Source organism: Macrotis lagotis, chromosome X (assembly GCF_037893015.1).
Source record: "Macrotis lagotis isolate mMagLag1 chromosome X, bilby.v1.9.chrom.fasta, whole genome shotgun sequence".
Lineage (NCBI taxonomy): Eukaryota > Metazoa > Chordata > Mammalia > Peramelemorphia > Peramelidae > Macrotis > Macrotis lagotis.
In genome coordinates this window covers 683,658,560-683,729,656 of record NC_133666.1, presented here as the reverse complement: position 1 = coordinate 683,729,656, position 71,097 = coordinate 683,658,560, and the positions used below count along the sequence as shown (strand labels likewise).

At 45.6% G+C, this 71,097-nt stretch overlaps 2 protein-coding genes across 2 annotated transcripts; one reads left to right on the top strand and one right to left on the bottom strand.

The window, feature by feature from the left end:
* Positions 1-21,767: 21,767 nt before the first annotated feature.
* On the top strand, positions 21,768-33,837 carry TMEM119 (transmembrane protein 119). Its single transcript, XM_074200925.1, has 2 exons — positions 21,768-21,916; positions 30,633-33,837. Exon 2 carries the CDS (start codon positions 30,659-30,661, stop codon positions 31,547-31,549), a length of 891 nt encoding a protein of 296 aa, XP_074057026.1. The 5' UTR covers positions 21,768-21,916; positions 30,633-30,658; the 3' UTR covers positions 31,550-33,837.
* A 16,094-nt stretch (positions 33,838-49,931) lies between these two features.
* ISCU (iron-sulfur cluster assembly enzyme) lies at positions 49,932-59,340 on the bottom strand. The gene is made up of 5 exons (XM_074206069.1): positions 59,142-59,340; positions 55,583-55,696; positions 54,710-54,820; positions 53,427-53,505; positions 49,932-50,506 (listed from the first exon to the last, which is right to left on the bottom strand). Exons 1-5 carry the CDS (start codon positions 59,265-59,267, stop codon positions 50,415-50,417), a joined length of 522 nt encoding a protein of 173 aa, XP_074062170.1. The 5' UTR covers positions 59,268-59,340; the 3' UTR covers positions 49,932-50,414.
* Between the last annotated feature and the right edge of the window lie 11,757 nt (positions 59,341-71,097).

Genomic DNA, 71,097 nt, shown 5'->3' with positions numbered 1-71,097 from the left:
TCACAATCTAATTGCTACATACACCCCTATATGTTTTCCCCACTCATGCTCATTATACTAATGAGCAGGTATACTTGTAAGGACAAGTACCCTAGGCCAATGGGGAACTAGATGGGGCAGGCCTAATCTAATCTTAGATCTTGATCAGTTCAGGGTAAATTCTTTTGTCTTTCACTCACATACCTGCCCATAGGCACCAACATAGACAGACCCCCCAGTCTTTGTAATGTAAACTAACAATCTCCCCTTACATTTTTTTTTTTTTTTTTTTAGTTTTTGCAAGGCAATGGGGTTAAGTGGCTTGCCCTAGGCCACACGGCTAGGTCATTATTAAGTGTCTGAGGCCGGATTTGAACTCAGGTACTCCTAACTACAGGGCCAGTACTCTAGCCACTGTGCCACCTAGCTGCCCCAGTTCCCCCCTCCCCTTACATTCTTGTGGAAGCCAAACACCTCCATATTCCTTACAGTAGCTAATAAAGACTGAAAGCTGTTGATAGTGAAGGAATTCACTATTAGCCCGGAGTTGAAATAATTCAGGATATATTTCATAAACCTGCAAATTTTATGGGTTATGCTAGTAAATGGCAGGAGCAAAGGGTGAATAACAATGTTTTAGGCGAGGCTGCCTGAGAGTAAGGGAAGAAGGAAAGAAAGCCATAGTTCTACAATGGCCTAGGCCAGGAGCACAGGGTCCTAGGTTAGAGAGAGAAAGAGAGTATGTCCCTCTTGGAAGGGGAAGGGAGGAAAGAGAGTTTCTCTTCTGGGTCCCCACACATAAATGCATTTCCATAGTGGGTTGGACAAGGGTGTTGCTTGGGGAATGTTTAAGCACCTGGTTCCAGGTTCCAATAGTCAATCCATAGGGGGCAGTCCTCTGAAGAGAGGTCAAGACAGCACTCATTGTGCATGGGCAAGGCAAAGGTGCACCAGTCATTCCTGTCCCAAAGGACATGACCTTCAAGTCCAATAGGTCATTTCCCACAGTTCAAGATAACTGTTGCACCTGTATAAGCTTGACTCCCTAGTGGAACCATGGCCAAGGTCAAAAGATTTATACCAAGAACAAAGATTATGAGGACAGGATTTTAACAGTGCAAAGAGATTACAAAATTTATTTCCAATTACAATATTTCCTATGCCCATAATTCCCTGCATGACTCTGAGGATGGTACTAGCTTCCAGAAAGACACCAGTCTTCAGAGCCCAGAAGGGACCTACATGTATGGTACCAAGCCCAGACTTAATGCTTAACAAATGTTTGTTGACTTGAGCTAATGAAAACTTTTCACAAAAGGAAGAAAAAAAACTTTTGCAATCAAGAGGTGATCGTTTGTCAGGCACATTTCCTATATTTATACTTCGCTATTTTGTACTTTGCATTTGTCTCCACTCATCCCAGAAACACTATATATGCAAAGTCTATGAGTGCCGGAAGTCCCCCTCTCCCCTCCTAGTCTGTTTTCTAACTATCGTTATACCTTCTTATCACATCCCTTTTCTAAAAGCTAATAGAATTCTACTGGCACCCAGAATGGGGGGTTCATGAAAGATAATACTAGAAATACTCAATCCTTTAGGTTGCTCCTAGGAGGGGACTATCCTCATCTCTTCATTTACATGGCCACTTCCCTAGAGTGGGCTCTTTTGGATAGTCTTTTAAGGAGTTTAAAGAGCAGTCTGATATTAGTGGAAAGTACCTCAGATTTGGGTCCTAAACAGTAGAGTTCATTTTTACTTTTTTTTTTTTTTTTTTTTTGCAAGGCAGTGGGGTTAAGTGGCTTGCCCAAGGCCACACATCTAGGTAATTATTAAGTGTCAGAGGCTGGATTTGAACTCAGGAACTCCTGACTCCAAGGCCAGTGCTCTATCTACTGTGCCACCTAGCCTCCCCTAAAACAGTAGAGTTCAAATCCTGGCTCTGTTTTATTATCTTATAAGTCTCTAACTCCCCTGAGCCTCAGTTTCCCCCTCTATAACATAACAACATTGAACTCAATGATCCTTAAGTATCTTTTTATCTTCTTTGAGCTTTCATGCCAGGATGAACAGGTAATTCCAAACCTCAGCAGATTTAAGGTCTTGTGAATGTGATTGCTTCCTCTGAGGCATTGAGTGATGAAGGTCACCTCCTCTGTCACCCTCTCCATGCCTTTTTATCTTGTGTGAATCTTGTTTTTGTTCTTTCATAGGTCCTTCCTAGTAGAGCCACCTTCTACCCTTCTACCCTTCCCTGATCTCCCTTAACACTGGTACTTTCCCTCTGTTGATTATTTCTAATTTAGTCTGCCTATCTCTTGTGTGTACACAGTTATTTGTATGTTGTCTCTCTCTCATTAGACTATAAGCTCCTTGAGAGCAGGACTGGCTTTGCCTTTTCCTTATATTCCCAACACAATATAAAGCCCCCACATACTAGGTGATAAATGTTTTTTGATCAACTCTTTTTGACCAGTGGTTCCATTATTATTGAAGATGAAAATAGATCATTGTGGAAATGCCAAGAAATTTGTGCTATTTTATGGCTATTTGTAGCCTGCTATTTAGTTCCATCTATGAATGCTTAGGAGTTGATGTGGCTCAGCTGGGTCTCATCTCATGCCAAGCTTTTTTTTTTTTTTTGGTTTATTTTAGTTTCTACTGCTTTTCACCATCTTATGTGGCTGCCCTCTGTGGTGTTTTTAAAAATAGATTTTTATTGATATCTTTTGTTTTAACATTGCCCACATTTTCTCCATTCCTCCTTCTTCCATTAATATCATACCTTATAACAAAAAAGGAGGGGGGGGGAAAGAGGAAAAAAATCAGAAAAACCGACCAACAAATGGGGGAAAATTTGATATCTATGGCAATATTCCACATCCTTGGAGTTGAGGGAGGGGTGCTTTATCTTTTCTTGGTGACACATTTGTTCTTTAAAATTTTGCAACATTTATTTTCAATTATTTCATGACGGCTTTTTTTCCATTTACACAGCTTTTTGCATATGGTTTTCCTGGATCTGCTTATTTTACTTTGTATCAGTTCATATAAGTCTCTCCATGCTTCTCTATATTCATCATCTTTGTCATTTCTTATAGCATAGTAACATTCTATCCCATTTATATACCCCAAGTGGTTTAGCCATTTCTCAATCAATGGATAGCTAGCTATTTTATCTCCAACTCTTTGCTCCAACTTCGTCTGAAGTACCTTTTCTGTTTATTCATATGACCCAGAGGGCCTGAGGTATCAATGGTCCCAGGAAATAGCACAATTATTGATGATGAAAATAGATTGTAATGGAAATGTCAATGAAATTGTTCTATTTTTCTGCCTATTCATAATCTGCCAGCCAGTTCCATCCATAGATGCCTTTGAGATGATGTGGTTCAGCTGGATCTCATTCCAAGTCTTTTTTTAGACTTATTTTTGCTTTTATTCCTTCATGGAGTTTAACAAATGAGTGCATTCTGAACTGACCTTGTTCTCAGCTACCATCTCTTTCTGCACGGCAAAGAGATGAAGGGTCTACTGACTCAGGTGTTTTTTGAGCTGTTTGCAGCCTACTTGTGGCAATTATTTTATATCTCTGACAGTGTTATGAGAGACCCAGTGGTAATCAAGATCAATGTTTTTTCTTTTTTCCATTTCCTGTTTTGGGGGATATCTAAAGCATTTTTAATAGGTCAGTGTGAAGTTGTCTTTATCCTTTCTTCTAGCTGATATTGGTGCTGATCTGGTTTCACTCATAATTAATTCTGATATGGTTTACACATCCTAAATAAAAGAGCAATTTATGACTTGATGATGTCTGACATGTCACTCCTTTCAGATTTTCGGTGGTCCCCTAGTCCAAATTCCCAAGTCTAGAATTCTCGGTGGTTCCCAATCTAATCCATTTAGCATCTGCTGCCCTTCCTGGTTTCATCTCTGTGGAACAAGATGCCTCTTGATGCTGAATCCCAACTGCTGATTCTCTTCCTGCTCTCCCTCCTTTTGTGCTATGTTCCCCTTTAGACTATAAGCTCCTTGAGGGAACTTTTTATTCATTGTATTCTCAATGCTCAGTACAGAATCTTGCACATAGTAGGTTCTTTTTTTTTGATTTTTGTAGGGTTTTTTTGAAAGGCAGTGGGATTAAATGACTTGCCCAAGGTCACACAGCTAGGTAATTATTAAGTGTCTGAGGCTGGATTTGAACTCAGGTACTCCTTACTCCAAGGCCAGTGCTCTATCTACTGCGCCACCTAGTTGAATAGTAGATTCTTAATAAAGATTTATTGGATTAGACATTCTACAAGATTGGATTGGTTCTACAAGAACACAATATAGAATCAATTCTTATGCCCACATTATAAACAAAATGGCATAGCTTGGATTACAATCGCCTCTCTATCCTATTGCTTCTGCTGTCTTGACAGGCTACTTTCTGCTACCATCTCTTCAGCTGTTTGGTATTTTCAGGATAGTGTGCTCCCCTCTCTGCTCCCATGTAAGCCTTTCTCTGATAGGGGCTGGTCAATGCTCTTTGGGGGCATAGACAAAGGCTATGACCAGACTGTGCTAGGAGCTGATTGTTAAATGAATGGGCAAAGCTACAGATGAAGGCTTGATTTATTGTTTTGCTGATTGTCTGGACTTAAGAAGGTGATGGAGGAAACGATAATGTAGATTAAAATTGAAAGTATATCTTTTTTTGAGAGAGATAGCACAAGCCAATTATTAAACTACCATATCCCTGCTATGAGTCATTTCAGTTAGCTTGGCAAGCAGCAAAAGCTAACAATATCTCCTAACCTCTGACCATATCTTCTTTTGATTGCCTTTCTCTGGTACCAATTCAAGGTCCTTAGTCTCAGAACAAGGAGTTAGAAAATTCTTTTTAATTTCTGTTGAGTGGATGATCTCTGTCTCTCTGTCTCTCTGTCTTTCTCTCTCTCTCTGTCTTTCTCTCTCTCTCTCTCTTTCTTTGTCTGTCTCTCTGTGTCTGTGTCTGTCTCTGTCTCTCTGTCTCTCTCTCTTTCTCTCTTTCTTTGTCTGTCTCTCTGTGTCTGTCTCTATCTCTGTGTCTCTGTCTCTGTCTCTGTCTCTGTCTCTGTCTCTCTCTCTCTCTCTCTCTCTCTCTCTCTCTCTCTCTCTTTCTGTCCAAATCCTTGAGATGCAAATTCTAATTGTTGGTCTTTTGAGCTCCCTCTTGGCTAGACCAAACCTCAGTAGACTTGCTGCTTTGGCACTGAAAGGAAGGAAAGAATTCCCATCCATGTGCTGGCACCATAGTCATGTGTGGGGGCCTTCTTGGACCCAGACTAGGCCTGACCCAGAGCATGGAGAACTGGGCTAAGCCAGGCCGAGCCTCTTCTTTCTCAGCTTAAAATCAGCCATTGGGATTCCTTGGCTGACGGTCGCCACGGACAATTCAAACCAGATGTTTCCAGCTGTCTGACCTCCCCCTCCTACCTCAGCCTGGGCTGTGCCAGAAGCTTGTCCCAAATGGACGTATGGTTCCATGTGGTTGGGACTCTGGGTTGAGATAAATCTGTTCTTTTTACAATCTGGGTCTAAGCAGGAGATTTAGAAATCCTAGTGGGTGAGGGTAAGGATCTGGCCTTTCCTCCTAAAGCTCAGTACATCCACTTCAAAGGGCCACAGAAGGGCTGCCTCCCAGTTGTCTGGCCACTAACCTGCCTCCTGGTCTCCCCTCTGTGTGGTTTAGGGTCGGATAAAGGGGACCATCGTAGTTATTCTAGGCTCTTGCCTTCTCCTTTGGTTTCTTCTCAGGGGCCCATCTCGGGGCTGGGATCTAAGGCAGATGATTAGGGGCCAGCAAATGGACTTTGGACTCTAACAACTGTACAGTAAAGACTTTGGATTGCTGTTGGAGCAGAGTATCATTGCTGCAGGTCACTGAACTGGGATTTGGGGTCAAGGAGCTGATGCTGTGAAGAACTGGGGGGAATTCATGGTCTGAGGAGGGAGATTCCAGGCCTAGGAATGAGAATTAGCATGTCCTGGGTTAGTTTTCGCCTTATAAAGGCAGTTAGAGGACCAGTAGCATGTCGTGGCTAAATCAGTTGATACTGCTGGAGGATGGAAAGGACCTAAGAGAACTTTGAATTTCACCATCAGATTTTACTGAAGCCTGAAGTCAAAAGAAAGGAGGGTCCTTATTGGATTATTATTTTATAATTGATTGAGAGCTAGAAGGGAGCTCAAAAGGGATCTAATCCAAGTCCCTCATTTTACAGATGGGGAAACTGAGGCTCAGAGAGTGATAGTGACTCACCAAAGTCACACAAGTGTCAAAGGGAAGAATTTGAACCCAGATCTTCCTATTCCAAATGCAATATTCTTCCTATCATAGCAAAATCACACCCATACTAAATAGCAAAAGAGAGAGACTCAAACCTTGGGCTTGCATGAGTCCAAATTCATCATTCTTTGAACGATTCTAGGCTGTTGAGCACCTACTGTATACTCCCTCTCGTTTTAGGTGAACAAAGAAGACATGATCCTTCCACAAGTTTATATTTAATTGGAAAGGTAAGATTCACACATCTTGTTGATGATGACATTTAGTTGTGTCTGACTCTTTATGACTCCATTTGGGGTTTTCTTGGCAAAGATACCAGAGTGGTTTGCCATTTCCTTCTTCAGCTCCTTTTGCAGATAGGGAAACTGAGGCAAATAGAGTGAAGTTAATTGACCAGGGTCACACATCTAGTAAGTGTCTGAGGCCAGATTTCAACTCAGGGCTTCCTGACTCCAGGCTCAGTTCTCTATCCATGGTACCCAGTAGGCAGTAATATAAGACAGCAAAGATTCAGACAGAAATATTAGATAAGGAATGCTATGGAAACTAGCTCCAAGGGCAGAGAGGTCACCCTGAAAGTTAGAAATTTGAGCTGGATAGTTAAAACTGGGAGCAGTTTACCTTGATGTGGAATGGAGAGTGTTCCAGGTGAGAGGCTCTGCTAGAGCAAAAGTGCAGAGGTGGGAAAGAACTTGGTGAGGACAAAGCAAGAAGCCTTGTTTCAGTTGAAAGTAGGATAAAGAGAGAAGGTGTTAAGACCAGGCCAAGTTGTAGAGAGACTTAAATTCCAGGGGATTTGGAGTCAGAAGATCTGTTTCGAATCATATTTCTGCCACTTATTACCTGTGACTTTGAGGCAAGTCAGTTACTATTGCCCTGCCTCTGGGTAAAGGAGACTGGCATTTGAACCAGAGTCTCACCTCTAGTCTACAGCATTTCTCCCTCTTGGCCTGAGCTCCCTTCCTCCAGCCTACTTTGGAAGCACCTGGAGCCAGGGCTGAGCTTTCCTCACTTCTATTTAGGATAAACAGCCAGACGTTTGTTTTACAAAAGTTTGCAAGCAGGAGACAGGAGTGAGGACCGGGACAGACTAAAGAAAATGCTTTGGAGGTCTCCTCCAGCATGCAATTATTGCTTCTCAACTCCCCTCTCAAGGAAAATTGGTTCTAGCCCTGGACCACAGTTAAATACTAAAATCTTTAAGAGTAGAAGCCAGGGGACAGTGAGAGTCATCAAGTCTTCATCAGACTTTGTAGTGAAGCTATGTATTCTCCTAGAGCATCTGGTCTAAGTCAGGAAGTTTTGTTTTGTTTTGTTTTGTTTTGTTTTGTTTTGTTTTTTATCAAAGCGATCAAAGTCAAGTGACTTGGGGGTCACACAGATAGGAAGCATCAAGTGTCTGAGGCTGAATTTGAACTCAGGTCTTCCTGACTCTAGGTCCAGGGCTCTCTTCCCTGTACCTCTTTGTTTCATTTCCAGTCTTTAAAAACATGATTCTGAGAACAGGATCCATAGACTTTTCCAGAATGACTACTCATGACATCAAAAGGTTAAGAATCCTTGGATGTGAGGAACAGTTTTCTCTGATTCTAGTTTTTGGAAAGGAAAGACCTTGGTGCCCATAAGAAAAGGATATGGAAGGATATATGTGTGTGACAAAGGGGAGATGGCCTTGAGTAAAGGGGAAGGACAATCAGTTGGCAAACATTTGTTAACAGTCTACAACGTGTCATGATAAGACAGCTTTGTTGTAATTGGGGGGGGGGAGCATTGGTGTAAATAGAAAGGAAGAAGGCCTTGGTATAAAAGGGGAAGAGAAGAGCTAAGTGATCCTAGGATTTAGAACTTAATGGAACATTTGAGCTCATTTACTCCAATCCTCTAATTTACAGATGGAGAAACAGAGACCCAGAGAGGTAAAGAATTGTGTCCAAGGTCAATAGAGTTAATGCATAGCAAATCCAAGTTCCAGAGATTTTATTTAGATCCAGTTTTCTTTCTACAACATCTTAGTATAATAAAAGGTAGGAGGACTTTGTATAAATAGAAGGAGAGGGGAGAAAGGTCTTGGTATAAGTGGGAAGAGAAAAGATTTATATGTAAATGGAATGAAAAGGAGAGGGCCTTAGAGTACATGGTGAGGATGAGTTAACATGTATTTGAGGGTATGAAGTCTTGGGACATATTTGAAGTCTCCCTTGGTGGCTCCAATGAAATACTTTGAACATGCTATTTCATAATACTGACCTATAATCATATGCTCATTGGGACTTTCCTCCTCAGGACTGGGCTTAGAAGTAGACAACACAGGCAGCTGCGCGGCTCTCTTTCCCCTCTCTTACTTTGATTGATTCAAGTTCCACCCCTGGAGATTCATTCTTTTGGCTTTAGGCCTTTTTCTTCTCCTAAAAAACATATACATCTGGGACAGAGAGACAGGTTTTCTGGGGGTAGTTATAACTCAGATGAGATGAGATGATCTTTGAAGAATTTATGCTAGTATCCTTCTGGAAATCCAATCTTTCCTGACGGCTGAGGGTTTTCATTTTACACTTACTTCAGGTGATGATTTCCTCAATGTGGGAACTCCATTCACCATTGAATATTGCAACCTCTTCACTTTTATTAGATGGTGATTTGTTGGGGAGGGAGTAGAGAGATTGATTGATTTGACTAGAGTCAGTCCTTCAAGAAGCATCTATCTTTTTCCTATTTGTATCTCCTAGGACTTAGCACAGGGCCCTGCACACAGTAGGCACATTATTGACTACTGACAGTGAGAATAAACACAACCAATGGGGGGCTTGAGCCAATGGCAATAGAGAAAGACATTTTAGGACCCTGAGAGGGAATAGAAAGCAGGGTGTGACCAGAATATATTTGTTATGTCTAGACACACTCACAAATGACCACTGAATCTTGGATTGAATCACTCCAGTGGACTAAGGGTTACTTCGAATGGTCAGAAAGTTGCCTTACTGATTCCGAGGACAATGGTTCCTCTCATGCTAATCCTTCTCCCATTACTTGGCCTCGGAGGAACTAAGAGAAGACTGGCAAAGAGGAATGAAGTGACCTTCCAAAGTCAAGGCCTCTGCTCCAATGGGAGGCCGGCATGGCCAAAACAGCATTTATTGGTACCATGCTGCCATATTTACATTCCTAGCTTGCTTAGAGAGATTTTTCCACTTGGCCCTAATAAAACAAGTTTTCCTCCACCTTCATCTCAGTGAATGTAAATGTTTATAAGTAGATCAGCATCTGGAGGAGTGGGTGACCACAAGAATGGGGAGGATCTGAGTCCTGCATGCTTACTCTGTGGCAAAGCTGGAGAAAGCCTTGGAATTCTCAGCAAAGATCACTTGGATTTCAAAGTCTTCTGGGAGTCGAGGAGAAGGCTATCAGAATGACATCCTCTCTGAGCAGGCAGACAGCCACTGGGCCCTGGCACATCCCAGGTGTTTAATACTTAAATAATTGAATCATTGGGTGATTTTTTCCCTTCCAGCAATAGCAAGTTGTTTCCCCTATTAACACTAAAGCCTTCTGTGCCCCCTCTCTTTCATTTAGAGAGACAATAAGGGCAGGACTAGAGTCAGGAAGAGCTGAGTTCAAGTCATGCTTCTGATATTTACCAGCTGTGTGAACTGTGGCCAAGTCATAACTACCACTTGCCTCATTTTCTTCAACTGTTAGAATAAGGGATCTAGACTTGATGTCCTTTATTACATTCAATATTTTTTTTGCAAGGAAATAGGATTAAGTGGCTTGCCCAAGGCCACACAGCTAGGTAATTATTAAGTGTCTGAGGCTGAATTTGAACTCAGGTCCTCCTGACTCCAAGACCAGTACTCTATCCACTACATCACCTAGCCATCCCTTGATGTCCTTTAAATGTTCCTTCCAGTTCTAAATCTATGATCTTATGATTCCCTGGGCTCCTTGGAGCATGCATCAATTAGGAAGCACTCGTTAAATGCCTACTATTTTCCAGGCATTGGACTGGGTAAGGGATATCCGAAGACAAAAATAAACAACTCCCTGCCCTCAAGGTGTCTACATTCTATTGTGATCTGTATATATATAAACAGAAAAAATATATGAAGTAATTTTGAAAGGGGAGGACTAGCAGCTGGGGCATCCAGAAGGTCTCCAAGAAGAATGTGATGGTTGAATTGGAGCAGTATCATTTTAGAGAACACCTTTTTCCATGAAGTGAGAAATTTTTCCCTTTATACTTTAAAGTTTGTGATTTCCTCAGTATGAACACTCCATCCACCCATGTAGATTACAGACTTTTTACACTTATTAGATGGTCACTGTCAGAGAGATAATAGAGGAACTGGTTGGAGCAGAGATATTCAGCTAACAAGTTAGTCAATAATTATTAATTGAGGGCAGCTCGGTGGTGTAATGTATAGAGCACCTGAGTCAGGAGGACCCGAGTTCAAATCTGACCTCAGGCACTTCAAAATTGCCTAGCTGTGTGATCTTGGGCAAGTCATTTAACCCTATTGCCTTGCAAAAACCAAAAAAAAAATATTAAAGGAAGGAGAAAGGAAAAAACATTTATTAAATATCTGCCATTTAAAAATATTATCTCATGTGATCCTCACAACAATCCCATGTTATAGGTGCTGATATCCTCATTTTACAGTTGAAGAACTGAGGCAAAGAGAAGTTAAGTGTCTTGCCCAGAATATAGAATTGTTGTACATATCTTTGGCTCAGTTTGAGTTCAGGTCTTCCTGATTCTGGGTCCAACCTTTCTATCCACTTTGCCACCAGGTTTCCTCTAATTAAGTCTCTATTAAACACTTATTTGTGCTAGGCATTGTGCTGGAGATACAAAAAAAGGGAAAAAAACCCCCACACCCTTTTCTTTTATTTTGTCAGGCAATGGGGTTAAGTGGCTTGCCCAAGGTCACACAGCTAGGTAATTATTAAGTGTCTGAGGTCATATTTGAACTCAGGTCTTCCTGACTTCAGGGCTGATGCTCTATCCACTGTGCCACCTAGCTACCCCTGATATTCCCTATTCTTAAGGAACTCACCATTAGAGGGCCTTGGAGAAGCTTTCTAGCTTTATCATTTCTGCCCAAAATCATATCAATAGCAATAGGATTCCAATCCAGGTCCCTCTTTCTACTATATCCTGTTGATTTCTTACTATGAGTGAAGGAAAGAAAAGTTTTAAGATAAAGAGAAGGAATTGTTGTGCAGGAATCTTTTGAAAAATCAAATAAACTAAGGAGGAAACCATCAGATGCTGTGCTTTTCTCACCAAGCTAGGCTGTTCTTTTTGTTCTGCTTGCTTCACTTTGCATCAGTTCATATAAATCTTGTCAGATTTTCCTGAAATCATCCCGTTTGTCATTTCTTATAGCACAATACAGACAGCAGTTCTTTTTGTCAATTGATATTTTATTTATACAGTTACATATTATGAAAGTTTTTCAACATTCATCCACATGCATATACATATTTTTATGGTACATAATTTCCACCCTCCCCTCAGTGGCAAACAGTCAGGTAAATAATTGTACATACACATTTGTGTTTAACATGTTTACAGATTAGTTATTCTCAGTATGAGGTATTAGGAAAAGGGAAAAGAAAGAAAGCCATGAGATAAGAGAAATTTTTAAAAAAGTGAATGTACACTTGTACAAAAATATTCATAGTAGCGCTGTTTGTGGCTGCAAAGAACTGGAAATTAAGTGAATATCCTTCAATTGGGAATGGCTTAACAAACTGTGGTAGATGTATGTCATGGAACACTATTGTTCTATTAGAAACCAGGAGGGATGGGAATTCAGGGAAGCCTGGAGGGATTTGCATGACCTGATGCTGAGCGAGATGAGCAGAACTAGAAGAACACTGTACACCCTAACAGCAACATGGGGGTGATGATCAATCTTGATGGACTTGCTCATTTCACCAGTGCAACTATCAGGAACAATTTGGGCCTCTCTGCAATGGAGAATACCATCTGTATCCAGAGAATGAACTGTGGAGTTTGAACAAAGACCAAGGACTGTTACCTTTAATTTGGGGGGGGGGGGGCTGTTATCTTATTATGTAATCTTGCTATCTCTCATACTTTATTTTTCTTCCTTAAGGATATGATTTCTCTCTCATCACACTCAATTTGGATCAATGTATACCATGGAAGTGATGTAAAGACTAGTAAATTGCTTTCTGTGGGGGAATGGAGGTGGGGGGAGGGAAGCAAGAATTGAGGAAAAGTGGGGGCGGCTAGGTGGCATAGTGAATAAAGCACTGGCCTTGGAGTCAGGAGTACCTGGGTTCAAATCCGGTCTCAGACACTTAATAATGACCTAGCTGTGTGGCCTTGGGCAAGCCACTTAACCCCATTTGCCTTGCAAAAACCTAAAAAAAAAAGAATGGGGGAAAAATTGTAAAACTCAAAATAAATAAAATCTTTCTAAAAAAAGAAATAAAAGTGGACTTGGGCAAAAAAAAAGTGAATGTAGTGTTCATTCAGATTCTTTAGGATTTTTTGGGGAGGTGTTTTTTTTGTTTGTTTGTTTTTCTTCCTCTGGATGAGGATAGCATTGTCCAAAGCTGGTCCCCTAGCTCTCTGGATTGTCTTAGCTCTCTGAACTGTTGAGAGGAGCTACTTCTGTCAAGGTTGATCAACTCACAATGTTGTTGTCAGTGTGGACAACATTAACAAATGAGCAAATGCCAGAATCTCAGAGTTTGAAGATTCCCTCAGATGCCAGTGAATGTAAGGCAGAATCAACCAAGCATCACCTCGATGGCATTCATATCAACTCTCACCAGCCTCTGTTTGAGGTCTTCTGGTGCCGGGGAACTCAGAATCTCTCAGTTTCTTGGACGATAGTTTTTTTAGGGAAATGGTGGAAAGTATTAGTTGACTGAAAATTCAGGCAATATGACTCAATAGTAAGACATGGCAGCCAGAAAATCTAAAAAAGTGTATTTAGAATTAGGAAAATAATGGTTTGACTTTACTCGGCCCCAGTCAGACCACATCTGTCAAGCTAGGTATGACCTTTGAGGGCTGACCTTGATGAACTGGGGGCATATGCAGAGGAAGGCAACCAGGATGGTGAAAGGACTAAAGATCACGGTCTAGGGGTGGGGGTTGATTTAGATCCAAGAAGACTGGGTGGGGTAAGGTGAATGGGAAGGAGGTAACAGATATACTTTTCAAGTCCTTGAAAGGCTGCCTGAGGAAGCAAGAGAAGACAGCTTCTATTTGAACCCTGATGGGCAGAATAGGAACAATGGATAAGAAGGTCCATTTAGAATGGATGTGAAGAAGAAGCTTCGTTTACACCTTGAGCTTTTCCAAAATGACCTGATTCTTTGGTAGATTCTGAGTTCCCCGGCACCAGAAGACCTCAAACAGAGGCTGGTGAGAGTTGATATGAATGCCACCGAGGTGATGCTTGGTTGATTCTGCCTTACATTCACTGGCATCTGAGGGATCTTCAAACTCTGAGATTCTGTCATTTGCTCATGATCATAACAACTGGTCTTTGGCAGAACTGTTCAACGGGGCTTCTGGCTCCATGTTGAAGACTCATTCTATGTTCTTTGAAATTTTCTCCTCTAGTCTGGCTGCATGGGATGGGGCGTCTGCTTTCTTCCCTCTCTCAGGTCCAGGCCTCTTGGTCCACATGAAAGACTGAAGGCTGGGTAATTAGACCTCTTCTTACCCCAGAGCAAGCTAAATTCGGAGGCTTGTCCCCACAGCCTGGTTGGTGTAATTAAGACCTGGCTTCAGCTTTTTGGACACATCAGAGGCATTCCAGAGGGCCCTGGGGGGGTGGGGGTGGGGAAGGGCAGTAAGCCACTGTTGGATTCCCAGAATGTCTCCTTCTCCACTGAAAAACTGAGCTCAGTCACAGACCTCAGTGTGGGTGTCCAGACCCCTCCTCTAGTCCCTACTTACAAGATCCAAAAGTTGTCCAGATGGTGTAGAATTCTTTTGCCTGGTCCTCTTCTGCAGCCCATGAGAGCCCCAAACTGGTCTGGAGATGGGGGAGCCAGTTTCATCATCTTCATCATGATAATAACTAATATTTATATAGCAAAATATCTTGAAAAACTCTCCCATGGGAGCCTCACATTGACTCAGAGATAAGATACTGGAGGAATTATTATCTACATCTACAGGCCTAATATTTGACACATAGTAGGCCCTTAAGAAATGTTTGTTGGGCAGCTAGGTGGCACAGTGGATAGAGCACTGGCTTTGGAGTCAGGAGTACCTGAGTTCAAATCCAGCCTCAGTCACTTAATAATTACCTAGCTGTGTGGCCTTGGGCAAGCCACTTTAACCCCATTGCCTTGCAAAAACAAACAAACAAAAAAATTGCAAAAAAAAAATTCTAAATTCTAAAAGAAATGTTTGTTGACTATTGACTAACATTTGGGAAGGTCTATTCTTTTGTTGTTGATGTTAAGCTGTTTTTCAGTTTTAAGATCCTTTGTGACATCATTTGAGATTTTCTTGACAGAGATGTTAAAGTGGTTTGTCATTTCCTTCTCCAGCTCGTTTGACAGATAAGGAAACTGAGGCAAACAAGGTTGAGTGATTTGCCCAGGTCATGTGGTGTCTGAGGAAGATGTCTTCCTGCCTTCAAGCCCAGCAACAATAGTCTGAATTTATATGGTGTACAGATTTAGAACTATATAAAACCTTAGAGATCATCCAATCCAATCCTTCATTTTACAGATAGGGAAATTGAGTCCAAGAGAGGTAAAGCGATTGTCCATGGTCACAATGAGAGTAAAAGGTAGAGGGAGGCCTTTCTGTCAACAAGACCAGCTCTCTCTGTCTTCTGTGTGTGTGTGTGTGTGTGTGTGTGTGTCTCTCTTTCTCTGTCTCTCTGTCTCTCCTATTTTTGCCTCTTTTTCTCATTTTACAAGTGAGGAAATTAAGCTTGAAGAGGATGTGACTTGCTTAGGATCAGTGGGTTTGGCTAATCCAATCTGCCCTTTTGGTTTTCTTTCCACCTTTTAGCGACGTACCCCAGTGGGAAGAGCAGCTTCTGGATTTGGACTCAGAGGACAGGATTTCAAAACCCACTTATTCTGCTTACTACCTGTGTGACTTTGGGCAAGTCACTGAAACTCTCTGGGCCTCAGTTTCCTTATCTGTAAAATGAAGAAATTGAAGTCCATGACCTCTGTGGTACCTATCATCTTATGCTCTTTTCTCTCTGTCAGACACCCCCTTCCCAGTCCTGAAATCCTCAGTTTCCCCCCTTTATTCTGACTTACATCTCCTCCTTCCACCATTTAAATAGCCATATATGTATATAATATAATATTTTTATATAAATTTAAATATTCAAATATATAATCATAGGGGCAGCTAGGTAGCACAGTGGTTAGGAGTACCAGCCCTGAAGTCAGGAGGACCTGAGTTCAAATCTGGTCTCAGACACTTAATAATTACCTACCTGTGTGACCTTGGGCAAGCCACTTACCCCACTGATTTGTAACCCTTCCCAAATACATACATATATGTGTGTGTATAATATATATATGAATAATCATATCATAAAAATTGCCGATGGAAAGGATGAGTGGTCACCAAGTTCAAAACTCTCATGTTATAGATAAGGAAATAAAGGCTCAAAGAGTTGACCTCATTTCCCTAAGAACATTCTACAAGTGGAACCCTGACACTTCCTTCTACCCTACCTCACCGCCTCTCATATTCAACAACAGTGATATTTTCATATCCAGATAAGCCCGTATGTATGTAGGTAGGCAGGCATAGGTATGGTTGGTAAACACACAGAAGGTAAGCGGAAGGGAGTGGGCCTACATACAACTTCACACATGCGTGTATATAAGGTGTCTACATGTACTACACCCCACATGCCTTAGCCCAAGAAAACAGAGGCACAGACTAGGACAATTATATCTGCCCCCCACCCAGTTGTGATCCTCCCTCTACCCCGCTAATCTTGGCCTCCTGACTAGGAGCTCCCCAGTTGTAATGTGGCCAGACAGCAGGTGGGCTGGCAGGGGCCAGGCCCCCAGGCCTCACATGTGTTTGCCTCTTTTAGACACTGGATCAACCTAGAGACGCCAGGAGAGGGTCAAAGGAGGAAGGGGTGAAGGCTTCTTGTTCTCAGTTTGTCTGGGGCTTGGATATTGGACCTGAGCTTGTGAAAAGGGATTGAGAAGGAACTGAAGCAGGTGATGCTGACTTGGTCTATACATAGCCATCACACAGACACATACACACATGCATACACATGTGCACGTGCACACACACGCACACACACACACACACACACACACACACACACACACACACACACACACCAGTGCATACTCAGGACCCTGAGCTCGCTGAGGTGGCAAGCCGACCAAAATAGTGTCTGCTGTGACAGCTAGGATCAACTGGTCACCAACTTTGCTTCTGCGTCCCTGGACCCATTGAAAGGAGACAGAAAATTTCCTAGAAATCCAGAGCTGAGCGGGGCCCTGTAACAAAGGATGATAGATCTGGGAAGGATATTAGAACATGAGATGTCAGAGTTGGAAGAGACCTTAGAACATGAGAATATTAGAATTTGGAAGGGCCTTAGAACAGAGAATGTTAGAGCTAGGAGGCTCTGACATCCCCTGTTCTATGACCCCTCCCAGTTCTAACATCCCCTGTTCTAAGGCCCCTCATCCACCTCTGATATCCCTTATTCTAAGACCCCTCCCAGCTCTGACATCCCCTGTACTATGACCCTTCCCAGCTCTGACATCTCCTGTTCTAAGGTCCCTTCCACCTCTGATATCCCCTATTCTAAGACCCCTCTCATCTCTGACATCCCCTATTCTGAGACCCTCCCCAACTCTGACATCCTCTGTTCTAAGGCCCCTCTCAGCTCTGACATTCTTGGTTCCAAGGTCCCTTCCAGTTCTAATAGTCTCTCTTCTAAGTTCCATTTTTTTCTTCTCAGTTTCAATATTCTCTTTCTAAGGTACCCTCTCTTCAGACATTCTATATTCTGGGTTCTATATTCAGGGGTCTTTTCTCCAAGCCCACCATGCCTACTAGTTCACTCTGTCCTGCCCCAGGGCCCTCTGACCAGTGGGAGGCCCTGTGGCAGAGGGCAGGGCAGGATGGGAGGCAGCTAGGCCCCAACTCTGTAATTTCAGGGGGCTGGAACATGGAGCTGAGCTGTTTCCCCCAGCAGTCACTCAGAAACCCAACCCCTTTCCACCATGTAATTTGGCAACCCTCAGCCCTGCCCTACTGAGCATCTGCTACTGGGAGGTAGGAGACTGGCTTCAAGCTTCCATTCTATGTGTTGAAGGATGGGCAGATGCACCCCACCCATGGGCTTTTCTCCAAGTCCCCTCTCCCCCCAATCTTTGAGGGAAATGGGCCCTGAAGGTATAATACAGAATCAATGAATCTCAGGACAGAAAGAGACTTCAGTGACCATCAGGTGTGACCCCTACCCAGATCAGAATCTCCAGGGAGGGGGAACCTCTCAATGCCCATTCCATTTTGAGGGGAAGTTCTAATCCATAGGAAGTTCAGTGTGCCTCAATTTACCTATGTGCTATACATTTCTCCATTGCTCCTAGTTCTGTCTCTGGTACCAAGGGAAGTGAGACTAATCTCTCTTCCTCAGCCCTTTAAATCAGAGATCATGTCTTCCCTTGGTCCTCCTCTTCATTCCCCTTGATATCTTTTGCTGTTCTGATTGCCACTTTCTGAATGTCCTTTACTTTTTCTTGTTTCCAATAACTGAATTCAGTATCTGGATGGGATCCAAGCAGGATGGAATCCATTCTGGACAGTGGGTCCATCATTTCCCTAACCTTGGGAGGGCATGGCCTTTGAAATTCAACTTGATTAAATGAGCTTTTTTAGCTTTTTTATATCCTATTGTTGACTCTCAGATCTTTTTTGGGTGGAAGTCTAGCCAACATTTCATCATCTTGGACTTGGGAGATTGACTTTTTAAACCCAAGAGCATGACTTTACATTTATCCCTATTGAGATGCCACTTTTAAATATGGCCTGCGTGTAGCTTATCACAGGATTGTGAAAACTGATTCTAGCTTCACTGGAGACATTAAAGCTGGAGGAAGCCTTAGGATTCATGGACTGTCAGAACTGGAAGGGACCCTAGGGATCATCAAATTCAACATTCTTCTTCTTCTTCTTTTTTTTTTTGCAAGGCAATTGGGTTAAGTGGCTTGCCCAAGGCCACATAGCTAGGTAATTATCAAGTGTCTGAGGGCAGATTTGAACTCAGGTTCTCCTGATTCCCGGCCGGTGCTCTATCCACTGTGCCACCTAGCTGCCCTGACATTCTTATTTAAAGAAGGGGAAACTGAAGTTGTTGGGGTAAAATGATCTGCCCAGTCTAGAATGCACCTCTTTTACATCCAAACTCTGGGTTCTTTTTACTTCTCCACACTATCCTCTGCACGGGCTTCTTGGGGGGGGTGCCATAATGCCCAGGCTGAAGGGCCTGAAGTCAGAAATACCTGAGTTCAAATATGCCCTCAGATACTTAATAGTGGTATGATCTTGGGCAAGTCACTTCATGCTGTCTGCCTCAGTTTTCTCATCTGTAAAATGAACTGAAGAAAGAAATGGCAAGCCTCCAGTATTTCTGCCAAGAAAACCCCAAATGGGGTCACCAAGAGTAAGACCTGACTAAAACAAAAGATCATCACACATTGTCCTCTTTAGGCTTACTTTGACTAGCAACAACATTATGAAGAAAATCTTAGATATGCTGATCCTTAAACTCCAGGTCTGGTCAGTGAAGGCAGAGTGTCCTTTGTCTCTACCTTAGGAACAATATGTTCCCCACACCCAACCTTAGACATTGTGGGTTTCCTTTAATCATGGTTCACCAGTGGAATGTATTGATCTTGAACTCTCTTGGCTCTGCCCTTATTAGTGGAGTGAACTTGTACAAATCCCCTGTAAAATGGGAAGAATGATTCATCCTCTGCTTGCCTCATAGGTTGTGAAAGGTACAGTATTATGAGTATGATGTTATTGTTGTGGTTATGAGTTTTTGGACAGATTTGAACAAATAATCCTTTTTTTTTCTGAAAAAGATCTGAGGCTCTCAGTGGACTTGGTGGACTTTAAGTTCAGTATGAGTCACTAAAACAGCCAAGAAAGCAGATTCTATCTTGATCAGACCATAACTGGAACATTGAGTTCATTCAGTTCTGACCGCCCAGATTAGAGCAGGCAAGTTGGAGAGTTCCACTGGGAGGCAATGAGGATGATGAAGGACCTCATGCTGGTGCCTTATGATGTCTTGGGATGTTTAGCCTGGAGGAGAGAAGATTTAGGGGAAGGGAGGATGAGCCAAAATTCTGTCTTCAATTTTTTTTAAGGAATTAAACTCATTCCTCAAAGAGGGATCTTGTCGGCCCCAGATGTCAGAAGGAGGGCTGAGTTCGAGAGGCAATTCAGTTTCCATGGCAAGAGAAATTCCTTAGGAATAGGTCATGGTGCCTCCAGAGATACTGAGTTTTGAGTTGGAAATCCATGTTGAATCGAGTCAAGTCAACAGGTATCAATGAAGGGCCTACTGTATGCTGTGCATTGGTGATAAATGGTAAGGCAAAAGACTGTCCCAAGGTCATAGAACTTACAGTCTAAATGGGAAGAAAACAGGGAAACTGCTAGCAAATTATATACAAGATAAAGTGGGGATAATTGACAGAGGGAAGGCACTAGAATTAAGGGGGACTAGGAAAGGTTTATTGTATAAGTGAGACCTATAGGAAACCAAGAGAAGGGAAAGAATTTGGGGATGCACATGTTCTGTGCAAATGTTCTGAGCCTGGAAATGGAGAGTTGGTGGAAGGAACCGACAGGAGGGCAGGGTCACTTGATTGCAGAGGCAGGCTTTAAAAGATCCTGGAGACCCTTGGGAGTCATTGAAGGTTGTTGACTAGGAAGGTGATGGTGGACTGGTGCTTTAGGAAAATCACTTTGGCAGCTGTAGAGGATAGATTGGAAGGGAGAAGGCCAACTAGCAGACCATTGTAGGAGCTTGAGGTCTTTGATTACAGACTGAATAACCTCTTGTCAATGGTGTTATAAAGGGGAGTCATGGTCAGAATTGCTTCTGAGGTCTATTGCAACTTTGTTGACATCCCCTGTTCTAGGTTCCCTCTCAACCCTTTTCTAGGACCCTTCCCAGCTCTGACATCCCCTGTTCTAAAGACCCCTTCCAACTCTGACATTCTCTGTTTTAAGGCCCCTCTCAACTCTGACATCCCTTGTTCTAAGACCCCTCCCAGCTCTGACATCCCCTGTTCTAAGGCCCCTCTCAACTGACATTCTGTTTTAAGGACCCTTCCAACTCTGACATTCTCTGTTCTAAGGCCCCTCTCAACTCTGACATTCTGTTTTAAGGACCCTCCCAGCTCTGACATTCCATGTTTTTTGACCTCTCCCAACTCTGAAATCCCCTGTTCTGAGATTTCCCCACATCTGACATTCTCTGGTCTAAAGACCTTTTGTTCTCCCACTCAGTTTTCTGTATTCTAAGTCAGATCTCTTTAGTAGATAATGTTCTAAGACCCATGTTCTAAGGTTCTCTGGTTATAATCTCTAGAGATCTAGAAAGATATTCAGCCAGCCAAAGATTGGGGATTCTGAAGTCTCCTCCTGCAGTCCCCTAAAATTTTGTGTATATTGTTTCCTCTAGACCATTCTATCACAGGCACCCCCAAACCTGAGATAACAGCCCTCAGCTGGGAGTGATGGGGGACCCTGATCTGTAGATGTGTCTGCCTCTCATCCCCTGGCTCTAAAGTGGGAAGGAGCGGGGAAGACTGGGGAACACTGTCTGCCTGGGTGTCTGGGGGCCCAGAGGGCGCTTGGGTGCCTTCACTTCCTCCACCCCATTGTTCCTCTCTCTTTTTAGAATTTCTATGTCCTACACTCTCTTGTGTCTTGCCCCTCCCCACCCACCATGGAAATACTGAGTCAAGCCCCAAATGGGTGATATTTCTTGGCTCCCAACATCCACTCATCCTTACCCGCTATCCTGGTGGCAAGCTCCTCTCCCTTCCTCCCTTCTTTTTCTTTCACCCTCTCTTTCCTTGGGACCCCCTGACTCAGGGGAAACTACTTTCCAGTAAAGAAATTCCTGTAGCTGGAAGCCACCAGCCCCTCCTCCCCCTCCGTGTGTGTGTGTGTGTGTGTGTGTGTGTGTGTGTGTGTGTGTGTGCGCGCGTGTGTGTGCGTGTGTGTGTGTGTGTGTGTGTGTGTGTGTGTGTGTGTGTGTGTGTGTGTATGTGGCCCCCCTGCTGGAGCTCAGCCCTCAGTCCCTCCCTCAGTCCCTCCCACCCCTTTAGCCCCTTCCCTCCCCCAGCTCTGGCTGTCCCCACTTGAAACTCTTTTAATGAAAGCAAGCTGGTGGGGCTGGCCTCTCTCACTTGGGCTGGCTGCTTGGAGGAAGGGGAGGTGGGCAGGAGGGCAGTGGGCCAGAGGGGCAGGGGCAGGGGCCTGGGAGCAGCGCCCCCCTCCTAGCCTAGGACTCCAGAAGGCTACTGGGCAGCGGGACCTTCTCCAGCCTCGGGCGGCCTGAAGCTTCCCTCTGCAGATCTCTGGTGAGTCTGGGGCTGCCCTGGACCGGGGAGGGCGAAGAAGAGCCCCAGGGCATGGGGGGGCTCCCCAGGACTGGGGCTCGCCTCCTCTAACCCCTCTTTCCCACTCTGTCTCCTCCCCTCTTCTCCCCCCTCCCCAGCTGTGGCTTGACCTGTCCTGGGACTAAGTCTGAACTTGGACCAGCCTTGACCCCGTCACACCCCTCCCCCAGCTAGCTCAGTGAGAACCTTGGCCAGATGCCTCTGGGGGGCTGCCTGGGTCCTTGCTGTGGGGAGGGGGCTCTGGCCTCTGTCTGCATGTGAGGGGCTGGGGAGCTGGGCTAGGTGTGGGAGACGTGGGTGGCTCGGAGGACTGGGTGGGCAAGGCTGTTGGTGGGGGGGGTGAGTGTGGGGGTGTTTGTGGGGTGCGTGTATGTGTGTTTTGTGGAGTATGAGTGTTTGTGGGGTATGGGTATGTGTACTTTTATGGAATGAGTGCGGGGTGTGTGGGGTGTTCGTGGGGATTGTGCATGTGTGTGTTTGTGGGGTGTTTGTGTGAGTGTCACTGTGTATATCAGTAAATGTGTGTGTTGGGAAGGTGTTTGTGGGAGGTGTGTATGGGTGTGTTTGTGGGGTATGTGATTTTGTGTGTGTGTGTTTGTAGGATGTGTGTGAGCATGTGTGTTGGTGGGGGGTATGTTTGGGTGTACCACTGTGTATGTCAGTAAATGTGTGTTTGTGGGGGGGTGTGTTTGTATTTTTGTGGGGTGTGTGTTTGTGGGATGTGTGTATGTGTGTGTGTGTGTGTGTGTGTCTTCTCCGGTCGTCTGTGGATCTCTGAGGATCAATCTGGGTCAGTGTGTCTCCACCTATGTGGATGTGGGTGTCCACTGTCTGAACCAATATGGCGAGCGTGTCATTTCTGTGGCTATCAATGAGTGGGGGTCAGGACATCTGGTCCTCGGGCACTGGTGTCCAGGTATCAGGGACATCCACGGGGGGGATGGGGACCCCAGACTCCTTTGGTCCCTCAGATAGTCGAGGCTGGCTGGGGGGGTAGGGGAGGGCACTGGGACCCCTTTAGCTTGGTTTTCTTCCTTTTGGGGGAATGCCCCCCTCCTAGCTTCTCTCTCCTGGCAGTAGGTGTGGAAGGGGGTGGGGGGATCTCAGACTCCTGGGCCAGAGGGGAAAGAGAAAAAGGTCAGAAGAGCCCAGATGGGCGAGGGGAGCCAGGAGGGCTTTGGAGCCCCCAGCCTCAGTCCCGCCATAGACACGTTCTTTACTTTTTCCTTTAATTGAAACCAGGTTTTCTGTGTGTGGGCCCCCCTTCCTTGTCTCCTCCTTGGGCCTCCACCCGCCTACCCCGTGGCCTAAGAGGACCCCACAGCAGCTTGACTATCAGACAGGGGAAGGACCCTGCTCTCCAGGGACCCAAAGGCCCTCGGGCCTCTCCTGGGAGGGGAAGGGGTATATTTGTGTAATCTGCATCCTCGGTCATTTATACATTTAACAAATATTTATTAAATATATAAATGTTAGTGTTAAATTAGCCTTTTATGTGCCAGGCAAAGACCCTGTCCTTAAGGAGCTTATTGCAGGGGGTAGAGAGGGGGTGCAAAGAAAATAGACAAAATAATTGGTGGTGAGGAAACAGGGACAATACTAAAAGGGAGAAAATCAGGAAAAGGTCTCTTATAGGAGATGTCCCTGAACTAAACTTTGAAGAAAATTAGGGACTGATGCCAAGAGGCCTTGACTTGAGAAGGGGCTACTCCTGGCCTGAGAGACAGTCTATGCAAAGGTTTGGAGGTGGGAGATGGGATATAGACATATTAGAGAATAAGGTGAAAACAAAAGAAAAAATTAAAAGAAAAAAAGCAGCCAGCTTGAAAAACTTGAGGGGAAATAATAAATTACCAATCATCTTGGAAAGCTAAGCCAGGGTCAGATCACAAAAGCCTTTAAAAACCAGATTTTTGTGGGGGGGGGGGCATTGTCTGCTAGCGGCAACAGCTTCTCAGGCCAGGGAATGAGGGCCAGAACCATGCTGTAGGAATATCCATCCATTTGGCAGCTGTGTCGGGGAGGGATTGGAGATCACTATGTCACATATAAACAGATCAAACCCCAAATAAAAAGAGCTGCAGAATTTGGAGAAAATCACTAAGGCTGACTTTTGGAACAGTCTAAGAGGGCAGGGAGGTGGCGCAGTGGAGTCAGGAGGACCTGAGTTCAAATTCAGCCTCAGACACCTTGATAACTTGCTAGCTGTGTGACCTTGGGCAAGTCGCTTAACCCCCCCCCCCCCCGGTCCAACAAAAACAAACAGAAAAACAAAATCCAAACAATTTTTAAAAAAATAAGAGCAAGTAGAGAGACCAGATTCCCTCCCTGTAGAAGGGCCTGGCCTTGGGAGGATCAAGGGACAGGTCAGAGATGATGGAAAGAACACTGGGTCGAGATCTCAACTCTTTCATTTGTTGGGTGACCTTGGTTTTCTTATAGTGAAGTTTGGGCGGCTGGGTGGCATAGTGGTTAAAGCACTGGCCTTGGAGTCAGGAGAACCTGGGTTCAAATCTGGTCTCAGACACAGTAATTACCTAGTTGTGTGGCCTTGGGCAAGCCACTTAACCCCATTAAGATCCGTATTCTGGGACCCATTCTATAGTCTATGGGTTTAGCCATTTGTACATGTGTAGGGGCTGGGGTGTAGGGGCAAACTGCCCATCTCCAAGGAATGGAGGAGCCCCTAATGGGCAACTGGGCCAGCCGTCCTGCCTTCTGAGGGGAGCCGCTGTCTCTCCCTAACCCTGTCTTTAGAACAGGGGTTGGGTTTTCCCCAGGGGGGTTCCTGAAAATGATGAGAAGGGAGTTGACCTTGGAAAAAACCTATTCCCCAGAAGCTGGACAAAGCAGACTGAGATAGCTACAGTTTGACCTCTGCACGCAGGGAATCACTGGACTTTAAAGGCTGGGAATGACCACTGAAGGGTCTCTGGCTCAATTGCTCCTTTTACAGTCAGAAAAACTGAGGCTGAGGGATAGAAAATGACTCTCCCAAGGTCACAAATAAAAAGTTTATAGGATGATGATTTAGGGGTGAATGGAGCTGGAGATTGGGGGAAGGGAGCATGTGGATCCCCAGCTGAGAGATGAGAAAAGGTCTATTTCTTCTTCCTAGTCTCCTTATTTTTGTTTCCTCAGCACACAAACCACCCCTGCCCTGTGTGCCCCCCCCCCCCCAGTCTCCTGTTAAGAAGAAAAGGCTCCTGTTTGAAGAATCTCAGGATCATGAGAGCTGGGAGGGGTCTTAGAAAAGGGAAAATCAAAGCGAGGAGGTCCTTTGGAACAGGGCAGGTCAGGGCTGGAGGGGTTAGAACTGGGAAAGTCAGAATTGGGATGGTCTTGGAACAGACAATACCAGAGCTCCCACTCAGTTCTAGACCTGGGGTCTGTCCAGATTCCTTCTGTTCCAGAAGATCCCTTCAGAGCAGCAGCATTCCTAGCCCCTCTTGCCAGGGCCTCCCTTGCCTATAGACAGACCAAACCGCATTCTCTCTACCTTGGCAGCAGGTGAGAACCAAGGTACTTTGAAGACAAGGTGAATATTTTTCAAGTCACTAATGAAAAGCCACTATCTCCTGGGTTCATTTCCCCCGGATGGTTGTTGATGGTGGGATTGGGGAACATGAGCAGGTTTCCATGTGCACATCCATTTTCATAGGGGTACAGTGATAGTGATGAGGAGAGACTGGATAGGGAGGCTCCTCTGGCCAAGAGAAAATCTCTGCCTGGATAAAAGGGTATCTTGTGTGAAAGGTACAGTATAAAGAAGGACAGAGCTACGGAGGGCCACCACCCAATCAACTCTTGGACCCATGGATCACAGGCTTAGAAATCACTGAGCCCAAATTCCTCATTTTATAATTGAGGAAAGCAAGACCCAGAATTGCTTGCTTAAGGTTACCCAGAAGGTAAAATCATAGGCTGGGTTTTAAGCTCCTATTCCAAATCCTGAGCTCTTTCCATTGAACCACAGTGCCCCCCACCCCCCCAACCATGGAATCCAGGCATCATTGAAATATGGAAATACAGACTCTTACCACCAAAGATCCCAAGACTTACATAACATCACATTGGAGGATCTTGGAGTCGGAAATGTGGATTCAGAGAATCTTAGAATCACACAGTCGACGAATGGATGATTCTTAGAATCACAGAATCTTCACCCAGTCATCACATTGGAGAATAGCATCACCAACTTTTGCTATGTTAGTATCATCCAATTATGTAATTAGAGAATATTAAAATTCGAGACATACTTTCTTAGACCGTACATTCATTGAATCAGAGAGTCTTGGAACTCTGGATTCCAAAGAGTCTTAGATACAAGTACCAAACAAGCACCAAATGAGAAACTCTTGTGATTCTGTCATATTCAGTCCTTCATTACCCCATTTGGGGTTTTCTTGGCAAAGATACTGGAGTGATTTTCCATTTCTTTCTCTAGCTCATTTTACAGATGAGAAAACCGAGGCTAACAGAGTAAAGTGACTTGTCCAAGGTCACAGAGTCAGTAAGAGTCCAAGGTGAGATTTGAACTCAGGTCTTTCTGAGCCTTGGTCAGATGCTCTATCCACTTTGCCATCTAGTTGCCCAGGAACCTGAATCTTGGAATTCCTGAATTGGAAATCTTGGAATTCCTGAATCATGGAATCTCAGAGGCTTTTAAATATAAGTTAGCCCCTCCTACCCACCCCCAATACCATAAAACTGGTGTCTTCCCTCTCACCTTGGGCCCCAGGCAGACCACGCTCTTGGAGCCCCATGTCACAGTTTCCATCCCAAAGTTGGGTTGTCAGGAATTTATTGCTCCGCCTTGCCAATGTGCGCCAGATGGGGTCTTGGCATCTGGGGGTTCCTGCCGAGAGCAGCCTATCTGGCGGGCTGGCTATGTGGGCGGGAGCTGGAGGAGCCAGGTCATCTGGTTCTCATCTACTCCGAAGCTACGTCATTGTGGGGGGCGGGGGGCATTCTCCAATGATCCTGGAGCAGAACCATTTGCCTCTTTTGTCTCCAACAAAATGATTTTCAGAAGGTGACCTAGGAGAGAGAATGATGGGTGGAAGATCCTAACAGGGATGGCTGAGGTGGGGCTAGGGGCAGAGCAGGGGAGGGCAAGGACAGAGACGGGGCCCAGGGTCCTCACCCCCACCCCAGGAACCTCAGCCCAGTGGACCTTCAGGGTGTGGGGTGAGGGACTGACATGGCCGAGGGTTCAGTTCCTCAGGAGGGAGGTGGAGCTCAAATGGGGTGGGGGTTAAAAAATAGACTTTGCTTTGAGTCTCCTGGAAGAGATGAAAATCAGAAAATCTCTGACCCATGGCTGTCTTTCCGTTGATGAGCTGACCCTGGTCAGACCTTAGGACCCATTGCCGGAGGACGCGAGAAGTAGAAAGCATCTTCTTGGCTGTCAGGGAGCTTACGGTCTAGCTGGGAAACGAGACTATTCAGAAGGATCGTTAATAAACAGAACAAGAAGAAGGGGCAGGGCTTGAATTGGGAGGTTCCCAGAGTGGAAGTTCACAGCAGGGTGATGAGGAAGGATTCACGGAGGTGGGGTTCGGTACTGGAGCCACTCTTCAAGTATTTGGGTGGGAAGACAGAATTGCAGGCCCATTTCAAAGGATGTACCCTGTTCTAAGGTCCCTCCCAGCTCTGACATCCCCCATTCTAAGACCCCTCTCGGCTCTGACATCTGTTCTCTGACATCCTCTATTCTAAGAGTCTTCCTCCACTTTTCCTTATGTTGGATCTGTCCCTTGCTCTAAAGTCTGTCTGGCTTGGCTCCTTCATGTTAGGGCCTGGTTTTCTGAATAGCATGTGGTACCCCCTCTTCAACCCGGCCTGTGGTGGGTGGGGCGAGCACCCAGACAGCCTGGGGTGGGAGAGGCTGTGCTCCACAACTGAAGAGCCATCTCCCTTCAAAAGGGCTGACTGTGCCTTTTGAAGCTTTGGGTCGTGGTCAAATTCCAGGGTATGGCTCAGGCTGGCAACCCCTTGGAGCCAGGCCTGCTAAGTGGGCAGTTCTCCGCTCCTGGTGGGCAGGCTGTCTGGAGCCAGAGAAGATTGCCCCCCAAGCTGCCTCCTTCCTCTCCCCAGAACACAGTGGACAGGGAGGAACTTCTCCCTCTGTGGAGATCTCTGGGGCTGGATTAAACATATTTACTTGATCTCATCTGAATGTTTGGAGGTGTTCTTCATTCCTATTTCACAGATAAGGAAACTGGGACCCAACTGGGGAGCAGCAATTTGCCCATGGTTACCAATGAAACACAAACACCAAATTAGGGACATTGCAAGGATAAGAGTCCAGGCCCCCTGGAGCCACTCATTTTGTCCTCCTCCTCTGCCCTATCTGCTTCCTAAAATACAGGCAAATCAACGGGTGATTGTTCCTGGCAGGATTTCATGCCAGCTTTCCTTCCATACAGAAGCCAACACTACCCAGTCCCACTCTGGTGCATTTTAGACACAACTGGATTTGTGAACTATTTTTTACACACCACCTAAGCCATCAGTCCCCATGGCTTTATTGGATGGGGTCTCTGCCGTGGGGTCACACCAACCATGATGAAACAGTCCTTGTCCTCATCTCATGTAGTGATGAAGTGATGAAGGTCTAAACCTCAGGGCATTGTGGCTGTGTCCGCCAAAATTTCTGAATCATAGATATAGAGCTGGAGAGAGTTCATCAAGTCCAGACCTCTTATTTTACACATAAGGAAACTGAGGCTCAGGTTGCTAAGCTAATTGGACCAGAGTCACACAGATAGTAGGCAAGTTTTAAATCCAGGTCTTGCCTCTAGGTCTGCTGTTTGTTTTTTAATTGTTTTTCAATTATATCCAATTCTTTGTGACTCCTTTTGGTATTTGTTTGGTAAAGTGGTTTGCCATTTCCTTCTCTAGCTCATTTTACAGATGAGGAAACTGAGGCAAGCAGGGTGAAGTGACTTGCCCAGGGTCACACAGATAGAAAATGCTTGAGTGATGCCTTTGGGAGTTTTTTTTGGCAATGATGATGGCGCAGTTTAGCCTTTCTTCTCCAGGTCACTTTACAGATGAAGAAACTGAGGCAAACAGAGATAATGAACTTACCTAGAATCACATCACTAGAAAGATTCTGAGGTTGGATTTGAACTCAGGATGATGACTGTAGATCCACCGCTCTATCCACTGCTTCACCTCTGACAAAATGCTTCCTCTTTGGGGTTGATAGAGAAGAGTCCACCCATCTAGAAGGAATCTATTCTTTTCTCCTCTTCACAGAGAGGGGCCTGGATTTGTAATCTGGAGACCTGAATTATTGTATTTTTATTTCTTTAAGGCAATGGGGTTAAGTGACTTGCCCAAGGTCACATATCTAGGCAATTATTAAGTGTCTGAGGCTGGATTTGAACTCAGGTTCTCCTGACTTCAGGGTTGGTGCTCTATCTACTGTGCCACCTAGCTGCCTCCTGAGACCTGAATCATTACAACAATGGTAATAATAGTTAGAATTTCTAAATCCTTTGAAGGTTTGCAAACTGTTTTATACATATTATCCCATTTGATCCTTTCAACAGATCCTCACAGCCATTATTATCTTCATTTTATAGATGGGGTAGAAAGAGGGCCAGGGTTACACAGTTGGCAAATGTCTAAGGTTGGATTTGAACTCGGGGTCTAATGCTTCTCTTCTCTGCCCCCCCCCCCAGCTACCTCCAATTCCCTTCTGTGCCACTTGCAAATTGGGTGAGCTTGGACCTGTCCTTGGATCTCACTGAACCAAATGTTAAATGTGGAATCACAGGGTCCTAAATTTAGAGATAGGAGTGATTTTCCTAAGGTGCATGGTGGTCTCCCCATGTCACCTCCCAACTCAATCGATAAACGTCAGCGGCTCCCTATTACCTCCATCACCTATGTGCACACACCAATATAACACCAGGTAGAAGAAGAGCCTGTGGAGCTTGGAGCTGGTGCATGGGCTCTGCCTTGGACTCTTCCTTGTTCTGTGACCCTGGGAGTCACCAGCTGTCTGAGTCCCAGGAAACTAAAACCCCAGATTACAGATGGGTGGAGATCTGTACCTAGGAGGGAAGAGTCAAATCCGGGAATTCTTTCTAGAAAACTCAATGGTCAAGATGGGTCTTAAGGGAAGAGAAGAGAGTGATGGAGGTTGGAGGGACAAAGGACCTGGGAGGCACTCAGGTACTATTGAATTGTGTTCATAGACTTTAGAGAAGGGATGTTAGATAACCTTTGGAATCAGAAACCACAGGAGGAAACTGAGGCAGCATGAAGAGGACCTAGGTTCATATCTGAGCTCTGTCATTTACTGCCTAGCTGATCTTGGGCAAGTCATTTGATAACTTCTCTGGGCCTCAGTTTCCCCATCTGTAAAATGAAGGGAGAGAGTGGATTAGATGACCTTTAAACTCTCTTCTAGCGCAAAATCCATTGATCCTCTTACGTCTCTGGTCTTTCATTTGTTCATCTTCATCTTCATCACCCAACGTTCAGGTCTTTGGTGCTGTGAAGTGGGTGGGAAAATGGCTTCGGAGCTATTGAGTAGACACAGAATTTGAACCCAAGTCTCCAGGCTCTGGCTCTCTCACCCTCTTCCTAGGGCCATGGGCATCTTAAATGAAATGACCCTAGGTGTGCCTGATCCAACCCCTTCTCTTATTTCCCACAGCTCTCCAGCCCAGACCTGGTGAGAAAATGGCCCTGTTGGAGACCAGCATGCTTCTACTGCTCCTGCCCCTCCTGAGGGCTCCCCCCAGCACTGCCCACTCGCTCCTGGTTCAGAATACCTTCCTGGAAGACAATGGGGGCAGTGGAGAGATGGAGGGCTCTTCAGCTTCCTCCCCCAGCCTTTCCCCACCCCAGACCCCCGCTCTCAGTCCCACCTCGGTGGGGCCTCAACCCACACCTTTGGCAGATCCCTCGCCCCCAACCAACTTCCTGGACGGGATAGTGGATTTCATCCAGGAGTACATGCTGCTCATCTCTGTGGTGGGGTCCCTGGTCTTCCTGCTCCTGTTCATCATCTGCGCTGCTGTCATTGTCCAACAGAAGCACAAAGCCTCGGCCTACTACCCGTCCTCCTTCCCCAAGAAGAAGTACGTGGATCAGAGTGATAGGACCGGAGGCACCCGGACCTTCAGTGAGGTTCCTGACAAGGTCCCTGATGCCCACCCAGATGAGGCAGCGGCGGATGCCTCCTGCCAGCTCCAGGCCGACATACTGGCCGCTACTCAGAATCTCAAGTCTCCGACCAAGGGACCCCTGGCCAATGGAGACGGAGTCAAAATGGAGGAGAAGGAGGAAAGGAAGAAGGATGATGACAAGAAGGCTGAGGAGGAATCCCCAGGTCAGGGTGTCCCCAAAGAGAAAGCGGAGGGTCCCCTGGGGGAGGCCGCAGAGCTGAGTTGTTCATCAGGAGCAGAGGCCATCAAAGAGGAGCTGCCGGCGATTGGGAAGGACCACGGTGAGCAGGAGGGCACTCCCTCATTGCCACAAGAAGCTACCACCAGTCTCCCCATCCCTGAGGGTCCTTGTGCCTGTAGCACCCCCTCTCCAGAGGTGGAACAAGTTGACAGCCTTCAGTGAACCAGGGTTGCTCACTCTTCCAGAGTGAAGCCCAGATCTGTCAACCAGCCGGCCTAGAGAGACTCACCCACTCTCCCCTGGCTAGTGAGACATAGGCAGAAGGTCTGGTTAGATGTGGACTTGTTGCCTTTGCTCCCAGATGACCTTGGTACATCGGACCGATCCCCTAGAGCCTTGCGCATCTAACCCAAACTGTCCAGGCCTATCTGGCTGGGGACCCCAGCTCTTTCTATTTGACTTCCAACCAAACAGCCCCCAGAAATCTCAGGACCTTCATCTTGTGACTTCCCCAGATGTCTACCCAAAGCCCACTGTACTGAATCAGTCCCCTGATGATAAACATGTCCACCTCTTTTCTAAAGACTCTATCTTAGCTAAGCCCATAGGTAGCTTGCCACCGGCTCTGATCACTTAACTTGAGGTTGATATCTTCTTTGTGGGGGTGGGGGACAGGGCAGAAGCAACAGAGAACAAGGTGGAGGGATTTTCTGCTGGTTCTATTCTTCGTTCTTCCTCCAAATACCCACCCAAGCAGCCCCTGGCACTGCCATGAAGGGCTTGAAATTGGTATGTTCTGTTATGAGCTAAGGGGCCTTTCTGATGTTCTCCTTGAATGGAAGGGAGGGCAGGCGGATGCTAACCCTATTGCTGTAGGGAAAGGATGAAGGATTCCTTCCTTTCTCCTAAGAGAATTGCTTGAAACCCTTGGGGACACAAGACTGGACCCTGAACTTGAAGGACAACCAGAGAGAGAGGAGAGATAGGGGTCTCTGGCTCAGAAAACCAACCAAGGGAGGGCCTGGGGTGGGGGGGCAACTGGAAGTGGGTGCTCAGAGTCAAACCCCAGAAGGAACTTTAGCCACCCCTCCTCCCTGCCCCAAAGATATGACTGATCTGGCAAGATCATGGATACAGTATGACCTGACGGGGAACATCTCCTCCGTTTAAACTACAGAAGGCAGAGTGGATATATTTTTTTTTTTTTGGCAATCAATCCCACGGGTTTCGAGAGTCAGGGGCAGGATGAGTCATTAAATTTCTTGTACCCAATAATAAAAGCTTCACTGCCAATGTCCTTGGTGTCTCTCGGATGGGCGCCAGATGGCCTGCTTCAGGGATGGGGAGCAAGACCCCCACCTCTACCAATATCATCTAGGCCCCCATCCCTGGTACCCTACTGGGAAGGACAAGATGGAGTATGCTACTTCACCTAGCAATAATAATGATAATAAACTCTAATAAAACTTTGGTCTGGTGTGATCCACCTTGTCAGGCTGGTTTTCTTTGGATTCTTAGTTATCAAAAGCCTAGAGGGGTGGAAGGAAAGAGTAGAACGTGTGAAGCTTCCAGAAGGAGGATAGCCTGGAAGGGAAGGAGGGGAAGATGAGGAGGCCTCCTTAACCTGTGGTGGGGTTTGATTGGCAGCTCCAGTCCTTGGCCATAGAGTTTGAGGCATAGGACCCAGGGAAGAAAAAATGGTTTCCAAGAGGAAAGCTTAAGGTGGGTGGATGGAAAAATGTCCTAAGATTTGGAGCCATTCAAGTGGACTTGGCTGTTTTGGGAGATAGAATCACCAACTGAGAACATGAAGGACCCTCGGAAATCTGTACTTTACCAACCTCTCTACTTTACTCATCTAAACCACACGCTCAGAATGGTTAGATGACTTGGTCAGGGTAATAAGGGGATAGATTCACCAAATTGTTCAGCTCCAAATCCTGTTTTTTCCATGATACCCAGCAGAAGGAGGGTCCATTCACATCCATCCAGACCCCACCCTTGGTAGAGCCCAGCTTCCCAGACAGGCCTCCTTGTCCTTTGGATGATTCATCCTCTGCCTCCAGCTTCTCCCTTCCCTTGGGGATCCCTGGAGAGCCACAGATGAGGTTCAGATGGGTTGGGGATGTCATCTGGCCTGGGACAAGGGAGAGAAGGGAGGCAGTGGCAGCTCTCTGGTCCCTTGGACTCTGGACCTGACTGGAATAGGTATTGGTCTTGCATTTCACTGTGACCCCGCATCCTCTGTCTGGCACAGTGGGGTCCCCTACTGCCTCTACTCCGCAGGGAAGGGTTGCTTCTGGCTCATGCTTAGCTTCTTGGAGAAGTTGGAGACAGACCGCATTTCAAACATGGGGCACTTCTGAGCCGAGAGAGTTCTTAGCCTGGGATGGAGCCCAGAGCTCAGTCCCTAGTTGTGATTGGGGAAAGCTTCTGTCCTAGTCAATCCCAGAGGCCGGGAGCTTTCTCATCTAAGCCTCCCCTGCTGCCCAGCTTCCCCCCATCAACATGCGGCAAAGGCGAGGCAGGCAGCGGTGGACCCTGCCTGGTCCTGGACCCTTGTGGGGGTTTTATATTCCTTGCATAAAGTATAGCAAGGCCAAAGACACCTGGGGAGGAAAAGAGAGGACTAGGAAAACTGAGTCCTCTTCATTTCTCTCTTCTTTTGGAGGAAGGAATTAGACTTTTTCTGTTTGGCCCAAGAGGCCAGAGCAAGAGGCAGAGGATGGAAGCTACAAAGAGGGAGATTTTAAACTTCTGGAAGAGCCTCCCACAGGTCTATGTGTGTGTGTGTGGGTATGTGAGGAGAATGGGATGGCAGGGCTGGCAATAGCTGATGACTGGATCCCCTCACATCTGGTTTGGTGCTGGCGGACATACGGAATAGTGAGGGGCCCCATTTAAAAACCCATCACCCTCCTTTAATAGATTGGCCAGAGGTCCACAGGTAGTCAGTAACAAAGCTGGGAAGTGTACCCAGAAATATGTATTATTAAAGAGATAGAACCATTACTTCCATTAGGACTCCTTGGGTACATTGGGAATCAAAGCTTCATTGATTTGTATCTGAAGGGACCTCAAAGATCATAGGAACCTAGAAATGCATATAATAACAGGTCCTAGCCAATGAGGATTCAGTCTTTATATTTTTATTTTTTTTCCCGGTTTTTGCAAGGCAAATGGGGTTAAGTGGCTTGCCCAAGGCCACACAGTTAGGTCATTATTAAGTGTCTGAGGCTGGATTTGAACTCAGGTCCTCCTGACTCCAGGGCTGGTGCTGTATCTACTGCACCACCTAGCCACCCCTAGTCTTTAGAGTAAACACAATATACCAGCCACCATGTAGAGGCTTGGTGAATGTGCTCTCAGATATGTGTGATGGACAGACCTTTCCCTCCCTTTTCTATTGGTGTACTACATAGTAATCAAAAGTCTTTTAATTGTCTCTAAAGTATGCATATAAAGGGCATAAAGTGATTAAATTTATTTCTTCCTTATTTGCTTTTGGATAGGAGAGACAAGTACTAGGGGCAGAGTTGAAGCCATGGTCATCTTTCTCACTGGCTGCCGTGTGGCCATGACTGCATGGTACTCCCATACTTCTGTCTGTTATTCTGGATTGAGTATTAGAGATAGAACAAACTAGAAGGTGACCTTGGGAGCCTTAGAGGGGAGAGTCCATGGCAGGATCTGCCAGAAGCAACAGGCACCCCCCAAGTCTGGTAAGAGGATCCCTTGAGGAGGTCTGCTAGACCCAGTACAGCTGAGTCCTGCCATGGGATGCCCCACTCAGAAGTGGATTTAATTAGGGAGTTATTGGCTTCTCACCACTTTTAAGTGTGGGACCAGTCTCTGAAGTAGTTTGAATTTTGTTATCCTTTCTCAGTCAAGAACCCTTTGTACAAGCTATTTGATGTTAAGCAGATAACTGATTTTGAAGAAAAGTCAACTGGTCTCATGGATATTGAGGATGTCTTAACTGGGCAATTGATGCCAGGAAGAACACATTAAATGTGAGCAATCAACACAGAAAACTCAGGGTTCTAGGGGATTCTGCTCCTGAGGGGCCCAGTGAGCCCACTCTGGGAACCCAATCTGATGGTGGGTTGGGGAGAATAAGGCCAACTTTTATAAGTGCTGCCGCAGAATCAGAGGGGCTTGGGGTTAGCTAGTCCAATGCCTTCACTTTATGGATGAAACAGAGGGGAGGTCATTTGCTCAGGCACTGGTAAATACCTGAAGTAGTATTTGAAATCAGGTTCTCCTGACTCCAAGACCTGAGTCTTCCAGCCTTCCAACCCCAACAAAGTGAAGTGATTTGCCTGTGTGATCATGGGGATCCAACCTATGGATGTGAGGGGAGGCAGGGAGTGGAGGTCTTGGAGAAAGCAAGACCCTAGGAGGGGAAGACTGAGAAGGCGCTTGGGAACTCAGCATCCTCGGCTTCCTTCAAACTCAGTTCAGAAAGTCTTTCCCTTTCCACTCAGATGTCAGGGCTCCACACCTTGCCCCAAGTGTATTCATTCACTGACCTGTGCAAATGTATTCTCTCTCCTCTCCTCCCTTTCTATGTGGAGACTATTTGGGTTTTGCTTCTTTGTCCCCCAGGAGTTAATATTTGTTGACTTGAATATCTAATCCAGGCCTTTCATTTTACAGATAGAGAAACTGAGGTCCAGTTAAAGTAAATTGCCCAAGGTCAATCAGCTTGATAGGTTGAGCTGAAAGGAGAATGCAGTTCTCTCCTATTTCCACTACTCAGCACTGCTTCTATGTGGGGGTCACCACCCTTATTCCCCTCAAGAACAGGAAGGAGAAATCACTGGAAGCCTGGAAGTGGGGGGGAGGAGAGGAGGAGAGGTGGGCCTAGGAGACCATTGTTAGGATCCTTGGGGTTCCTGCCAATGGCTGAACAGTCCTTCTACTGTCCCCCGCTTGTAAAAATGTCCCTAAATGTGCCAAATAAAACTCACATCTGTCCTCAGGAGATGGGGAGGAGGCTTGAGGCCTGAGGACTGGGATGGAGGCTCTGCCAACTTTTTCCTCTGTCTTAGTGGCGGGGAAGAAAAGCCCTTAGCAACCACTAAAACTCAGCCTGCGGAAGTGAGAGACCTAGGGATGTGGGAATCAAGGTCCTGGGGATACCAGCCAAAACGTTGGTCCTCTTCCTCCTCTTCTTCCCCTTACTGCTCCTTTCCACTCGCATCCTTCTCGGACTCTGCCCAACAGTTTAAAACCCATGGATGGAACCATCTGGTTCTGCTAGAATGTCCTTAAAGTCAAAGAGAAAGGGGGCCATAATAGCCTTGCAGGGCCATGTTGACTTAGAAAACACTGAATTTTATTGAATTTTTATTTCTTTTGTTGCCTACTTCCCAATTGTGCTGCTAGACAAAATGAGTGTCCCGTGTGTGACACCCCGACTCTAGAGTTAATCCCAACACCTGCTCATTCTGCCTCTGCTTGAATACTCCCACTCCCACAGACCTCACTACCTTTAGAAACAGCTGTTCTTCTTTTGTACACTGTTAATTAATAGGGAATTTAGGTGGCCCAGTGAACAGAGTTCAAAAGTGCTCCCCGACACTTACTAGCTGTGTGACCCTGGGCGAATCGCTTCATCCCGTTGGCATCGGTTTCCTCCTCTGTCAACTGAACTGGAGAAGGAAAGGGCAAATCACTCTAGTATCTTTGCCAAGAGACCCCCGAATGGGGTCACAGAGAGTCAGATGCGACTAAGACTGAGCAATAATAAATAGGGAGATCTTCCTTGTCTGTGAGCCCAAATCAGTAACTCTCCCCACTGATCCTAATTCTACTCTCTGAGGTCAGACAAGATCTCTTTCCTTTTTCCTGCAATAGCTCTTCCGATCCCCCCCAGCCCCGCATTTCCCTCCCCAATAGAATGGGGTTCTCTGAAGAACTTCAGAACTTTGATATAGCTAATGCATATCAGCCCAATACGCACCCTAGGGAGACACCTCGGGGACCTGTGAAGTGATTCGGCTTACCTAGAGTCAGCCAGTTAGGGAGTCACTTCTCATAATGAGTTTAAAAAATGGGGGCGGCTAGGTGGTGCAGTGGATAGAGCACCGGCCCTGGAGTCAGGAGGACCTGAGTTCAAATCCGACCTCAGATACTTGATAATTACCTAGCTGTGTGGCCTTGGGCAAGCCACTTCACCCCATTACCTTGAAAAAAAAAACCTAAAAAAAGAAAAGAGTTTAGAAAATGCTCAGAATTAAAAGGTCCAAAATGGAAGGGACCTCAAAGAGGAGGGAGGAGATCTCCGTGACTCTTTTCTTCTCCTGGATAAACACCCCCCAGATCTTTCATTCATCCTGGCGTGATATGGTTCCCAGGCACCTTTACTGATCAGGTTGCCTCTTCCTCTGCCACTTCCCCAGGGAACCACCTGAGATTGTCACTTGATTCTGCTCCAGGTCCTCTGGGAGAGGGAAATCAGTCCTGTCTGGCCTTTTCTGAGGATAGGGTGTCATCCAGCAGCTACCTGGGGATTTACCTGCCTGCTTGGAAAAGGTATCCCACCCCTGATCACCAGATATGGTCTCAAAGAGCTAAGAACCTGCAATTCTGATGCCTGTGGTGAGCAGCTTGGAGAGTGCCCTCAAATCAACTTTTTGGTTTTTTTTATTTTGTTTTTGCAAGGCAATGGGGTGAAGTGGCTTGCCCAAGGCCACACAGCTAGATAATTATTAAGTGTCTGAGGCCGGATTTGGACTCAGGTCCTCCTGACTCCAAGTCTTCCTGACTCCAAGCCCTCCTGTCTCCAAGCCCTCCTGACTCCAGGGCTGGTGCTTACCACCTAGCTGCCTCCAATCAGCTTTTAAAGATAAATTTGGTGTAGTTGGGAGAGAAGGACTCTGGGACACGAGTTTCCCTGGGTATGGTGAAACAAGCCCCAAAGACCCCAGGACGCCCTGCGGGGGGGCACGCTGCAGGAGCCAGCTCTGATGGTTGTGAGAGCCACTTGTTAAATTTCCTGCATGAGCATTTACACCTAGGAAAGTCGCAAATGCTATCTACTAACCAGGGCTTGATCTATTTTGTTTTAAATCTTCCAGATTCAATAAAGCGATGGTGAAAATGTTGAAAATGCAGATTTAACATATAAGAGGGCCATAGATAAAATTCCTTTTACTAGGACAACCCATCTTTAGATCACTGCCAAGGGAAGGGATTCAGTGGGATATGGCTTTCCCATGGACCTTAGGTCAAGGAGAGGAATCTAAAATAACATCATCTAGTTTACTAATAATTCTGTCATACTCTGATTCTTAGAAGAAGAGGAATACTTTCTCAAACCTAGCTCCCTGGGACAATGCCCCAGTTGCCTCTCCTTAGGGAGGATTCTGAGAGCAGAAGTCAGCACCTGGGATAGCACAGAACCCCCTCCCACCCCACTCCCACTCCCACAGTCCTCATCCCCATCTGAGGGGCTTCCTCCACCACTCCCCACCATAAATTAGCCTCCCCTTTCTTCTCCTTCCCTCCCATCCCTGCTGCTGGGGGGGATCTGGCCCGGTTCAGGTTGCCTTCACAAATTCCCCTGCAGCTGCTAGCTCTGTTCTCCTGGGCAGGGGGAGGCTTTATAGCAGCAGCTGCACCGTATAAAATAAAACGGCCACTAGTAAATTGGTTCCTGCTATTATCCGCTGCGCCCCTGCCACCGGATACTGGCTTCAATGCCTGGGGTCAGGGTACCCTCCAAGTTACAGCTACGTAGATGGAGGTGGGGACTAGGGACTGGTCTGGGCTCAGGATGGCCCACCTCGGCCAGGACCCCTTCTTGGGAGGGCAGCTTGCTGGGCCTGCCTCCATATGGGTGGACATTCCTGGATAATTTGGCATAGTGAGAATAGAATGTGTGTGTGTGTGTGTGTGTGTGTGTGTGTGTGTGTGTGTGTGTGTGTGTGTGTAACATGAAAGAGTATCAGATTTGGGGCCAGAGACCAGGATGCAAATCCTAGCTTTGCCTACCTCTAATGTGTATCATCTAGGGCATCTTACAAGTCCCTTTATCTCCCTGGACCTCAGTTTCCCCATCTGTAAAATGAAAGGGGTTGGACTAGATGGTCTTCTAGCTTATGAGGGACTGGGTTAAAATTCTGCCTCAAATTTTTACTAGTTGGGTGACCTTGAGAAAGTCAATTCGACTTCCTGGGTCTCAGTTTGGTTATTGGATTAGATGATGTCTGATATCTCTTCCAGTTCTAGAGTTGAGACACTGTTACCTTGGGAAACTCTCTACCTCAGTTTCCTTTTCTGTAAAAAAAGGAGTTCTATAGTCTGCTTCAACTATATATCCTCTCATAGAAGCCCAGGTCTGCTCTGGGGACAAGGTTATACAAATAATCATCATTCTATCTTTCTCTCTTTGACCCAAGAGTCTGGCCAGATCAAGGACTAGAACTCTAATTGAGACCAGTAAGACATAGAGAATCCTTAGTGTTGGTTGTTGTTTAATCATTTCAGCTGTGTCTAACCCTTTATTTGAAGGATTTTTGGCACAGAGACTGGAGGAGTTTGCCATTTCCTTCTAGAGTTCATTTTACAGATGAGGAAACTGAGGCAAATAGGATTGAGGGACTTGCCCAGGGTCATCCGAGTGTCTGAGGCTGGATTTGAACTATGAAGATGAGTCTTCCTGAATCCAAGCCCAGTACTTTGTAATTGTGGTACAACCCATCCACCCTTTGGCACTCAGACATCAATGTTTCTATCCCCAGATTCTGTTGGGTTGCAACTGAACATGGGCCAACTGTTGGAAGCAGGAGCTTGGGAACAACGTGGGACCCAGAACTACCACCGGTCTCCTCCAGCCACCAAGTTGACCTGTGAGGGAGAGGCAGCAAGTCGTAGTGGAATGATCATCACCCCTAGAGTCACACTCACCTCCTCTGTGACCATGGGGCAATCACTTCCCTTCCTCTGTGTCTTTGTGGCTTCATCTGCCAAAATGATGCCTTCCCACCATGAAGACTACTTGGTACTGTGGAATGAGACATAAGTCTGTCTGATTTTCTCTTTAAAAAATATATTTTTGGGGGGTGTCTAGGTGGTGCAGTGGATAGAGCACCAGCCCTGGAGTCAGGAGGACCAGAGTTCAAATCCAGCCTCAGACACTTAATAATGACCTAGCTGTGTGACCTTGGGCAAGCCACTTAACCCCATTACCTTGCAAAAAAAAAACCCTAAAATATTTTTTTGAGGGTATGCCTGTCAACTGGGGAATGGCTGAACCAGTTGTGGTATATGAATATAATAAAATGTTATTATGCTATAAGAAAATGATGAGCAGATTTCAGAAAACCTTGGAAAGACTTATTTGAAGGATGGTGAGTCAGGTGAGCGGAACCAGGAGACCATTGTGCAATGGAGGGTTAGTAGCAGCAATGTTGCACAGTGATCCAAGACGATTCCAATGACTAATCGACTACAAAACAACAAGATTTCATTAAAAATTGTAATCCTTTATATTTTATTGTATTTTATTTTTTTATAGGGTTTACCAGATTACCAAGACACAAAAAAGAGGAAGAATCCTTTCTTGGTGGAATCGATTAAATGGGTTTGGGCCATGAGTCTCTGGGGCGAGTTGTAAGTTGTTAGAGTCATTTAGTTGGATGGATTACCAATTACTACCTAAACTGTGTACCTTTGATTGAGCTTGATTACTGACTTTTTGGCTTTGGTCTCGAACCCTAGAAATATGGTAAGTAGCAAGTGATTTGGCTCGGGTCAGGGTGATTTTCCAAAGCAACGTGGATCTCAGTTCCTCTGAATCTCCCTCTTAGCAGAGATAGCTAGAATTTAATCAATGGTTGTCTCTCATGGTCTTTTCTGGTCACATTAAGTGACTGTTGTTTTCTACATCCTCTCCTCCCCCCATTTTACAAATGAGGTGTTAATAGGAGGGATTTAATTCCTCTCGGCAGTCCAGCAATCAAGGATCATTCTCAAAGACTTGTAATGGAAAATGCCATCCACATCCAGAGAAAAAACTATGGAGTTGAAACGCAAGCCCAAGGAGACTATTTTCACTTTTGAAACTTTATTTTTTATGTTATTTCTTTCTTTCTCATGGTATTCCCCCCCCCCATTAGTTCTGGTTCTTCTTTCACATCATGACTAATATTGGAAATATGTTTAACATGATTTTCATGTCTTACCTATATCAGATTATTCACTGTTCATGGGGAAGGGGAAGGGAAAGGAGGAAGGTAGAAAAATGTGGAACTCTTAAGTTTACAAAAAGATGAAGGTTGGAAACGATTTTTGTATGTAATTTAAAAAATAAAATAGGGTGGCTAGGTGGCACACTGGACAGAGCACGGGCCCTGGAGTCAGGAGGACCTGAGTTCAAATCCGACCTCAGACACTTAATAATTACCTAGCTGTGTGGCCTTGGCCAAGCCACTTAACCCCATTGCCTTGCAAAAAAAAAAAAAATTAAAAAAAATAAAATAGAATAACATACAACTAGAAACAAACCAAAAAAATGAGGTGTTAAGACCCTAGGAGGTAAAGAGATCATATACCTACTACGTGTTAGGATCCTATGTATTGTTCAGTTGTTTCAGTCCTATCTGACTTTTCACAACCCCTTTTTTGGTTTTTTGGGGGTAAGATACCAGAATGGTTTGCCATTTCCTTCTCTAATTCATTTGACAGATGAGGAAACTGAGGCAAACAGGGTAAAGTGACTAACCTAGGGTCCCATAGCAATTAAGTATCTGAGATCAGGTTCAAGTATTGGATCATGGGGCAGCTAGGTGGCACAGTGCACCGACCCTGGAGTCAGGAGGACCCGAGTTCAAATCTGGCCTCAGACACTTAATAATTACCTAGCTGTGTGGCCTTGGGCAAGTCACTAAACCCAATTGCCTTGCAACCCCCACCCCCCAAAAAAAACAAATATTGGATCCTATTCAAAAGACAAATCAATCTACCATGACCCAGTCTTTTCTCCAAAGGGGCTTGTTGTCTTTGGGAGGTTGGTAGGGAAAGGGAGGGAATCACAGCTGTTTCCTGGCCCCACTTACATCAGTAGGAGACTTACTGGTGTCTGGTCTCCTGGAAGAAGGGGGGGAGAATGGCTGCTGAGATGGGGTGAGAGCTTGGGTCCTCTTGGGTGGTCCTAGAAAATTGTTGATTTTTCTGTTTTTTGGAGGGGAGTGTGGAGGGGATCTGAGCCAGAGCCAGGCTGAGCTTGGTAGACCACAGGTGTGGAAATCCAAACACTCATGCAGTTTCCTTCCTTTCTAGTCAGAAACTGTGACAAAGTCAAGAAAACACCTGGAGTCAGAAAATGTAGTTTTGATTCTCAGCTGCCACCAGTTCCCTGTGTGGCTGTAGCTGAGGGGCTCCTTCTCTGGCCCTCAGTTTCTTTCTTTAACAAATAAAGGAGGGGCCACCCATCCTAGAGTCAGGAGGACCTGAGTTCAAATCCTCAAATCTGGCCTCAGACACTTGATACTGTGTGATCCTAAACAAGTCATTTAACTTGGATTGCTGGAAAAATAAATAGATAAATAAATAGGTAGATAGGATGGTTATTAAAAAAAAATAAGGGAGAGAGTGAGTGAACTATGAGGTGGCATGAGAAACCCTAACCTCCAATCCCAATTCTCCATGTGTGACCATGGGTGTCATTTAACCTGACTGTGCCTCAGTTTCCTCATCTGTAAATTGAGACGGATTGAAATGGATAATCTCTCAGACCTCTTCCAGTCTATGTGTAGGACTCTGATTGGAAGATGAATGACATTCCTTTTGCTTCTAAATCCCATACACCCAACCAGGGGTCTTTCTCTTCATCTCTGCCTTGGTATGATCTTGGACAAGTCACTTTATTTTTATTATTTTTTTTTAAATGTTAAGTTGATGGCTTTTTTTTATCACAGTCCATTTAGAAATCTCACCCCTGCAAACACACACACACACACACACACATTTTATAGGTGTGTATATACATTACATAAACATATTAGTATTTATAAATGTATTGTATTATATAAAGATAACATGTATATAAGTGTTTGTATATGTGCATCATATGTTGTATTGTATTTTAGATAAATATAATCATATATTATATGTGTATGTGTATGTTTGTAAAAAATACTGGGTAGCTTGGGAGGGAGGGCACTAGGGCTTGGTGGACTCAGGGAAAGTTTTGAAAGAAAACTAGAGGGGGGTGGCTAGGTGGTGCAGTGGATAGAGCACTGGCCCTGGAGTCAGGAGGACCTGAGTTCAAATCCGGTCTCAGACACTTAATAATTACCTTGGGCAAGCCACTTAACCCCATTGCCTTGCAAAAAAAGAAAGAGACAAAGACAGAGAGAGAGAGAGAGAGAGAGAGAGAGAGAGAGAGAGAGAAGAAAGGAAGGAAAGAAAGAAAACTCAAGACAGTAAGTGTAGGAAGGGGATTAATGTTCAATGAAGCTGCAAAGTTAGGAAGGGGCCAGGTTGTGAAGGACTTTTTATGTCCAGGAGTTTATATTTTATCTTTAGAGGCTGGCTAATGCTAAGGTTAGGAACTGGAAGGATAATGGTGCCCTAGACAGTAATAAAAAGTTTGGAAGAGAGATAGCTTGGGTAGAAAGAAAATGAGCTCATTTTGGATGCATTGACCTTTTTTTTCTTTTTTTTTTTTTAAAGGATGCTCTCAAAAGGCCCCTTCATGTTCTAAAACTGATAATCCTATGATCATAAAAGGATTCTTAATGAAATGCCTGGGATATGACCTACTTGCTGAGACAGAGATTCAAGAGATAAGAAATTCTGGAATAAAATGAAGTGTTGGACATAAGGAACAGAGCAGTAGATATGTAACTAGGGTAGGGCAATCGGGGCTTTGCCCTGCGGTAATAAATTTACAAGGTGCTGACTTAGCTCACAATCCTTTAGGAGCAAAGAAACTATAGGGTTAAGCCTAGAGTTAGCACAAATAATCAAAACAGGAAGCTATCAAATTGTGGGCTGTGACTTCATTGACTTCACCCCAGCTCAACTTTCCCTGGGAACAGTTTGCAATATTTTCCCCAAGTGCAAAAATTCCTAGTTACACTTCTGAAGGGCAGAACTTATGGTGAGGTTAAAGTGGAGGGAATGTCTCCTAGGTGAGTGACCTGTTGTTTACAAGTCAGATTCACGCTATCTCCCTCTTTATTGATAGAAAGCCCAGGGAAGTGGTTTTAGGCCACAGCCAGCCCCAAGTGATTCAGATGGTGCCTTCCTGTTTGTTTCTGAAGGCTCATATACGTGGTCTTCTGAAAAAATGGCCTCATTTCACAAAATGTCTGACCCTAGAACCAGGAATATCAGAATTGGAAGAGATCTTAGAAAGCAGATGGGATGGGGAATGGAGAATGCCGGAGCTGGGAGGGGTCCCAGAGCAGGGGATGCCAGAGAGGGAAGGAAATCAGAACTTTTAATGACAGACTTGGGAGGAACTTTAGTTCTTAACTTGAAGTCAATAAATCTGTTTTTTAAAAAAAATATATGTGATACTTTTTCAGTATAATTGGTTTCCTTTGTAATCTCTCATGTATTTTGCTTCATGCATTGAAAAACTTGATTCGGAGAAGGGGGAAGCCTCAAGAATGCTTGCTCTACACCACCCCTCTTTACTTGACAGGAGGGGAAACTGAGTCCCAGGGAAGGGCCGTGACTTGGTCAAGACCCCAGGCCTCCATCCATCTTTGGGCCCTCTTTCCAGGCCATGGGAGTGTCTGCCTCTCCCCATCAGCCCAGAAGAGAGAAAAATGCACCAGGAGCCCCCTAGGCCTGCCAGAGCTATGCTGACTATTTCCTCTTTTAATCCCCGAGAGACATATTGGACACGGCCAGTTGGGTCTTATTTTGGTTCCTGTCGCCGCAAGCCGAGATGGTCTGGTTGGGTTGAGTCTTGGACACAGGCAGGCAAGGGGATGTTCCAAGGGGCTGGGGGATCCCGCATGGGCTGGGGAAAATGGAGATGGAGTTGTTATTGGGGGGTTGGGGGTGAGGGCTGGTTGCTAGGTCAAATAAACAAGGGTGACTCATAGTTGGCTTGGGAGCTGCCACGGGCCAGCCCTCGGCAAAACGGTGAGCTCAGCAGACTGCAGCTTTGGCATCCTCCCGTTCCCCCCCCCCATTGCCCCCTCCCTGGCCTCACTGCCCTCACTTCCTCTACCAAGTCTTGATGCCCATCCTCCAGGGACTGGCACAGGAGTCCTTAACCTGGGGACCAGGGGCTGCTGGGGGGAGGGGGGGGTCATGAACTGGTTTTTAAGAAAAGACGTTACATCTTTATTCTCACTAACCTGTAATGGAAATTTAGTTTTTCCTTCAATTATTTAAAAACACAATTCTGAGGTGGCATCCACAGGCTTCACCAGGCTGAGTGTCCATGGAGTCCAGTGGAGAACTCCCCATGTCTGGTGGGAAGGGCACCCTAGATCTGTCTCAGCTGGAATTAAAAAAAGATCTTGGGGTCCAGGTCTGGCTCTGATCACAGAATTAGAACCGAAACCAGAGACCTTTTCAGACCATGGTGTCCAGCATGAATGAAACTAAAGCCCAAAAAGGAGCAAACCATCCAGGGTGATTGTCAGAATTCAAACTTGCACCTTTAGACTCCAAGACAAAGACACCATTCCCCTTTTCTGGGCCTCTTTCCATCTCTGTAAAATGAGGGTGTTGGAACAGATAATCTCTAAGGTCCCTTTCATGTCTGACTCCTATGAGTCTTATGGACTTTAAAAAAAATGCTTTTAACTCAATGCCTCAGTTTCCTCTTCTGTAAAACATGGATTTTAGTTTGTATATTATCCAAATTGCAAAACAAAGGAGAGAATGAAAGAGTAATTGTAAAGTACAATTCATTTTGTAAAGTACAACCATAGCTGTTAGGTACCAGTATGTCTCATCTGCCCAAAGAATGGGGGCAGAAGCTAAGGGCCTGGGGTTCAAATTGCTCTGTCTGTCTAGGCCTCAGGTTCCCTATCTGTAAAATGAGAGGGTTGGCCCAGTTGGACAAAGCTACTTTGCCATGCTAATCCCAGAGTTTTAAGAATAATCATTATTGGGGCGGCTAGGTGGTGCAGTGGATAAAGCACTGGCCTTGGAGTCAGGAGTACCTGGATTCAAATCTGGTCTCACTCAGACACTGTGTGGCCTTGGGCAAGCCACTTAACCCCATTTGCCTTGCAAAAAATCTAAAAAAAAAAAGAATAATCCTTATATTAATTTATTGCATCGACCAATCCAAGTAATCACATTGATAAATATAATTTATATTGTTATTTATGATTAATTACATCAAATAATATTAATTTCCAATTTAAAAAATCAATTAATAAAATCACTAGAATTGATTTCATTGATGCAATTCATTCCACTAATATAATAAACAAAATACACTTGTATTAATTAGTATATTGTTGGTTTTGGTTTATCTTCTCCCTTCATGAACAGAAACCTGAAGCCAGCGGGGAAGTGATTTATCCAAGGCTGGAAGGCCGGTTGGGAACAGAGTTGGACCTGAACCCAGATCTCTTGCCTCCCAGTCTGCTGGCTCTCATTCCCATGGGCCTTGCTTGGGGCGGGCTCAGGGAATTAAATTCTCAACTGTTGTAGCTGAAGCCTCTAAGTCCTCCGGGAGGAATCTTGGGCTAGGAAAAGCCTCTACTGTCCAAAGATATAAATCTCAATGGGTGGAGTTTGAGGCCTTGCAAGAGGCAGAGAGGCTAAACATAGCAAGGAGATAGTTGTAAAGGCTTAGAAAGCAGCTGAAATACAGTAGGCATTTAATAAGTGCAGGCTCCCTTTCTTCCCCTGGCAGTCGCCATGTATGGGATGATCGCACTACTGATAGGTGATGCCATCCCTCTTTTTCTTTCCCACTCCTACAAAACTGGGGAGCGGGTCAGGGGCTTGTTGATCATCATTTCCCTCTAGGGTTTATGGAATCAGAGGTGCCGGATTCAAATCTCCACTCTGACACTTGACTCCTCTGAGACTCAGAATCCTATGTAAGAATGTGATGACCTCCAAGGTCCCTCCCAGGCTGAGATCTATGAGGATCACTATAGAATAGAGGGGTTAAGAGACCCGAGGATGGGGCAGTTAGGTGTGCTGTGGATAGGGTACCAGCCCTGGAGTCAGGGGAACCTGAGTTCAAATCTGACCTCAGACATTAGTGATGGCCTAGCTGTGTGACCTTGGGCAAGTCACTGAACCTCATTGCCTTAAATTAAAAAAATAGAGAGCCCCAAGGATGAATTACAGCTGAGGAAACCGGGCTCTCACAGAAAAGCAATGACCTGGCCCGGGTCACCAGCTAGCAAGCTTCAAGGATAGGATTCGAATCCAGCTCTTTCTCCTTCCAAGTCCGGGATTCAGAGCTGGGGGCTGCATCTGGGGCTTGGGGTCCTCCTCTGAAAAAGCAGGGCTTGGTCCATGACAGCTGGGCGCTTCACTTCCCCTGGAGGGCTGCGGTTGGCTGGTTTAAGGCGGCTGATCCCCTTCCCCTTCTCTTCTTGCCTGGAAAGAGGAAGCACAACCAGCCTGTCCCCCCTCCCCCAACTTCCCAGCCTTCTGTCAGCAAGATCAGGAGGTACCTTGGAGTCCCTGCTGGGGAGTGGGGGGCCCTGGGGGGCTCTGGCTGACCAGGGAGAGATCATCACAGACCCAGCAGAGCCAGATCAGTGTGAGCAGGCACAGGATACTGGAGCTAGGGGCATCTCCAGGGGGAGGGGGAGGCTGCCTCGTCACCAGCCGGAGGACAGTGAGCAGGTGCAGCAAGGGAAGAGGCCGTTGTGGCCCGGAGGCCAGAGGTGGGCATGGTACTGAAGGCCCTTGCAGCTGGATGTAGCAAAGCAAGATTTCCCCCCTCTCTTCCCCTGAGCCTGGCTACTCTGAGCCCCTGGGAAGGGTTAGGATGATGACCAATCGAAAACATCGATGAAATGCCTATTTCTGTGCCATTCTGCTTGGATTGGACCCCCAGCACCTCCAGATGGGCAATTCCTGGGTCTCTCAGTGGGGGTGGGGGGAACAATTGTTTCAAAGGCCTTATTTTTCACTGAGAGTTGCCCCCTTTGGGAGCTGACATCATCTCAGAAGCGTTGGAAATCTAAACAGCTTACGGTCCCCAGGGACTTCCTGGCCAAGGAAGAATGTGAAGTCTGGCTCGATGTCACAGTTGAACCATGGAGTGGCTCAACAGAGCAGAGTCCTTTGAAATTCAGCCACAGGATTTCAAACTTGGAAGGAGATTGGCTTGACCCAAACCTGAGGAGACCGTCCTTACTGAAACATCCCCTGAAAATGGGAATTCAGCCGAGGCTCGCTGACCAGCGATAGGTAATGCCACCCATGGAGACAGTCTATGTTCCTGTTGGACAGCTGATTGTTAGAACAATTTTCCTGAAGCGAACCCCACCTTCAGTCAGACTTTTGTAATGGTCATTTTAAAAAAAATATTAATACCATAGGTAAAAGTGGATAGTGTTGGATCTGGAAGATGTGAGGCCTCCTGGCCGTGTAGACCCCAAACTCCCCAACACCACAAGGGGTAGAGGTCCTGCTATAAGATGTAGAGAATACCTGGAAAACCCTCCTCAGATGTGTCCCAAGACTCAAAGATCACATACGTCAATCCCTTCTCAAACTGTGAAGTGCTACAGAAAAGTCAGTTATTATCAGTATATTAATATTAGCAGGGTTGGGCCTTGGGTCTCAAATCACCTAGCTCCAAAGTTTTAAGGCACCAAGTCTCAATCTTTGGCAAACCACCCATAATGGGAGACTCTGAGTCAAGCCTCCAGGTCGAGGTTGCCGGTGAATACATACCCTTGACTGGGAAGTCCATCTCCTGCTTGAGTCGGATGCCCCCAAGTGGCCAAAGGCAAGGGTGGAGCCTGGCATCTCTCCTGGAGACTGGGGACAGCAGCCTGTCTCGGCCTTGGCCCCCTGTCCCCAAAGTGTCAACACTAGGGTGCATCTGTCTGTCTGTCTTTCCTCTGAGACTGGTCAGAGACAGGTCAAGCTCCAACTTGGGATCCAACTTTGGGATCCCGGGTTCCCTCTGAATCCTCCAGGCAGAGACTAGAGTACCAGGAAGGGTGGGAGAAAGACTGTGGCCATGGGAGCAGAGGGCCCCACAGGCCAGAGGGCAAGTGATGCTGCCTCTTTCCCCCACAGGGACACCAAGGGAGGTAGCTGGGCAGGACCTCGCCTTAGAGACACCACTCCACCCATGAGCACAGCCACCCCAAGGCTCCTGGGGGCTACATGGGAGTTTAGCTCCCCCTGTAACTGGGGTTTCCCCCCCTTGGGGTCTTGGAGTCTTCAAGGGGAAGGTGGGAGCCTTCCCAAGGTCCTGAGACCAGAGACCCCACATGATACGATCCAAAAAGATGCCCTGCCTTGGTAAGACCATCTGGGCTGGAGCAAGGTCCCGCAATAAGGGAAAAGAAAATCAATGCTGTCATCTTCCTCTTGGTTGCACGAATCCTGTGTGCATCCTCAGAGGCAGGTGGCTGGGATCTTTGTGGGGCCCAGGGAAGACTCAAGACAGAAGTGACTGAGGATGGACGAGTTCTTACAGCTTTATTATGTCATCCAAGTATAGATAGAAGATCTCTTATGTACAATAATGGTTCTCTCAAATATTTATATCAAGGCAATCTTTCACAGGAATTCTTTTTCCCAAACCCAACTCAAGTGAAATTAAGTGCTAAATCAAAGTCACCCCTTCAGCTGAAAGCTGTTTTGGGGTTCTATTATGTGTTTCCATCTTGGGAACAGACAAAGTAATGCAGGTCACACAATTCACAACATCCAGCCAGGTCAAGGCCTTGGGCGGGGTGGGGTGGGGTACAGAAATAAGGCCAAAGAGAAGACAAGTTGTGCGCTTCAGGGAGATTGATGAGAGCTTCCAGGAGAAGAGGACATTGTGCGTGATTACCACATAGCTCTTTTATTGGGGTACAAGAGCTTCCTAACCTCTAAGGGGAGCCCCAGTGTCCTGGCTGGCCTGCAGGCACAGCAGGGACGGGGAAGGGGAAGGGCTTGGTCACTTCTTGTCCTCCTTGTCCTCCTTGTCAGGGGCGGTCTGCTTCAGTTTGTAGTCTGCCAAGGCAGCCTTGATTGCGTCTTCAGCAAGCACTGGGAAAGGAAGGGAGGACAGAGGGAGGGAGGGGTGGAAGAAAGAAAAGGGAGATGAAGGCAGACATTTTGAAACCATCAGAACCCTGGGCAAATCTGTCTTAAGACCAATGGCATCACCAGCAGAGGTGCCAGCAGCTGTATGACCATCAAGTTGGCCCCCTCTGAGTTAGAGGTGGGTCTTTTTTGACTGTGTAATTTCAAAAGCCTGGACCAGTTTTGCCAACTCCCCCTTAGGCCTCTGGCCCAGCTCTGAGACCTCCACTCACTGCTTTGACATTCATCCAATGAACATTTCTGAAGACCGCCTGGGGAATGAACCTCTGCGTAGATTCCAGCAAAGCCTCAAGCCAAGCTTCTCATCCTGTCCAGGGGTGGGCAGAAGGAAAAGCTGGACACTGCAGGAGGGAGCAGCCAGTTAGGGACAGTCAGAACCAGCTAGGAGTCCAGACCCAAAAAGAGCTTGTTAATGGTCGCCTTGAATGGAGACCAGCACTTGAATATCCTAGGGACTGATCTGTCCTTGGTTGTCCACCGGTCATTATTTTTACTGTTTCCCATTTATTCTGAAAGGGGTCCCTGCAAGTGAAGATCTAGGGGTTTTCGGGATTTGCCCCATGGGCCTTGGCAGCCCCAACACAATCTCCGGTCACCCTGAGAGACAGGTCCAGATGCTGGGGCTCAGGTCTGGCCTCAGTTCCTAGTCTCCATAAGTCAGAGGACATTTAGAAGGAGAGTCACATGGGAATGTTTAGGCTGCAGGATGGAAAGAACTGGATGTTGAATTAGAAGACCTGGTTTGACCCCTCACTCTGCTTTCTACTTCACTTGAGGACCTCAGAGGCTAAACTTGGGGCCACTAAGGGCCCTCACAGGGGGAAGATGCTAGGACATCAGAGGAACAGGGACCAGACTTGGGAGACTCGCACATCTGACTTCTGTCAGGAGACTTCAGAGCCCCCATGTCTTCTCCCCAAGGTCCTCGTCACACTTCTCACCCAGACCACCACAAATCCCCCTGGGCAGTCTCTGCCTGTCCTTCACCCAGCTGCCAAAGCCATCTCTCTGAGGAGCGGATGCCGCCTCCATCCACTCCATGGCTCCCTCCTGCTTCCAGGATCAAATACAAACTCTGTTTAGCTTCAAGAGCCTTGGCGAGCCCATTACCCTTGGGTGTGATGTGGTCACACTGGCCCCCTCTGCCCCTCACACACATCACTGCACCCTGTCTTCTCCCTCCTTAAGGTTTTTGCCCAAGCCATCCCCTGCTTGGAATGCTCTCCCTCCAAGTGCCTCCCTTTCTACAAGAGGCAGCTCAACCACCACCAGCCTTTCTGAATGCCTATCTCTGGGCACTGCTCCCCCCTCCCCCAAGGGGCCTGTCTAGATGGATCTCTGTCCTTGTCTCTTGATGTCCTAGGGCCTGGCTCTTGGCACTCCTATCATTCCTGCCCAGCCCTCCTCCAGGCCAGGAGAACCTTAACTGGTCACAACTGACCTGAGTCTACTTCTCTGTCCCTTCAGCCTCACCCCTTCACCCACAGGCTCTTCCAACCCCAGAGGGGAAAGGGGAATCTTCGACTCTGCGTGGTTTGCCCAAGGCCACACAGCTAGGCAATTACTAAGTGTCTGAGACTGGATTTGAACCCAGGTACTCCTGACTCCAGGGCCGGTGATTTATCCACTGTGCCACCTAGCCCCCCCCCCCCCCCCCCGCATTCTTCTGGCTAAGGCTCCTCCAACAGTCTGAAGCCCTGACCATCCAGTGGAGACTAACAGAGATCCAGAGATCTCCAATGTCCACTGGAGCGGACCCAATGCTGCCTCCACCTAGAACTGGAAGCAAGGGCCCAGCCAAGGGACCCATCTGGAAGGGCTCCAACAGAGGTGACTGGAGAGAGCTCCCGCTCCCATCTGAGCAGGAGGAAGGGGCTCAATCTTTGTGACAGTGTGAGAGGTGTCCTGGGTTGGGTGCTGGAAAGGTCTCTGCTCAGTTCAGAACAATGTTTGTCCTTCATTTCAAAAAAGACCATTACCATGAGGGACATTGTCATGACAAGCACGTGAATTGGATCGGGGTGGGGGGTGGCTGTGCTCAGTCCCTAGCCTCACTTTCTCCCCCCCACAGCCATCTGAGTCCAGTGGCCAGACGTGAGTCAGGACGATCGAGAATGTCATGGATGGGAGGCAATGGGGTTAAGTGACTTGCCCAAGGTCACACAGCTAGTAAATGTCTGAGGCTGAATTTGAACTCAAGTCCTCTTGACTCCAGGGCCAGCACTCTACCCACCCTGCCACCGAGCTGACCCCAGGCTAGAATACAAGCACAGACTAAGGGAGATCCCAAAGATCACGGTCCATTTTGGTCCAGTGGAGAAGTTAATGGAAAGAATGGTGAAGGAAGGGATGCAGCCCTTGGGTGAGCAGCTCCTTCTGCTCAAGGCCTAGACATTCCCTTTCCTTACTAAAGCAGAAATTAGGGTCTGAGGGAACAGCATAGGTCTTGCTCCTTTGTAAGGTGAGGGGGAGGAAGGAAAGGAGGGAACTGGAAAGTCCCATCAAATCCTTCTTAAACAAGCGCCTCTGGCAGGAACCATACATGGAGGCCTCCATCCTCAAGGGCATCCAGGCAACAAGTGATGAGAAACAGGACACCCGGTACAGAAGCTGACCTGTAAATCTTGTTTCAAAAAACAATCCCTAAGGCTGAAGGAACACAGCCCTGGAAGGCCACAATCTCCCTGGCTGTGGCTGCTGGGGACCGCTGCCACTTGTGTGTCCCTGGCCTGGCCCCTGTGGCTCTCAGCCTCTGTGACTTACTCTCCCAACAAAGGCCTTTCTGCCCTCTCCCCTCTGGCCGTGTCATCATATGTCACACAAGACCCAAGGCCAGCGGCATTTCTGCCAGGCCGTGACTTACTGGAGCAGTGCAGCTTAACCGGAGGGAGGCACAACTCCTTGGCAATATCAGTATTTTTGATGGTTAAAGCCTCTTCCACCTAAGAGTTGCAAATGAAAAGACACGAGCGTCAGAACGGGCAAGGGACTCAGCCTGGTGCAGGCTGCAGGAGAAATGGGAACAAAGGACAACACACTTCTACACAGGACTCATTTTTTTTTTATGGATACAATTTGTTTTCAAATCAACTTCCTTTCCACCCTCCCCCTTGGCCCCACTGTTCTCAAAAGTGTGGAAATTTTCACTCAGTCCCTGAAAAAACAAGCACCCAACCAGGATAGTCCTGAAGGCCTCTGAAGGACTGGGTGCACTTTATAAATGCTAAATGTTCCTAAAATATATCCCTTGAATACACTCTGTTGGCTCATTTTTGCTCAGCAATTCCAAGAACAGGGGAAGGAAAGAAGGTGAATAAGGCTTGAGAGCCTGTGGGAATGTCTTACAGATCTCTTTCAATTTAGCATTTTATAAAGAGCCACAGAAATGAGAAATGGCAGCAGAGATTTGTGGCTGTTGTTCAGTTGTGGTCCAACCATCATAACCCTACATGGGGTCTTCTGGGCAGACATAATGGAGGATTTGCTATTTCCTTCTTCCACTCCTTTTGCAGATGAGGAAACAGAGGCAGATGGAATGAAGTGACTTGCCCTGGGTCATACAGTTATTAAGTGTCTGAGGCTGGATTTGAACTCAGGAAGAAGAGTCTTGCTGACACCAGGCCCGGCACTCTCTGCACTGTAGGCTAATCCAATTTAAATTTTACATAAGGGAAACTGAGGAAGCAGGATCTAGCCCAGGCTCTACCCCCCCTCAACCACACTGGGGGCTCTCCCATGCACACATGTACACACACAAGGTTAGGAAAACCCAGGCTAGGAATCAGCACCAGATCTCCACCCTCATCTTTAGTAAAGTGCAGGGTCTCCAGTCATCACTCCACGACACACTCAGGTCAGTGAGAAGAGTCAGGGGTCCCCAGGCTGTGTCAGCCTCTGGAGGCAGGCCCACCTCAGCTCAGCCAGGACAGCTCTGATTCTGCCTGAGATGAGGGGAGGCTGTGTCTGTGGGGGGCTCCTGCTGGGCCTGCCTCCAGACTGCTGCTGGGACAGCAAGTATGTGAAACAACAAAAACGTGAAAGGTCTAGTGGAATGGTGACCCCCCCCCAAAGAAAAGCAAATGATGAGCGGAGACTGAAGAAGGGAGGGAGCACTCCCGTGGGAGCCTGTTAAGATAAGAGTCTTACCGTCTTTCCTTTAATCCACTCTGTGGCCAGGGAGCTCGAAGCAATGGCAGAGCCGCAGCCAAATGTCTTAAATCGGGCATCCACAATCTTCCCTTTTTCATCAACTTGGATCTAGGAAAGTCAAACCAGTTTGGGCTCCATCCCCCTGTCTCCAGGTCTGTGTCCTAGGGTGACCGGGGTTCCCAGGGCCTGTCTGAGCTCATCTGGCTACTCTTCCAATTTAGACATTTAGGACAGACTCAAGGGTGAGCAGTCATCGGTCAACACCCAGGCCTACCTGCGAGGGCTCCTTCCCATGTCCATTGTTGTCCTCTCTCTAACCTGCACCCCTCCCCAGGACAGTCCCCTGAACTCTGGGGGACTAGAACACTCAGTGGTGACTTCAATTTCGGGTTCCTATGGCTTTTTCCTGTGTCCTAAGGTTCTTCAAAGGTTCTCTGTCAACTTGCTTCTGCACTCTGAGATAAAAGTGAAAATCTCTGGCAGGCAGACAAGTAGCCTCCCTCCCCAGCACTCAAAAACAACCGAGTAGTGACACAGGTTCCCAAGGCCACTCCTCCCCTGACTTCTCAGCATCCTGGGATGAGGTCACCAGGGGGTGTCACAACACTGTCACAACATCCTCACTCAAGACGGCTACATCAGATTTAATTTACTCACACAAAAATATTTATCACCAATTATGTTTAATACACCTAGAATTAGGAGCCATTTTTGTTCAACATTCCCCTTTCCCCAATTAGGGTCACATCTTACTCTCTGCTAATTAACTTACAGAATACATGAATTTAATGAAAACAGAATCTTAGCTAATGAGAGGAAGAATAAGGTCAACTCACTGTGACTTTTCTGAAAGGATAAACCCACTCTTACCTGTAATTTCATAACATCTCCACAAGCTGGTGCCCCCACCAATCCAGTGCCAACATTTTTGGATTTCTTGTCAAGGGAACCTACATTTCTTGGATTCTCGTAATGGTCAACTACCTAAAATGAGAGATTGTAAAATAAAACAAACTATTTCATCAAGACCAAAGAGTATAAAACTGTACATACTCTTTCATCCAGTAATACTACTAATAGTGTCCCAGAGATCACAAAAAAAAAGGGGAAAAGACCTACATGTACAAAAATATTTATAGCAGCTCTTTTTGTGGTGGCAAAGACTTGGAAATTGAGAGGATGCTCATCAATTGGGAAATGGCTGAGGAATATCAATGTGATGACATACTATTGTTCTATAAGAGATCATGAGCAGCTGAACTTCAGAAAAGCCAGAAAGGACTGGCATGAGCTGAAGCTGAGCCAAGGAAGCAGAACACTGTAGACATCACCACAACATTGTGAAATGATCAGCTGTGGTGGACGCAGCTCCTCTCAGCAGTACATTGATCAAAGACAATTCCAAAGGACTTGTGATGGAAAACATCATCCAGATCCAGAGAAAGAACTAGTTTTCAATTTTTAAAATTTGTTTTATGTCTTTTCCTCCTCATGGGTTTTCCCCCTTTTTTTCTGCTTCTTCTTTCACATCATGATTTTAACACAGTTACACATGTATAACCTCTATTACTCTGTGGGGGAGGGAAGAGGGGGAGAAAGGAAGGGAGAGAGGGGGAAAAATGTGAAACTCAAAACTTTACCAAAAAAAGTGATTGTTGAAAAGTTGGAAAAATAAATAAAAAATTTAACGTTAGTTACTGGCTTACTTGGGCCACAAAGATCCTTGGGATTCTCATCACCTTCTGACACCTTCACAACCCAAGGACAACTCCACTGCTCGCAATTTTATCTGATTCACTGGTCACCATAGGGATAAGAGACTGGAAACTCTATTTCATCGGTCTAGGGTATTCCTACATGAGAACCTCCCCCTACCAGGGTAAGTTGCTTCCTCCTCTGCAGTTCTTAAGAGACTTGGTTAGGGCAGTGGAATCAAACTCAAATAGAAATGGGCCCATAAATGTTATATTATCTGTTTTAATGTATTTTTAAACAGGGCCCTGTGGATGCTATGATCACATCTGATGCCCCTGGCCTAAGATGCTGAGAGGTTAGGTGCCCTGTCCCCAAGATTTCCAGGCTGTTTGTCTCTAATGGCACAAGAAGAAGGGGGAACAGGCTGGCACACTGAGCAGATATCTCTAGTGAAGAGTTTAAGGACATGAATCACAGGGGATCAGGAGGTATGGGGAATACCACACTGATGGTAATCATGGGTCCCCAATATAGAAAGAGGGTTTGAGGCTGAGGCCATTCCCAATCTACCTTGGAGGGCCACAAAAGAGGAGGCTTGTGGGACATTCAGGGACTCCTCAAGGAGGTGCTAGTTCTATACCAACACTGGCTCCAACTAAAAACACCCCAAACGAATATGCAGCCTCATATTTGGGACCAGCCCCACTGTCTACTGAGGCTTTGCTCACACAGTTGTGCCTGTGAGGTGGGCCCTAGTGAGGACAGGAATCTCCAGGTCATGAGGCACATGGGGAAAATCATCTGTTTCTCAGTTGTCTGTCACAACTCATTTTAGAGCAAACCCACTGTCTGGTCAGGTGAGTCTTCATGTCCCCAAGACACTTGGAAGGACTTCCAGCTATTCCCCAAAGGCAAACCCACCACTGGAACACAGAGCTTTTCCATCACAGGGCTAGCTGGAAGGCATCTGTCCATAGGTCCATCTGTCTGGTCCTGATGGCTCTTTCCAAAAAAGAAGATCCTGGTAAGCAGGTGCACTGTGAGATCAAAGAACTGGCTCTCTTATCTCTGGCTCAGCCTACACAGGTACTTACATGGTTAAGACTCCCTCCCATTCCCTGGGTCACAGGTGAGGCTGCTTATTATATAGAGGCTGTACTCTGGTTGCTGGATCAGCTCCAGGATAGGGAAAAAAATCATCTTTGGAGTGGGCTCAGGAAAAATATGAAAACCCAGGCATAGACAGCCCTTCTTAATGCTGAGGTTGCTTTACCATCTTCCAGCAAAGGCTCCAAAGGCCCGCTAAGCTTCAGGCCTCGTTTGGAATTGGTCAGCATGGCCAGGGAGTGGTCGTCCAGTGGGTCAGAAGCAGAACCGGTCACGATATATCCAACATAGCCAAGATATGGTCACCCGGTGGGTCAGACGTGGAATCTGTCACAATGCATCCATCAAGGCAGGGGCCTGCCCCCAATATCTGACACTCTGGTTTCTCAGGCATAGTTTGTCTCCTTGAGAAAAAAACAGAACCTGAAGGCAGGGCCTGAAGCGGACCTTGCAGCTTTCCTGACAATCTCCTGTGAAAGAGCCAGCACAAGGATTACGTGATTTCACTGAGGATGACACGGCTCATCCTGCCTGCTCCGGGGCTGGTCTGTGGGTACTGGGGGGCTGGGATGACCCCATTCTGCTGGTTTCTGGGCTGAACGTCTCCCCAACCCCCCAGCTCCAACACAGCAGAGATGGACGGACGTACAACAGAAGGCTGAGGTGGGGGGGTGAGGAGATCCAGGCTGACAGCCAGGCCCCTTCCCCATCTCACTGCTGGACATCCTGGAGACCGCAGATGGATTCAGAAGAGTTTTAAGGCCAAACTGACCGTAGGGAGCCGGTCCTGACCCGTCTGGGGCAGGAGGGAACCGGGGGGTGGGGGGGTGGGCTCCGCATCCTTCCTGCCGGGCAAGCCTGGCTCAGATGGTGGCTCTGAGACTGGAGCCGGGTCTGGGGGTCTCGGGGTCCTCCACTCGCTTCCACCCCAAGTCGATTCCAAGACCTCAGGTTCCTGGTCCGTAAATGGGGCTGCCAGCCTGGTCCTGCTGACCTCACAGCTTATCTTGCTCCGGGTGCCTCCGGGTGCCTCCGGGTGCCCAGGCCCTCGGCGCGCTGCCAGGCCCGCGGGCGGCCAACGTCTCCTGAGCACCGTGTCCGGCGGGGCCGGGGCTGGCGGGGCGGCGGCGCCCCCTCCCCGAGGGCAGGCGAAGGTCCGCGCGGAGGAGCCACTTCTGGCCCTCGCCAGCCGGCCCGAGGCCCCCCGAACAAGGCCGCCGTCTCCGGGACCCCTAGTCCCACTCTGTTTTGGTGTCGCAAAGTTAGGCCCGGATCGGGCACGTGAGGTCGGAGCGGACCACGGACCCGCCCGGGGGGAGGGGGGACGTAAAACTCAAAATAAAGAAAATCTTTCCTTAAAAAAAGGGGGAGGAGGAGGAGGTCCGCAGCCTGCGCCCGGCCGTGGGCGCTGCCACGAGGGAGAAGGTTAAGAAAACAGCTAAAATGCGGGGGGAAAGTCACGGCGGGGCGCGCGGGGCACCCCTCCCTCGGGAGGCTCAGTGAGCACGCGCAAGCCGCGGGCCGGGCGCGCAGGCGCAGGGCGCACGCAGGGGGAGGGGCGCCGCGGCCTAACGGCGTCACCGGGGTCGGCCCCCGCCCCCCGCCCGGGCGCTCCGCCGCCCCCTACCTTCTTGTGGTACAGCCGGGCCGGAGCCGACAGCTCCCGGAGGGGCGGCCGCCGAGTGCCCAGGCACAAGGCCGAGGCCGCCCGCCGCAGGCCCGCCAGCCCGGCCCCGGCCGCCGCCGCTGCCATGTTGCGTCGGAAGGCGGAGCCGCGGAGGGATCGGGGTCGGAGGGGCTGGGGGAGGAGCTTAGCGCGAGGGGCGGGGCCTGGGGCGGGGACACGGAGGGGGCGGGGCCCGGCCGGCTCCGGAGCGGAAGGGGAGGAGCCCACGGAGGCCCCGCCCCGAGCCCTCCTCACGTGACGGTGGCCTCCTCAGCGCCCCCCGCAGAGAGAGCCACCCACAGCAGTTCTTATCCTGACAACCTTCGGGCCACATCTAGAAATTGGTTTTGTCTGTGCGCCCTCGCGGCTGCGGGCACCCCTCACCAGCCGCACCCCATTCTACTCCCTCCTCCTGTCCCTGGTGAGAGAGATGCTCACCAACACACCCAGCAGTTGCTCTGACCTGGGTCTTCCAAAACGCAGGTTTCCCCCAATCTTTGCCCCCCCCCCCATGGTCTGTAGGGCCCTCAATCCTTAACCTGGCATCCCAGGCCTCCATGAGCAGCCCCCGGCTATATTCCAAACGCCTCCCTGTCATGAGCTTCTTGCTCAGCTTCATATGAGCCGTTCCCCGCCTCCAGAATGTTCTTGGTGCCTCATAGAAAGCTTCAAGGCTCAGCGGGTGACATCACCTCTTCAGCCTCCCCGGGGTTGCTCAGGTGTTCATTTTTTCTCTTTCCTCAAATTCCCTTGTACTGTTTTATCTGCGCAGGTCAGGAGCGGTTGTGCGTTTTAGGCTGGCACAGGGAGACTTGAATGTAGTGGTTTTTTGTTTGTTTTTTACAAGGCAGTGGGGTTAAGTGACTTGCTCAAGGTCACCCATCTGGTTCATTATTAAGTGGCTGAGGCCAAATTTGAACTCAGGTCCTCCTGATTCCAAGGCTGGTGCTCTGTCCACTGCGCCACCTAACTGCCCCCATAATTGTTAATATACATGTCTGTTGAATAAACCCTTTTGGAGAAAATGACCTGTGACCTCTGTAACCCTCAGTGGTAAGCAATAGAATGTCAGGGAAGAGCATTGTTATGTCTGTGGAGCAGACCTTTCCCTTAACAGGTGGTTTAATGGTTTTGGATGGGTCATTAAGATGAGAGTAATAGGGTCACCCTTGTCTTTTACTGAATAACCCAAAGAAGAGGACAATGGGATGAAAGCCAGTCTTACTTTTGGGCCAGTTCTGCAATTCATGCTTTAAGGGATTTGCAGGAACCTTTAGTCCAACCTTTCCAATGTTCATAAACATTCAAGTATCATTGGACTGGGCATTGGGGATAGAGAGTTCCTGCTCTCAAGGAGATTCTATTCCATTTAAACATAAAACATGCACTGTCAAAATCAATAATTTATACAGTCTATGCTATTGACCCAAGTCTAAATTCTCAATCTGTAAGGGTTATAAGTTTAGAATTTCCATCTCTCCTATTGTTCTAACAATCACAAGAAGACGTGATTAGAGCATTGGGAAACCTGGCTAGTTATCTTTCTAAGAGCCACATGGATTCCTGGAATTTCTTAGATATTAGCCACCCATCTTCTCTTAAACAAATAACAATGTGAGGATGCCACATTTGTGAGCAAACGAATGTCTAATCAGATTCACTAACAAGGAAGTTAAATGATTTTCCTTGTCTCCCATATATCAATACTTCCTTCAAATTTTACTTGCAGTTGTTATGACTACCACCAATTTTTAGAGAATAAACTTCATGTCTAGTCTAAATTTTAATTTTAATTCAGATCAAAATAAGTATGGTTCTACAGCAACAAGGAGTAAGTGTATTTTTTTAATTTTACAATTTCTAATTTTTACAATTTAATTTTTAATTTTACAATTTCCCCCATCTCACTTCCTTCCCTCCACCCCAAAGTATGAATCTTTACATAGTTTCCTTGCTATACATTGCTCAAAACTGAATATGTTGAGAGATAAATCATATCCTAAAAAAAAAAATAAGAGATAGCAAAATTAGATAATAAGATAACCTTTTTTAAAAAATTAAAGGTAATAGTCTTTGGTCTTTGTTTAAATTCTACGATTCTTTCCCTGGATACAGGTGGTATTCTCCATCACAGTTACCCCCAAATTGTCCCTGATTGTTGCACTAATGGAATGAGCGAGTCCATCAAGGCTGATCATCACCTCCAGGTTGATGTTAGGGTGTACAATGTTCTTCTGATTCTGCTCATCTCACTCAGCATCAGTTCATGCAAATCCTTCCAGACTTCCCTGAATTCCCATCCCTCCTGGTTTCTAATAGAACAATAGTGTTCCACGACATACATATGCCACAGTTTGTTAAGCCATTCCCCAATTGATGGATATCTACTCGATTTCCAATTCTTTGCCACCACAAACAGGGCTGCTATGAATATTTTTGTACGAGTGATGTTTTTATCCTTTTTCATAATCTCTTCAGGGTATAGACCCAGTAGTGGTATTGCTAGATCAAAGGGTAGGCACATTTTTGTTGCCCTTTGGGCATATACAGATTGCTCTCCAGAAAGGTTGGATGAGTTCACAGCTCTACCAACAATGTATTAGTGTCCCAAATTTCCCACGTCCCTTCCAACATTGATCATTGTCCTTTCTGGTCATCTTGGCCAGTCTGAGAGGTATGAGATGGTACCTCAGAGATGCTTTAATTTGCATTTCTCTAATAATTACTGATTTAGAGTAATTTTTTTTCAAGGCAATGGGGTTAAGTGGCTTGCCCAAGGCCACACAGCTAGGTAATTATTAAGTGTCTGAATCCAGATTTGAACTCAGGCACTCCTGAATCCAGGGCTGGTGCTCTATCCACTGTGCCACCTAGCCACCCCTAGAGCAATTTTTTTCATATGACTATGGATCACTTTGATTTTTCTTATCTGTAAATTGCCTTTGCATATCCTTTGACCATTTGTCAATTGGGGAATGGCTTGGTTTTTTTAAAAAATTTGACTCAACTCTCTGTATATTTTAAAAATGAGACCTTTGTCAGAAATACTAGCTGTAAAAATTATTTCCCAATTTACTACATTTCTTTTGATCTTGGTTACAGTGGTTTTGTCTGTGCAAAAGCCTTTTAATTTAATGTAATCAAAATTATCACTTGTTTTTAATGATGTTCTCCATCTCTTCCTTGGTCATAAACTGCTTCCCTTTCCATAGATCTGACAGGTAAACTGTTCCTTGATCTCTAGTTTGCTTATAACATTGTCTTTTATGTCTAAATCCTGTACACATTTTGATCTTATCTTGGGATAGGGTGTGAGATGTTGGTCTAATCCAAGTTTCTGCCACATTGACTTCTAATTTTCCCAACAGTTTTTATTGAAGAGAGTTTTTATCCCAGAAGCTGGACTCTGGGTTTATTATCCAGCAGATTACTATAATCATTTCCTGCTATTGCACCTAGTCTATTCCACTGATCCACCACTCTGTTTCTTAGCCAATACCAGACAGTTTTGATGACTGATAATTTATAATATAATTTTAGATCAGGTAGGGCTAAGTAACCTTCTTTTGCACTTTTTTTCATTAAATCCCTGGATATTCTTGCCTTTTAAATTTCTCCATATGAATTTACTTGCAATTTTTTTCTAGCTCATTAAAGTAATTTTTTGGAAGTTTGATTGGTAGGGCACTAAATAAGTAGTTTAATTTAGGTAGAATTGTCATTTTCATTATATTAGCTTGGCCTATCCATGAACAGTGGATATTTGCCCAGTTATTTAAATCTGATTTTATTTGTGTAAGAAGTGTTTTGTAGTTGTTTTCATAGTTTCTGAGTCTGCCTTGGCACATAGACACTGAAGTATTTTATATTGTCTGAAGTTACTTTAAATGGGATTTCTCTTTCTAGCTCATGCTGCTATATCTTGCTAGTAATATGTAGAAATACTGAAGATTTATGAGGGTTTATTTTATATGCTGTGATTTTGCTAAAGCTGTTAATTGTTTCTAGTAGTTTTTAAAAGATTTTTTAGGATTTTCTAGGTATACCATCATGTTATCTGCAAAGAGTGAGAGTTTTGTCTTCTTCACTGTTCTGATTCCTTCAATTTCTTTTTCTTCTCTTATTGCTGAAGCTAACATTTCTAATACAATATTGAATATTAGTAGTGATGATGGGCATCCTTGTTTCACCCCTGATCTTATTGGGAATGCCTTTAGGTTATTCCCATTGCATATAATGCTTGTTGACAGTTTCAGATAGATACTGTTTATTATTCTAAGGAACAGTCCATTTATTCCTATACTCTCTAGTGTTTTTAGTAGTATTTTGTCAAAAGCTTTTTCAGCATCTATTGATATAATCATATGATTTCTGATAGGTTTGTTATTTATATAATTAATTATACTAACAGTTTTCCTAATACTGAACCAACTCTGCAGTCCTGGGATAAATCCTGCTTGGTCATAGTGTATATAATCCTAGTGATAACTTGCTGTGCTTTGCTAAGATTTTATTTAAGATTTTTGCATCTACATTCATTAGGGAGATAGGTCTATAATTTTTTTTCTCTGTTTTGATGCTTCCTGGCAGCACCATATTGGTGTGCTAGAAAGAGTTAGGCAGAGTTCCATCTTCACCTATTTTTCCAAAGAGTTTATATAGAATTGGAACCAATTGTTCCTTAAATGTTTATAGAATTCACTTGTGAATCCATCTGACCCTAGAGATTTTTTTCTTAGGAGTTCAATAATGGCTTGTTGAATTTCTTTTTCTGAGATAGGGTCATTTAATTTCCTTTTCATATAACCTGGGCAACTTATTTTTTTTGTAAATATTTGTTCATTTCACATTAGATTATCAAATTTATTGGCATAGAGTTGGGCAAAATAATTCTCAATTATTACTTTAATTTCTTCTGCATTGGTGGCAAGTCCACCTTTTTCATTTATGAAATTAGCAATTTGATTTTCTTTCTTTTTTTAGAGGTTTATCAATTTTATTGGGGTTTTTTCATAAAAGCAACTCTTGGTTTTATTTATTAGTTCAATAGTTTTCTTGCTTTCGATTTTATTAATTTCTCCTTTAATTTTTAGAATTTCTAATTTGGTATTTAATTGAGGGTTTTTAATTTGTTCTTTCTCTAATTTTTTCAGTTGCATCTTTAGTTCATTGATTTCCTTTTTCTCTAATTTATTCATGTAAACATTTAAAGATATAATATATCCCCTGATAACTGCCTTGGCTGTATCCTATAAGTTTTGGTATGTTGTCTCATTATTGTTATTATCTAGGATGAAATCATCAATTCTTTCTATAATTTGCTTTTTGGTCCACTCATTCTTTTTCTTTTTTTTTTTTTTTAGGTTTTTTTGCAAGGCAAATGGGGTTAAGTGGCTTGCCCCAAGGCCACACAGCTAGGTAATTATTAAGTGTCTGAGACCAGATTTGAACCCAGGTACTCCTGACTCCAGGGTCAGTGCTTTATCCACTACACCACCTAGCCGCCCCTTCCACTCATTCTTTAAAATGAAGTTATTTAGTTTCCAATTAATTTTAGGTCTATCTATAATATAATATAATATAATAATTGCATGTGATTTTTATTGCATTATGATCTGAGAAGGATGTATTCATTTTTCTGCATTTCATTATAAGGTTTTTATGCCCTAGCACATAGTCAATTTTTGTGTAAGTGCCATGTACTCTCGAAAAAAAAATATATTCCTTTATATCCTCATTCAACTTTCTCCAAAGCTCTATCATGTTTAGGTTTTCTCATATTCTATTTACCTCCTTAACTTCCTTCTTGCTTATTTTATGGTTAGATTTATCTAAATCTGAGAGCAGGAGGTTGAGGTCTCCCTCTAGTAGAGATTTGTTGTCTATGTCTTCCTCTAACTCCTTCAACTTGTCCTCTAAGAATTTGGATGCTATACTACTTGGTCCATACATATTTAATATTGAAATTGCTTCATTGTCTATGGTTCCCTTTAGGAGGATATAGTTTCCTTCCTTATCTCTTTTAATGAGATTTATTTTTGTAGCTGCTTTGTCTGAGATATGGATTGCTTCCCCTGCTTTTTTCACTTAAGTTGAAGCAAAATATATTTTGCTCCAACATTTTACCTTTACTCTATATGTATCTCTCTGCTTCAAATGAGTTTCCTGTAAGCAGCGTATTGTTAGATTCTGGTATTTAATCCACTCTACTATTCACTTATGTTTTATGGTAGAATTCATCCCATTCACATTCAAAGTTATAATTAATAACTCTTTATTGCCCTCCCTGCTAGCTTCCCTCTGTTTATATTCCCTCCCTTTTTCACTTTATCCATATTCCCCAATGTTTTGTTTCTGAATACCATCTTCTTCAGTGTGTTTGCTCCCATATATTCATCCCCCTCACCTTTCTTTCCCTTTTTCCTTTTCCCCTTCTTCCTTTGCTTCCTTCTGTTAATTCCCTTTTTCCTCTCCCCTCCCCCTTTCCCCTTTTAATACTTGAAAGGTAAGATAAGTTTCTTAACTGAATGTGTGTGTGTGTGTGTGTGTGTGTGTGTGTGTGTGTGTGTGTGTCTGTGTGTATGTTAACTTTGAGCCAAATCTGATGAATGTAAGATTCAGGCAGTTCTCAACTCCTCCCTTCTTCCCCTCTATTGCAGTAGGTCCTTTGTACCTCTTTAGGTAATGTGATTTATCCCATTCAATTTCCTCCATCCTTCCATTGCTTTAGTGTCCCTCCTTTTTAAGGAGACATTGTTTTTAAGTCATCCTATCAAAGTCACAGATAAGTCATGAGTTTCCATTACTTCTAAGTATATTCCTTCTAATAGAGTTACAATTCTCGAGAGTTATGAGAATCTTCCTCCCAAGTGGGTATATAGCCAGTTTCTTCTTATTGAATAGCAGTTTTTTTCTTTACCCTTTTTTTTTTTTACCTTTTCATGGGTCTCTTGAGTCTCCTGTTTGAAGACCAAATTTTCTATTTAGCTCTGTTATTTTCATCAGGAAAATTTGGAAGTCTCCTATTTTGTTAAATGTCAATCTTTTCCCCTGGAAGAGAAGACTCAGCTATGCTGGGTAGTGAATTCTTGGCTACATTCCAAGCTCCCTTGCTCTTCAGAATATCACATTCCAGGCACTTCAGTCCCTTAATGTTGATGTGGCCAGGTCCTGTGTAATCCTTACTGTGGCCCCTTGGTATCTAAATTGTTTCTTTCTGGTGCTTGCAGGATTTTCTCTTTTATCTGATAGTTCTGGAATTTGGTCACAATATTCCTTGGTGTTTTCATTTTGGGATCTCTTTCAGGAGGGGATTGATGTATTCTTTCAATAACTATTTTGCCTTCTGGTTCCATGATATCAGGGTAATTTTCCATCACTAATCCTGTAATAGTGAGTCCAGGCTTTTTTCCCCTCCTCAATCTTTTCAGGAAGCCCAATGATTCTTAAGTTGGCCCTCTAGATCTACCCTCAAGGTCAGTGGTTTTGCTGATGAGGTATTTTAAATTTTCTTCTATTTTTTTATTTTTTTTTTTGGTTTTATTTAACAGATTCTTGTTGCCTCATGAAGTCATTAGTTTCCACAGATTCCATTCTTTTTTTAGAGAAGAATTTTCTTCATTTAACTTTTGTAACTCCTTTTCCAATTGGTCAGTTTTATTTTTGAAGTAGTTTTCCATTTGCCCAATTGTGGTTTTGAGAGAATTATTTTCTTTTTGTGAGATTTAATTTTCTCTTGCAAAGTGTTACTTTTCTCTTGAGTTTCTTTTCCCATTTTTTCCAATTGATTTTTAAACTCCTTTCTGATTTCTTCTAGGAAGTCTTCCTGGGCTGGAGACCAATTCATATTTTCCTCTCAAGTTCTAGATCTCTCTGAGTTAGGGTCTTTGTCTTCAAGGTAGTTTTCTATGCCCCCCCCCCCATGCTGGCTTTCCTTCATTTTCCTAAGATATTGTGTTGGGGGAGGGGCTGGTTCACAGAGGTTTGATGTTGAGATCCCTAGAGGCTTTGCTCACTTGGCTTGCTAATTCCAAGTGGACTGGGCAGTAGAGGTTGCTGGTTACTTTCTCTGGATTGTCTGTGACCTTGATTTTAGGCCCTTTCCCTTGCCATAGAGATGGTACAGGGTACTGCTGGATATTGTTATCCTTGAACAATGTGACCTGTGCCCTGGGGCAAGGTAGTTAATCTCCCTGTTCAGTTGAGGGAGTTCTGCTGCCCAAGTCTGAGCCTGGGTGGGGGGGGGGGCTGGAGCTGTTACTGTGGTTGTTCTGGGAAGAGGGCTTTACTGAAAGTGTGGAACCCACAGCCCAAGCTACTTAATGTCCAACCACCCCTCTGCAACTTTCTGGGCTGGAATCCCTCTTCTAGTCCTGCTGGAGCTCCCCGTTCTGCTCCCACAGTCAGTGCCTCCGTGCTGATCTTAGGTTAGTCCGGGTCTCTCTCCCCACCCCCACTGGCTCTCTGCTTTCTGCCTTTGGCACCCCCATACTCCCCGGAGACAGACCTTGTTGGTGGATGTTCTTCTCCTAGCTTATTTTTCTGGGTTTTGTGGATCAAATCTCCGTTAAGAGGCATGGTTCATATTAGTTCTGAGGGAAAGCCAGGAGACCTTAGCACAGTGCTGGCTTCTCTCCACCATTTTGGCTGGAAGCCGAATAAAAGTATTTTCAAAGAAAGCTTAGTTACAACTGGGGAGACTAAGAAAGGCGGAGAAGAGCCTTGAGCTATATTTTGAAGGAAGCTAAGAATTGCAAGAGGAGGTAAAGAGGGGTTCCTGTGCAAGACATGGAGGTGGGAGCTCAGAGAATATTAGATCTGGATCTGGAAGGGTTAAAAGTTCCACCCAGTTCAGTCCCTATCACATTGGGGAAACTGAGTCCAGGAGATGAAATGGCTTATCCAAAGTGTCTGGTCCTGAATCAAAGCCCTGAGATGAGGGATGTCTTTAATTGAGATAGCAGGGTAGTAAACCTGCTACCATGGAAGAGTCCAATAGAAAAGTCTTTTATGCCCTTAGGAGGAAAGGGGTGGAGGTAGCATGAGGTAGCAAGGTCTGATTATGAGATCCCAGCTGCCCCTGGTAATCCAAGCAAGGAAAATCACTTCATTTGAGTTGTGTTTTGCCCTCCATTCCATGAATTCCAGTGGAAAAGGGGAAGAACTTCAAAGGCCTAGATTCATCTTGACTTCCACAAGGCAAGGTTGGATAGGACTTAAAAACCTGATCTTGGGGCAGCTAGGTGGTCCAGTGGATAGGACACCGGCCCTGGAATCAGGAGGACCTGAGTTCAAATGTGGCCTCACACTTAATAATGACCTAGCTGTGTGACCTTGTGCAAGTCACTTAACCCCATTGCCTTGCAAAAACAAAAAAGAAAAGAAAAAAGGATCTTAAAAAAAGGAATCTATTTAAAAAATTGATCTCTAAAAGGTAGAGGACCTTACTGGAATTTTGAGATTGTCAGGATGCCTGGGAGGTTGTGGCAGTTCTTGTTACAGTCAGTATTACTAATTTTCTGAACAATTTTGTTAATAAATGGTAGTGTTGGAATTTGAACTCAGGGCCAGTTGTTCTGAATTCATCCCTCCAATATACCACATTGCCTTCCCATAGAACTTTATACTCAAAAAGAGCTAGGAGGTCCATTTAAGTGGAGCAGAGCATGCAAAATGTTAACAATTTCCTTAGGCTAAAAATGAAATAAAGTTTTATCAATGAAGTTTAATTTTCTAGGATCTTACCAAAACCTATGGGTGGATGGCATCCTTGAAAATGCCAACCTTGATACAAAATTTTGGGGGTATTTTGTACCAATTGAACAAAGAATCCTAAAACTTCTGGCAGCCAACCAATGAGATTTCACACAGATGGCATGGTTTTACAATACAATCCTCTCAAGTCTTTGCTTCAAATTCCTATTGACAAGAATTCCACTTATGCCAAAGAGTAAATGTTTACAAATTACAATAGGATTTTCTCTCTGCTCATCCAAGATGTCTCTTTTCTTGAGTTTTGTTGATCTCACTGAGATGACCAGACAGTATTGACACAGGTGAAGTCTACATTGTAGGAGACAGGTCTTACAGAGCCGACTTCATTTTATAACCATTAGTTAAAGGTTAAGAGACTAACTTCTGATCAGAAATATATAGATCAAGAAATATTCATTCTCTCTTAAAGACTATCAGATTAGACAATAATTAGGAGAGTCATATGAAACAAAGTTGGAAAAAAGATGGGGAAACCTACCTGGCATTTCCAATGATGGAGGGAATGGTGGTTATAACTAGTCTGTTGCCTGTTGTCTCATTTCTACATTTGCTTACTGTAAGACCTCAGAAAGTGCCTGTATTTTCTTTTATCACAGCTAGAGGTGTAGGGGCTTGAGTGTCCACTATTCAGTTTCTTTCTTTTATGGATGAGATTGAGACTGAGGGATTATAAGTGACTTTCCCAAGGTCTCATATTGTGACTACATTAAAACCTAGCTCTAAAGCCTCTTTAGGGTGTGAAGGTGATCTTAGATTCTCAGACAAGCTGTTGTAGGTCTTCACCAAGCTATCAAGACTTCTGGGACAGGCCCAGGGACAGGCTCTCTGCTGTCCAAAGACCCACCTAAGTTCAGAATTGCTTATCACTAGGGACACTACTGGTCAATGAACTGTTCACTCACAAACTACATACTAAGTCATACGAGTTGTATTGCTGCAAGGCTGGGTTTGGTGTCAAATTCTGCTTCAGACACTTTGTAGCTAGGTGACCTAGAATCATGGAAGGTGGCCTCTTTAGGTCTCAGTTTCCTTATCTGTAAAATGAGAGAGGTGGACTCTGACCTTCAAGATTGGTCTCAGCTCTAGGTTGGTGGTCTAAACATGGGGTCATCTGTCCATATTGATGGACATTGGTGAAATCACAGATCCTCAGAATAGTGACATCATCACAATAGCATTTAGCTCATTTCTCTTCACAGCTTTCCTGAAAACTATTCCCTGAAGTGGCTTAGTGGATAGAGCTCCGGCCCTGGAGTCAGGAGGATCCGAGTTCAAATGCAACCTCAGATACTTAATAATTACCTGTGTGACTTTGGCCAAGTCTCTTATCCCCATTGCCTTAAATAAATTTTTAAAAAAACTACTCTCTGGGACAGATGGCAATACAACAGTAACAAATGTGGCAGGTTCCCTAATAAACCCAGAATAGGCTATTTGGAAGATGGCTTGATTCGGCCTGGGTGAGGATGGTCTCCTCGTCCTGTTTAATGATGCTGAATTTTTTTAACCTGAACTGGCCAAGCCTATTTCATTGCTAAGGTTTGATCAACAGGTCTGGGCCAGATGCTTTTCTGGAATGTCCACTAAGTGTTCTCTAAAGCAGCCCATATCATGCCGAAGGCCTTTCCAATTCTAACACTGGATGATGCTGGTACTCTAGGTGGGCCTGGCATGTATTTATGGCCAAGGTCTTTGTGTTCTTGGCCTCAAGCAAGGCAGCAGGTGTTTGTTGAACTAAATATGTCATTCATTTATTTAATAAGCATTTATCAGTGTCTAGCCCTGTGCCAAGTTTGGCTAGTGGTGTCAGCTGTTGTGTACCAGGTAGTGGTTCTGGCATCTGTGCATTTTAAGGGAGTCACTGACCTTCAAAATACACCCATGTGTACATTTTCTCTTGTCTGAGACTCATCATCATTATCTGGTCTGGTCATTCACTCTGTCCCCAGCCCTTCTCTCTGGCACTTGGTTGATGGACCACAAACAAAACAAGAAAGGACCCCAGAGCTTGCATGGCCCAACCCTCATGTTTTACAGAGGTGGAAACTGAGGCCATGGAAGTGGAGTGACTCTCTTGTCTAAGATCATTACATATGAAATGGGAGAGCTGGGCTTTAGGTCAAGGTTTTCTGTCTCAAATCCC

Coding starts and splice junctions, on each gene's coding strand:
- TMEM119 (XM_074200925.1), top strand. CDS start 30,659: ATGGCCCTGTTGGAGACCAGCATGCTTCTACTGCTCCTGCCCCTCCTG.
- ISCU (XM_074206069.1), bottom strand. CDS start 59,267: ATGGCAGCGGCGGCGGCCGGGGCCGGGCTGGCGGGCCTGCGGCGGGCG. Junction 55,697..59,141: donor CCCGGCTGTACCACAAGAAG/GTAGGGGGCGGC, acceptor CTCTCATTTTAG/GTAGTTGACCATTACGAGAA. Junction 53,506..54,709: donor AGTGGATTAAAGGAAAGACG/GTAAGACTCTTA, acceptor TGCAACTCTTAG/GTGGAAGAGGCTTTAACCAT.